Source organism: Glycine soja, chromosome 6 (assembly GCF_004193775.1).
Source record: "Glycine soja cultivar W05 chromosome 6, ASM419377v2, whole genome shotgun sequence".
Taxonomy (NCBI): Eukaryota; Viridiplantae; Streptophyta; class Magnoliopsida; order Fabales; family Fabaceae; genus Glycine; species Glycine soja.
Genome location: NC_041007.1, coordinates 41,843,560 through 41,911,192, shown reverse-complemented (window position 1 = coordinate 41,911,192; position 67,633 = coordinate 41,843,560). Strand labels below are relative to the sequence as shown.

General features: G+C 32.3%; 4 protein-coding genes across 4 annotated transcripts; all 4 read left to right on the top strand.

Moving 5' to 3' along the window:
• Positions 1-23,171: 23,171 nt before the first annotated feature.
• LOC114417002 (TMV resistance protein N-like) lies at positions 23,172-24,017 on the top strand. Its single transcript, XM_028382058.1, has one exon. The coding sequence runs from the start codon at positions 23,262-23,264 to the stop codon at positions 23,760-23,762; it is 501 nt and encodes a 166-aa protein (XP_028237859.1). The 5' UTR covers positions 23,172-23,261; the 3' UTR covers positions 23,763-24,017.
• A 100-nt stretch (positions 24,018-24,117) lies between these two features.
• Positions 24,118-27,354, top strand: LOC114416283 (disease resistance-like protein DSC1). The gene is made up of 4 exons (XM_028381154.1): positions 24,118-25,149; positions 25,247-25,576; positions 25,733-26,623; positions 26,719-27,354. Exons 1-4 carry the CDS (start codon positions 24,118-24,120, stop codon positions 27,352-27,354), a joined length of 2,889 nt encoding a protein of 962 aa, XP_028236955.1.
• A 21,970-nt stretch (positions 27,355-49,324) lies between these two features.
• Positions 49,325-50,071, top strand: LOC114416281 (uncharacterized mitochondrial protein AtMg00810-like). The gene has a single exon (XM_028381152.1). It carries the CDS (start codon positions 49,325-49,327, stop codon positions 50,069-50,071), a length of 747 nt encoding a protein of 248 aa, XP_028236953.1.
• A 5,420-nt stretch (positions 50,072-55,491) lies between these two features.
• Positions 55,492-60,219, top strand: LOC114416279 (G-type lectin S-receptor-like serine/threonine-protein kinase At4g27290). Its single transcript, XM_028381151.1, has 6 exons — positions 55,492-56,823; positions 56,899-57,012; positions 59,217-59,359; positions 59,431-59,641; positions 59,726-59,963; positions 60,048-60,219. Exons 1-6 carry the CDS (start codon positions 55,542-55,544, stop codon positions 60,208-60,210), a joined length of 2,151 nt encoding a protein of 716 aa, XP_028236952.1. The 5' UTR covers positions 55,492-55,541; the 3' UTR covers positions 60,211-60,219.
• The last annotated feature ends 7,414 nt before the right edge of the window (positions 60,220-67,633 follow it).

Below are 67,633 nucleotides of genomic sequence, written 5' to 3'. Positions count from 1 at the left end.
CCCCCACAGGAAGGTGAAAATTAGAAGTCTCCCGGTGTCACCTCTTGACAAAGGAGGACATAAGTCCCCAATCGCCAGTGTCAACAGAAAACGCGATCAAAGGACTTAATCATGTCCCAGCAACCATGTCCTCAATTGCAGGAACAGACCTGCCTAAGTTATGCACCTTCCTCTCATGGGAGGATAACTTCAACTCAGGAAGTTCCTGAATTGAAGTACAAAGGAACACAATTTGTTCAAAAAATGTGAATCAGTAACCAATAAATCAAAAAAAATTAAAGTTAACTAACTTTAATATTATAAAAACGTGAGATATTTTTTTCTAGACTGGATTTCCATTTTTTTTTCATTTTCAATTTTAAAAAAAAAATATTTTAATATTTATATAAAAAATTAAAATATTTTTTTTAATAAAATTTGTATTTGACACACAATATTAATTTATATTTATGGGACTACATTGTTATTCGATCGATTATACATCATTAACATGAACAAAATAACGCAAAAAAAAAATCACCTCTATAAAAATTTTAAGGAATTAACTAATTCCTATAACTAATTTTTTAAAATATATAAATTATAAAACTAAAAGAAATGAACAACATTCTAAAAAAATAAATTTTCAATATTTTAAAAAACAAAACAAATAATTATAAAATTGAAAAAAAAACAAAAAATTGGCCCATTGAAAAATTGGTTCCCCAAGAACCCATTGAGGAGAACTGATTTCTCAATGTTTAAAAAACAAAGTGAAGATGAGAGATCGGTTTGAAAGGGATCCAAGATAACCAGTGATTTACTTCACTTAAGTAAATAATTTTTAACTTGTATTATTTGTGTATTTTTTTAATTTTTTGTATTTATGGGATAAAAAAACTCTAAAATTGAACACGAAACAAAAATTTGGGTATTTTTAAAATAGGGAGATAAAATGCCTCAAGGAGAATATGATTTTTTAAATTAAAAAGACAAAATGTCTCTATTTAAAATTTAAAAATTAAGGGACGACTAAAATTACAGATAAAATAAAATAAGATGATGCAAAGTATATTTAAACTAAATATAATACATGTCAATTTCCAAACATGTATGGAACGGAAGAAAGCCGACAAAAAAAAATGGGAAGAAAGACAACAAAACAAGCCAAATTGCAAGATTTACATAACTACCCCAGGTGACTACGATAATATTTATGGGCTCTGTGGAGCCTACGGTAATTGCAGGATTACAGACTCAAGAGTATGCCTATGTTTAATAGGATTCAATCCAAAGTCACCACAGAATTCGAGTCAAGGATGCGTCCGGAATAAACCATATTGAGTTGCACTGCTGCAATGACAGCTACACGTATGCCTTTGTCAAATATGTAGGCATTAAAGAATCTGAGGCTACACATATATACATGACTGGATGAAAATATTTAGGACAAAGATGATGGATAATTTTATTTGCTTACATATTTTACGGTTGATGTTAATTAATGGCATTAACAGAGATAAAAGTAATGTAAAAAAAGAGAAAAGTATCATTGTGATGTGAGAAAAACTAAGGGATTGAAGGTATAATAAAAATATTAAGTATGTTATAGGAGAGTGCAAAACGGGAAGGATTTCTAGTTTCTACATACCTCCACAATATGTCATAAGAAGTGACTTTGAGAGACACTTAGAGCAAAAACTAAGATCATGGCTATATATTTTCCGGGCCTTTTCGCACCAAAAAAAGACTAACATGAAATTTCTGACTAAGGTCGTCTTACATATTGATGGAGTTTGCAGGGAGAGTGAGGAGCCCTACTACGACATATATTAGCTTTTTTTCCCAAGTAAGCATGGCAACAGGGGCAGAAATTTGCCCCTGTCCCTGAAAATGACGAGGTCAGAAATTTGTCCCCTGTTCCTGTATCCGACGGGGGACGATTTTCTCCGTCCCGCTTCACTTCTGAAATACACTTATCCTATTAAAAATTTAATTATAAACAACATTTATAGCATAAAATCCAACGGACCCAAATATTGCCCCCGCACCCGCCCCCGAAAATTCATTGAAATATCTTGTCAAAAATTTAATTATAAACAACAATCATAACATAAATACAATTTTGGACAACAATGACAAATCAAAGTGATAATTGTGAATATCAATTACAACATAAAACATATGATTATCAATAACAAACCAATAACATAAGTTTCAAACATTCCTGAAGTGACTGTGAGAGGAAGCGAGTGAAGTGAAGGTTCCTTGTGGTGAGTGAGTGGTGTGAGAGGAAAGCTAGAAGGGAACTCAAAATCAAAATGAGAGTAAAAAAACTTCGTACCCCATTGCCCAGAGGCTCTTCGCTATGCGAAGGTATGGGGGAGGGATGTTGTACGCAGCCTTACCCTTGCATATACAAAGAGGCTGTTTCCGGATTCGAACCCATGACCAACAAGTCACCAAGGCACAACTTTACCAAAATAGAATTTCCTTCTTATAATATATATAAAGTGTATTTTTGTAATTTAATAGGTGTGGGGACTGTGGCACCACAGATATCGGCATTACCAAAATCATCACCACCCCAAAATGTAAGATGCGGAGAAAATCCAAATCCAAATCTAAATCGATCAACTTGATTTTTTCCTATCAAAATCGAGACTGGTTCGAGAGGGTCCGGTTGCCACAATTAAACAGATTAATTTTTTTATACAGCCTTTATGCAAAAACATCAGAACAACTAAACAGGTGTTGAAAGAAAAATCCTTTGGTAGATATTGTACGCAGTGCAATACGTTCAATTGACTAATTTTCACCGACCTTTTAACGAAGCAATGGGTAATTCATCATTTCAAGTCATTTGGTTCGGATTTGTGCTTAAATTTCCTTCCATCTGAAATCCTCCTTAGAAAGAAACCAGGCTCTTTTGGCTCAACCAGTTCAATCTCACTCCCTAACATTTGAATTACCGAGGTCATGGTTGGCCTATCCTCGAGTATTGTTGCACACATAAGAGACTAACATGGATGCATCGCAGTGCTTCTGGGATGGCACATGAGCCCTTTATGCTTGAGTCAATCAACTATAAAGCATTTTGCTCTTTCCAAAGTGTCCATGCCTGAAACATAAAAGAAGGAAAAAATTAATTATTGATGTTTAAAATTTCTCATAGATAGATAAGCCATAACATGTGACTGATATTAAAAAAAAAAAAAAAAAAAGAACACCTAATCTAAGCATTCTTTGTATTACATACCAAAAATGAAGGAGTCTAGGCTTCCATTAAGCATGTATTCATATACTAGTAATTTTTATTGTCCTCTAATGCAACAGCCAAGAAGCTTTACAAGGTTTCAGTGTTGAAGCTTTGCAATCAGTTTTACTTCTGTTATGAACTCGGTTATTCCTTGTCCAGAACTGCTTAAAAGTCTCTTGACAGAAACTTCTCACCCATCCACTAATTTTCCCTGCATAATTGCTTTCTTTTGAGTAGATGATTTCTGTAACAATAATTCATCACAGGACTCTAGTTGTTCTTTTTCTGTTAGGTGCATAAATATTGAATTACCTAATATACAGGTCCAAAACCACCTTGTCCAATTATTTAATGAGAAGTTGTTAGTGACAGTAGTGATTGTTAGTAGATCAAACAATGGTAGATCCAGATCTCCTAGCTGGTTTTCAATGTTGTCTTTTATCTTTGACTTGGAAATCGGAAGAAAGGAATAAAGCATTCAGTAATACTATGAAACATGAGAAGGGAATGAAACTGGCTTAAATATATGAATATATTACAGTTTAACTAATTTAGCTCAGTTAGCTATTTTTGTTACACAGCGATTAGAGTAGTTAGTGATGTTAGTCTTCATCTGCCCACATATAAATTCTGTTTTCCCTTTGTAATACACAATCTATTCATTCTGATTAACACCATTATAGAGAAACTATTCTTCTCTTCCAGACTTTCTCCCTTAATATGAAGGCAAAAAAAAATATATTGTGTGAACTTAAATTCATTAATCTGTGGCAAATTTAGCATTAAACCATGAGCTTCATTGACATGTTAAAAAGACCTCAAATTCCCTTAGATGTTACTACACTACGAGTGTTTCCTGATAATTTGAAGTATTTCCAATTTCCATTTTAAAAATATTTAATACAGAAAAGATATGCCATGAGTTAATGACAGTAATATGGTTGAATAATTTACCAGAAATCTTCCTTTGGACTCTGTATATGACAAAAATGTAAAATGAAAGTATCCCACTAATTACAGCAATTGTGGTAGCCATCATTATTTTCACGCTTTTGTTGTGTCTATGTTCTTCAAACACGACAAACAAACAAAAAATATGTGAAATTGAATCTCAGATCTAAAGAATGATCTTGTATTTTTCCAAAATAATACGAATGATGGAAATACTTACCCACCAGGATATATAGATCCTGCCCACCTGTTTGAAACTGTTTGATGTCGATTAGGTCGCCAAACCAAAGGACACAACCACTACCTCCTCCTCATATGTCTGAATTTGTAAATGCCATGCAAGAACAATTATTCAAGCATTTGACTCTGCATTCCTCTAAATCCATATCCTCATGCATCAAAGTATGTGTAGTATCACAGACATATGGGAGCTTTATGAACACCTGAAACTTGTTAATGGAGACAAACACGACAGTACTTAAATGTGAAATACTGGAATTTATACAACGGAATTCGGTTCGGATTTGATAATCCACTAAAATGAAGTCCATTCCATGGTCTGGTAGTACTTTTGTGTTCCTCTCATTAGATAAAAATCTTGATAGTTATTCAGCATTAGAACTCTCCAATAAAAATCTCCTGGTGATCGATCATCTCATCTGAACTCCTCAAAGACATTATTTTCCGTTCCATACTGGTTAGGAGGTTCCATCAGGATTCTGTGCTCCACTATGATAGATTGTAATATTTGTATACCATACAACGGTGTCGTGTTGTCTGAGCTCAGGATTGCCTCTGCTGTTGAATGTTAAGTAGTCCGAGGAATCATTGATCGAGTTTGCCCGGTTTGCCACCCACAATACTCTATCAGTAGGAATATTTTCATACCAAATCCCCAGGTAATGGTTTTTAGAATTACCTGGGCTGAAGAAATTATGCTCAAACACTCCTCTGTTGGACACTAAGGTCTTTCCATCACTGATAGACTGTGACACATTGAGGATATATAGCTGCAGAAATTTTGAGGCAACAAGCATGTAACCAACAACAATAAACATGAAAGGAAAAATTGAGAGACTAATGGTTCGGTTCATGGTGATGGGTTCTTTCCCCACCCCTAGTACACTACAACAAAAAAATGTTAACAAAGCATGTATAAATGTTACTAATATTTTTTCGTAACATTTTATCAAATGTTATATTTGATCATAAGCGCACAATACAAGATCTCTAACATCACCTACACGTTTAGCCACTCACATGATTGTTCTTTGGTACTCGTGTAATTTATCTGGTTCTTGCCAAGTAGCCAACTAGCTTTTTCGAAAAAAAAATTATTGCATGGCTGGATCAGCACCTCATGAAGCATGTTCCAGTCAATTTTAACTCTTTTGTATAATCTTTTCCTACTGAATTGGCTATTCTGCCAATTGTCCCATAGAGTTTGATTGGAATCATATCTGATGTAATAGTACCGAATGATTTACAAATTCTCTTTTTGAGGGTATTAATACAATGACATTATCTTTTAGTATGCAATGGAAAGTCTTGTATATTCAAACTTTTCATTATCTTTTTAGCCAAATTCCTTCTTTGGGTAGATTGATAAACTATAAGCACGTGCATTTATAATATTTATTTTATGTGTAACATGAAACTGATAATATGACTTAGGGTTTAGGATCTTGTTATTTTTTAATTACTAAATGATATGGACAGTTATTTTTGTTGTCCATTCCGTGTACAAAGGATTCTCTTGTTGCTTCTGCCATAGCGATGCATTCTTTATCCATGGACCGAGCATAAAAAGGGAAAAGGTTACGTTTTGGACAACTTTCTATTTTTCATGGGCTAATTGCAAGGCCCAACTTTCTGTTTCCAACTATGAAATTGCTAAATGCACCTCCAAATTTGACTTATACACCTCGTTTTATACTTTCATTTAAGAAAAATCCAAATATGCCCATAATTTTTCATTCCGGAACTCAATTCCGGTGCACATCTCCAGAATACGGATTTTACAAAATGTCACATTGACTCATAAGCAACTTCCAAACGTGAGACTTTGGTCTTTTATCCTTTTCCTTTCTTTCTTTTCCTCTTTACTTCTCTCTTCCTCTGGTTTCCCTTACCAATTTTCTCATTATCATCATTGAGGCAGCAAAAATCTGTTTTTTACAATGAAAAAACAGAGGCCATTCACTTGTTTGGAATATATAAATATCAGCATCAGCGATTCAACATCTGTTTTAAAAGAAATTGGCAAAAAAAAAAATTCAGCATCAGTAGAGTCAAAGTATCTTTATTGGCAGAAGGACACTATGAAATCCAATTTTATAACAGTGATGTGATGGAGGAAAAATAGCAACATCACCAGAGTAAAAATAGTTATACTAGAAATCCAATTTGCACGAAAAAAGAAAAGAAAGATAAAACCAAAATTTGATGTTACGTAGAGACAATAACAATAGCGTCATAATTTTTTGTTAAAATTACATTTTTGGTGTTTTAGTTATCATCAATTTGGATTTTAGTCTTCTTTTAAATTTATTCACTAATTTAGTTCTCAAATTATGTCAAATAATATAAATGTGGTCCTCAAACTCACATTTGAGTGTTGAGTGTCACAAAAAAACGTTAATTGATGCAATGGTTAAAATAAACAATGTTACAGTAGACTCTTGGGCACACCTATTCATGTTCAATCAAAACGTAACACCTGATTGGAAATGATAATCATATCATAATAAATGGTTGACTTGATCCTTTGCAAGAACGGTGTTGAACATCTCCTCTTCAATTCTTGAGATTTGCATCATTATTTTTGCCTATTCATAGCACTGTGTCTTCATATCATTCATCAATTCTAAACTCCATATAGAGTTAAAAAGTTGACATCATTAAATCTTGATACAAACATAACATTTTAAGCAAATTAATATATATCTAATACTATTATACAGTGCTATAATAAAGTTGATATTAATGTTGTACTTAATACTTTATACAATGTTATACATAAATCAGCAGTTCCTTCTTAGCCTCGCATAAAAATCTAGATGACACAACTATTTTTCATATGCAATGTGCCCACAATTATGCATATTGACAATTGAAACACAAGAACTAATCAACGCCCAAGTGTAATTACATTAATGAAACTGCAACACACACATATTTTGCAGAAAAGCCAATGGCAAGAGATAACACATATTAAATTGAGAAGCAGTCTTTCATAATAGATTAATGTATATAAATGATATTGAATCATAATAGACTACTACCTTGCAACATAATGGTCTCATGTTCTTGTGACTGATACAACATCACAACCTATTGTCCAACTGACACGTGTGAAGCTATTAGAAAATTTATATATATCGATTACTCTTTATGGGAAATCTACCATATTGCAATTACTAATAACACAACAAAATTTTAATAAGAAATATGAAAGTCATATGGATCAGTTTCAATTTTTTTAATAAAGACCTATTATTCCTTTTTTTAAATAAAAAAACAAAGACCTGTTTTAGGTCAAAATTGGTCATTTTCTCTTGCTTTTACTTTGGTACCTCTCCAAAACAAAACATATTCCCGAAATTTCTCAATTTTTTAAGAAAAAAAAACTAAAATGTGAAGAACTCCATAATCCTCCATCCAATAACGTATAATAAAAATAATGTAATAAATTTAAATAAACGGAAATAATAAGTAACTAATATGTTTAAAGGAGGAAACAAAGACAATTAACGATATAATAAGATTATTTCCGAGTTAAAAGTAGTAACTTGAAATCTTCTATAACAAACAAAAATAACAACATAATATTACATAATACATGAATTAATCTTTTAAGCTAGTAAAAAAAAGTTAAATATTAACTTATGGAAGATATTCATTGTTAACTACTAAAACAATATAATCTTTCATTATCGTCCTGCATTTGTATAATTATCTTCTTTGTAAAGCGGGTCTATCACGCGCGCATGGTTGAAAGTAGGCAAAAGAAAAGTCATTGGTACTTTAGTAGGATTAAGGCATGTCTCATTGATGTCCTTCCAAGCATTGTCAACCATCTTACCTAGTTGATCAATGGCAACTTGGTTTGAGGTATTGTGTTAAGTTTCTTCATATAGCATTCAAGGCTTGATGCAACATGCCCTCTTTCTTGTTCAACCTTCATAAACAAAATAAAAGAAAACTGAATCATAATGAAATAAAAATAAATATTTAGGTTGTGTTTAGAAAAATTAGTTGGAAATGGAAGAATTAGTTAAAAGATGTAAAGTTAACTTATAACTGGTCGTTAGAAACTGAAAAGCTAATTTATTAAATTAGAAATGTTCAATAAAACTAATATTTAGACACATTCATGATTAACTCATTCTTAAAAAATAGTGATATGGTATGGTACTAATTTACCTTGTATATAGGCCCGAACCCACCTTGGCCTAGTTTGTTGTCAGTTGAGAAGTTGATGGTGGCATTAACTAATGTAGCAAGATCAAACAATGGTAGTTCCATGCTATCTTCTTGTCCAGCAGCTTCATCTTTCTTTACTACCAACACGTTTTCTTCTAGATCAATTAATTAGTGATACCAGCAGCATCGATCAGTGTTTTCATTTTTTTATTTGAAACAAAGTTATCTGGAATTAATATCATCTAAGTTTTCTTTATCTGGAATTAGCCTATTAAATGCCACTAATTTCAAGAAGTTTGGAACAATAAAATATTGTGCTTAAGAAATTTACCTTCATATATACTTCCGTTTTCTCTTGTAAGAGTAGAAGATTGCCAATAGTATCACGAGAACAATAGGAGGCACGATCGTACCTATCAACAGCAGTTCTTTCTTCTTATGGGCATCTTTAGCATCTGCATTTACAGGTTGAAAATTAATTGAAGTAATAATCAGTCCCCAAATAGGCATTTAATAGTACTTTTTATCTTTTATCATCATTTGGCAAATTTGGTCCTTCCATTTTTTGTTGTAAATCTTACGTTGTAGAATTTGAACAGTGTATTTCTTTTCATTTATCTATTAACTTCACATCCAATATTTAACGAAAATGTTTATCTAACCATTTACTGCACAACCCACCTTAACATTTCTTATGGCTATAAAATGTTGAGTTAATGGACGAACAAGAGATCAAAATCACTGGAAAAAAAAAGAATGAAATGACAAAATTCACCAAATGAATGAGAACCAAATACCGCAACAAAAGTACAATTAAGCAAAAAAGAAATTAACAATGTTAGAACTTAATTAATTAGAAGAGCAACGTTTTAATTTCACCTGTCTGTGAATCTGCCATTCAAATATTGAGATATTGTCCACTTTGTGAAACAACTTTCAAATCAATAAGATCAGCAAACCAAATGGAACACCCACTTCCTGCTCCTCTTATGTCCAAGTTTGCATAAGCTGTGCACGAACAATTTTCCCAACATTTAACCTTGCATTCCTCGAGTGTCATACTTTTATTAATCCAAGAATGTGTAGTATCCGGAAACTTCAACCCAACAAATTTTCTAAACCCATCTCTCCCTTCCACCTTGCAGCTCCACGGTTCACTTCTCACACACCCTTGTTCCATTGTATCCAAAGATTTCGGTTTGAACCCTTCTAAACACTGACACACTGGCGATGAATCAACCATACAATTCGCGTAAGAACCACACGGACTATAAGTGTCACAAATGTCTCTCGGTGCAGCTTGAAACAACCTCCATGTTCCATTTTCAGGGATCCAAATGTTGCGTTGGCGACAGAGAAGGGTTTGGTATGCCACTGGTAGGTCCTTTTCATGTTTGAATTTTCCTAAAATACTCAAGTGTTGTGTTTTGATGTTTGAATTAACTGGCAGGTGCTCTTTTTGTTCCCTTTGCTATTTGAGCTTGGATTTAGACAATTATGTTTTTTTTAAGGTTAAGGACTTAAGGTCTTAAGGATCATATATTAACAAGGTCACTCTTTTTATAACTGGCTGGCGAATCCTCTAGCATACTTACCGTGAGATGCTTATGTTGCATTTAATACTGGTGTTGGATTTTATGATATCTGTTTTATAAACTTTTACAAATACTTTTTGCGGGAAGGGGGTGTCCTCTAGCAGAAGTTATTGTCTGTTCATTGGCTGAAAATTCAAATTACATACACTAACGTCTATAGGCCATTTGATTGAGAATGAATTATAGGCACACAAATATGGAGATCTTGCGTAGAGGGGTAGAATCATTTTTCTGATCGATTGTGCCTCGGCTCTTTTTTACAATGTGATTCTTTTATTCAATTTTTTTGTACTCTTTGTTTTCGGTATTAATCTATTCTAATACTAAATCTTAGGTCTTCATATGTTACTGTGTTTCTTAAAAGCGGAAAGTAATATTTCTATCATGAAAAAAGCAAAGGAGATTCTATTGGCTTATAAAAAAAATGTCACTCTTTTTTCTCATTATGACATAATATTATAAAAAAAATATCATATAACAATATCATTACAACTCTTTAGTGAAAAATTAATTGAAATATTTATACAGAAGTATTACTCTTTTAAGTATTTTTTTTACAACTAATATATTTTTATATGATTAGTTAATATTGCATGATTATGTTAAGGAAGAAAAAAATTCCTACATTTAAAAACTTGACAGTTTGTAACTTATTACATCTTCTTCTCACAAGATTTTATCATCACTCATCAAGGATCAGGGATGGAAATGATGTTAGGTAGCATGGAAGGGAAGGGGAAACATTGTACCTATCTTCACTTCATTGTCATGCCTATTTAATATTAATCATCGCTTATACATTTTTTATTTTAAATATATTATAACTAAATTAAAATATAATTTTAGTCTTTTGTTTTATTTTATTTTTTGCTTTTATTTTTTTAAAATTTTAAACAAGTCACATTAATTTATTCACATATTTTTATTAGATGAATTTATCATATAACATTAAATTAAATATGCACAACAATCATCTACTATGATACAAACAAGGTCCTGACAATGCCTACGTGGCATTGCCAGGGCTTACGTGTCGCACTGTGAGCCATCCTCATTCCCGCCCAAAAACGTCTTATCACACTGCATTTATTGTTTCTGTCGTTTTATGTGTACGTGCATTGGCCTCCCTCATTTTTTCATTTCCACCAACGCTACACTTATTGTTTTGTCTTTTCAAGTTGGCCTTGGCTCTGCAGTGTTCACGCCTTTGCATTTTTCTGATTTCCATTTGCATTGTGACCTCTGAATTCTCTCCCGTTTGGATTTCCTCTCCATGGTTTCCATTTTTCATTGTCTTTCTTCCTCATTTTTGTTTTTTGTTTTCGGCTTGGCTCGACCTCTACGATGGTATTTCAAACCAAAAGGTCCGACCTTTTTGTATTTTATCATGAGTTTGTGGTTTTGTGTACGGAGCTTTTCGATTTTTCAAGCCAAAAGGTTTGACCTTTTTGTATTTTATCATGAGTTTGTTGTTTTGTATACGTAGCTAATGGATTTTTCTTGGGTGGTTGGTTGTTATATAGCAGCACAAAAAGAAAGCAAAAGCTTCTACCTTTTTGTTCATAAATAAACGTTGTTTGATGTTCGATTTTTCAAGCCAAAAGCTTCTACCTTTTTGTTCATAAATAAACGTTGTTTGATGTTTGATTTTTCAAGCCAAAAGTTTCTACCTTTTTGTTCATAAACGTGATATTTTATCATGGTATTTCAAGCCGAAAGGTTCAATTGTTTTCACCACATTATCATGAGTTTGTTGTGTTGTATACGAAGCTTTTTGATTTTCTTGGGTGGTTTGTTGTTATGTACCATTTTGCTCGGGCTTTGTTGGGTTTTGATGTTGCATGTGCATTATTTACTACCTTTTTGTGGTTTTTTGATTCATCGCAACAAGAAAGCTTCAACCTTTGTTCATTTTTTATGATTAGTACAAAAGGTTCGACCTTTTTTTGTTCGGTTTTGACGTTGCATGTGTATCATTTACTACCTTTCTGTGGTCTTTTGTTTCATCGCAACAATAAAGCTTCAATCTTTGTTCATTTTTTATGATTAGTACAAAAGGTTCAACCTTTTTTTGTTCGGTTTTGATGTTGTATGTGCATCATTTACTACCTTTCTGTGGTTTTTTGTTTCATCGCAAGAAGAAAGCTTCAACCTTTGTTCATGTTGGTCGAGAATGACAAAGAAGCCGACAAAGATGATTACTGAAGAACGACAGTGAACGGTATGTTTTCGTTTACCCAACTTTTCTATCTTTCTCTTTGGATTGTTGTCATGATCAATTTTTGTGGGCTTTTGTTGTGCTTTGATCTTGCGTGGTTTGCAATGCTTTTTTTCTGAATGAGTTGCGATAAAAAAAAATGTACATAACTTCTTTTTGATTTCCCTGATGTCCATTGGTTTCATGTGTTTCATTTGGTTATATATGTTTATATATTTATATATCATCATCTATCATCTTCATCTATCATGATACAAACAAGGCCCTCACAATTTCATCGTTGTTTGTTGTTCATTTTGCATATGCATCATTTACTACTTTTTTGTGGTTTTCTCAGTTCTCTGAACAGCAAATGGATTTTTAGGGTTGTTCATTTTTTTTCATTTACTAGCCAACCATGTTTTCTTTGTTCAGATCTGTGTCAAACAAACCATTTTTTGTTATGGTATTTGTCTTTCTGAAAGCCAAGAACAAATGTCTTTTCACTTGCCATTAATTGTTTTCGTCGTTTTCTGCGTACCCCTTCAGTTACCAATGCACGTTTTCTAATTTTTCACTCTTTTCGATGTTTCACGCTTTCCATTGCTACACGCCTTTCCAATTTTCCATTTTCCATTTCCGTTGTGCCTTTTGGATTGTGGGTTTTGAATTCTCTCCTGTTTCGATTTGCTCTCAGGCTTTTATTAAGCCTGGAATTCGTATTCAGCTTGGTTTGCCATGTATCATAAGGTTTGAATATCAGTGTATGTGTTTTTGTTATCGTATCTGAGTTTTCGCAGTCCAACAAGACAAAAGGTTGGACCTTTGTTCATTTTATCATTAATTTATCTTTTCCTATACCTTGCTTTTCGATTTTTGGTGGGTTAATTTTGTCTGTCACGCATTGTTGCCGTTTGATGTTCATCTGCATCATGAACAACCTTCTTAGCAACTCATTACATACACGTTTTTATTTGGTTGCATGATGGTCGAGAACAACAAAGAAGGCAAAAACGATAGGTGAAGCACAATAAAGGTCGTTAACACTGTCCCACAAACTCATTACATACAGGTTTGTTTTTTAATTCTCTTTTAATTACTTAAATGTTCATGTTTGTTCTGCAAAGATGTCCTAGAAAGAAGGCCTTCACCATGTATATCATGTACTTACTTTTTTTGGTCTTATGATTTGCCACTCACATAGGCTTACATTTTTATTGTCAATCCTGTGTTGTAGATGGATTTGGTTAAATTATTATTTGAAGTCTCAGTTATATTTTTGCTTAAATTTTGTTGTCCATCTTAGTGTTCATGTCAGTTCTTCATCATACTGCCACGTCTGCATCAATTTGTACTCATAATTCACTTCTGAATGACTTGCTAAGAGGATCAACTTTGTTATTTTTATTATTATTACTTTGTCATTTCTTATACCCATATTTCTTGCGTTTTGATTTTCAATTTTGCTCCTATACCTGACAACTTTGCTATCACTTTTTTTTTTTGTAATTTATTTGTAATTACTATTAAATTTATTTTCATTTTATTGTATTATCATTCAATTTCGTCACAACATTTATGTGTTTTTATTTTCGAAAACAGTCATTAAGTATTCTTTTAATAACGGATTTGAATTTTGAATTTTTGAATATGGAAGGTCATACTTTGATGTGGTTGCAGGTTGCGAAGTAGGACACTCACACCCAATTTAAAGCTCCATATCAATGCTGACTTAGTTTTCAAGGTACCGTGTAAAATGTTCAATATCCCCACAATAGATCCTATTGGAATTCGTGTTGTACACGTCTAATCATATATCACATGGCCGAAAGGTAATAATTGTTTTCACCATTAAAGCCTCCCAATTAATTAATATATTAATATTTTCACCATTACCAAAACTAATAATTATTTTCACCATTATAAAGGAAAACCAGTACGGGAATTGTTAAAGTCTCACAATTAATTAATATTTATTAGTATTTTCACCGTTATCAAAGCTAATAATTGTTTTTACCATTATGAAGGAAAACCAGTACGGGAATTGTTAAAGCCTCCCAATTAATTAATATATTTGTTAGTATTTTCACCGTTATCAAAGCTAATAATTGTTTTTATCATTATGAAGCAAAACCAGTACGGGAATTGTTAAAGCCTCCCAATTAATTAATATATTAGTATATTTTCACCATTATCAATGCTAATCATTGTTTTTACCATTATGAAGGAAAACCAGTACGGGAATTCTTAAAGCCTCATAATTATTAATTAGGATTTTCAAAATTAAAAAACGGGTACGAGAATTGTAAAAGACTCCCGAATTATAAGCGATTTCCAAATTAAAGCTCATTCAATACAAATTACAAAAACTCAAGCATATCAAATCATAACCAACAGTTCTCCTCATTTGTTCTCCTCATTTCTTTTCTCATTCCTCCAACAACATCACTCAACCCTTAACAGTATGAGTACCCAATCATCATTCTTCTCTAATGCGGTAAGTTCTTTAACACTCTAATCCTTCTTCTTTTCTTTCTTATTTATGTTTAACTTCTTTTCTTTCTTTTAACATTCCAATCATCAATCTTTATGTATATATATGTATTACTTCATTATACGTTGTTTGCATTTTGGAATCGATTTTTGTCCTTTCGTATATGTTGCTTTCCTATTTTGTTTTGAAACTAATTACATTCAATGTTGTGTTATAGGGCCCATCAAATATGATGGCAAGAACACGATTTACAGCAGCATTTCATGTTCAGAAGGTCAACATTAACAATCCCAACCACTTTTTCTTTTCTCTTATTCCAAATAAAAAAAATTGTGATTGCCTAATGTTTTCATGTTTCTGTGCAGAACATCATTGAAGTTCCATTGAGTTACCATAGTCAATGGAGGTCATATTACCCAACTTATGTTTTATTTGACTACAATGGAACCACGCATTTTATTAGGGTGCGCAAATATGGCACTCGATGTTTTTTTGCTGATGGGCTGAAGGAGTTTAGAAGAATCCATGACATTAATGACAGTGTCATTATCCGATTTTTTTCAACCTCAAAAGATACTTCTTTGGAAGTCGACATCATGGGACCTACCCTTAGACAGACATGTCGAAGGCCGGTTGTTACAACCAGAAGGCACATCTTTACCGCTGATGTCACCCAAGACATGATCGAACATACCAACCCTTTGGTAGTAGTTTGTTACCCACTCAATGATGTTTTTATTTTTTGGTTCCCATCTTCTCTTACTTCAAATAACATTTTCAAATTACATTCACTGTTGATCACTTTGAATGGTTGTATAATCACTGTTTTGGTTTCAATGTAGGTTCTTCCAGCAGCAGCTTTAAATTTTTTGTTTGGATAAAAAAAAATTGTTCCTGTTCAGCTTCCAAATGGCACACGAAACCAATGGCAGATCACTGTGCACAATGGTCTGCCATCTGTTGCAGATCCATGGTTTCAATACCTCTGTGAAAATAATTTAATTGCAGGAGATGAAGTCATGTTCTTCTTTAGGTTTGACAAACATGTATGGGAGGTCATATTTAGGAAACAAGTTATGTGGGATGAAGACCTCCCGGTTTGAATCACCATGCCTAAAGTTCATGACTTTTTTTGTTTTAATATTATTTTATTATATTTTCATTAATGTTGTTAATCCAATACCTTAGGGTATTAAACAATTTCTTTAATTTTCTGCTGCATAATTAATCACTATCAATTTATTATGTTCAATGTATATATCATTATCTTTGTTTTTTCTTGATTAATTATCTTTGTTTTTTCTTCAGCAATTATCTTTCTTTTTCCATTTACGTTGTGAATAGAATTATCATTATGTTTGTTGCTCATTCTGACTACAATTGCCACGTTTTTTTTTTTATTTTTATCATGGACCAAGGCAGCTTAATCATGTCAGTTGTATCATGAGGTTTGAATATCAATGTATGTGTTTTTGTTATGGTATCTAAGTTTTCGCAGTCCAACAAGATAAAAGGTTGGACCTTTCTTCATTTTATCATTAGTTTATCTTTTTCTATACCTTGCTTTTCGATGGTTGGTGGGTTCATTTTGTCTGTTACCCATTTTTGTCGCTGTATGTGCATCTTTTATAAATTTTATTTTCCAGTTTGAATAAAAAATTTAGTTTTCTTGCCGCTGTATGTGCATCCTTTATAAATTCCATTTTTCAGTTTGAATCAAAAATTTAGTTTTCTGAATCAAAAATTTAGTAATGATCGCCAAAATTAGAGTTTGAGCCCGTGCATCGGCACGGGCTTCTCGCTAGTTTAAAAGTAAGATCATAAATGAGCGTATGACTTGCGAAAGGAGAGTAGTAGAAAACAATTTTCTTAAAAATGAAGCAGAAATTCCAATTAGTGGCTGTTATTTATATTACATCTTTTTGGTGGAAATTAAAGGAGAGTAGTAGAAAAGCTTAGGGGGAGAAGCTGCCAAGAAAACTCGCCTAAATAAAAAGAATTCTTAAGTCATTGGTGGAGTTGGATACTATTAAATATGCTACCTTAAGAATTTTCTGAAAGTCTCCAAAGAATTAATAGCAATGGACCAATAAAAGGATGGCAGACTAGTTGTTACTGTTATTGTCTTTTTTTTGTGTGTGAAGTGTTATTATTATTATTATTATTATTATTATTATTATTATTATTATTATTATTATTATTATTATTATTATTATTATTATTATTATTATTATAGTAATTCAACTCTAAATTCAATATTTCAAGCTTCAAGTACAGTATGGTGTATTAAGTAATTGCGTTTACGTTTTTACCGATGGCAGAAAGTGAAATACAAAAAAAGGGAACATATAATTTTTTAGCCTAAAGAACAAGACAAAACAAACTTCTTTTATTCAACTAATTTCAGTAATCTCTGCACCGCATAACATAAAAATAGAACTCAATAATACAAAGTATTTCCTTTTCAAAAAAAAAAAAAAAAACTATAACATGAAAGCACCTAGAAAAACAGAACTCAACACATTCTAGGACTAAAAAATAATGAAGGATTCTGAAACATCCTTAATTCTAAATTTTAATTAATCCTCGAATTATCTTTCCTAACAGTCAAATCCCTTCACCTTATCCGAAATTACAACAAATTTTTGTAGGCTTAGTTTTTATCCGATTCATTGGACTTACCGAAAATATTTTGATTGATAATAATATCCATATGTATCTTGATAACGGAAAATCAAAAAGTGGTAAGTGTAATTGAAAATCAATTAAGATGTTTTTTTTAAGATTAAAGTGGTAAGTTAAATGTTATTTTTTCAACATTTAACTTCTTTTCCACATTTATTCCTGGCACCGACCGTTTGGTTCCCCAGTAGATATTGTTGAGTAATTTGGGCTGCAACGGTATTTCCATTTCTTATGATTGGCATTTCACCACCTCGGTTGCTCCACTTTTTGCATTCTCAATAAAAAAAAAAAAAAAAGAAACAAAGAAGACTCGATCATGTATGTTTTTGCTTCCCAAAACTCAGTTTTAATTCTTTTAAAATTAAAAGAGTAGAAAACTTGGGCTTTTTTATCGAGTGGGAATATTTTTTTTTTGTTTTTTAATGAGGGTAAGTTTTAAATTACTTCTCAAAAGAGATAAGTGAGGTGTTGAGCAGGTAACTCAACTTTTTTTTCTTTTATCACTTTGAAGTGGTGATTTTTTTTTTAAGATTATGACGTTAAAGTCGTAATTTTTTTTTCACGCTTTGGTTTTTTAGTATTTTATTTTCATTTCTTTAAAAATTGTAATCAATTTTATTTACTTAACTATTAAAATAAATAATTTTAATTTTTCTTGTTATTAATTTTATTTAATATGTTATATATTTATATAATATTTTTTTATTTAAAATACACTATATTTTTTAAATATTGTTTTATTTAATATATTTTCCTATATTTAAAATTTAGATAATCTTTTAAATAGAAAAATATATTAAATAAAAAACAATATTAAATGAATACTCCATCGGTCCTATGTATTGGTCACATGTTATAATGAATACTTGATTGTATTTATAAGTCAGCAACTAACCTATTAATAATTACTTTCGAATTCTGTCATTTATACTATTATCAACACTTCATTATTAGAAAAGAGAAATATTGAGAGTGAAGGTTACTATTGGTCCATATTTATTGATGGGGATAATAAAGTAATGAATGAAAATTAATAATAATGTGAGATGATAATTTAAGCTAAATATTTAATTAGTTATTAGTGAAATTAGTTAGATGTGTAATTATGTTAGGATATAATATAATTGAAAACTTATTTTATTTTCAGACAAATTTAATGGCTTAACTTTCCTTCCTTGATCTTGATGATTGATTGGGTTGGAAGTGACCATTACATCATACTAGAGGGAGTATAATATTGAAAAACAATAATCTTTTAAAGATTAACTAAATTTTAAATATACAGAATATATTAAATATAATGATATCATAAATATAATATATTTTAAATAAAAAGATATATAACATATTAAATAAAATCTTAAAAAATATACAATATATTAAATAAAAATAATAACAAGTAAAATTAAAATTATTTAGTTAATAATTAAATAAATAATTTTTTTCAATTTTTAAAAATTGAAAAGAAAATAAAATAAAAAAGTGTGAAAAAAAAAGCAAAATTACAAGTTTGAAGTCGTAATCCTAAAAAAAAAAACTTTAAAGACTTCAAAGTCTTAAAAGTAAAAATAAAATAAAATTAAGTTACGATTTTAAAGTTATAAAAAAAATACACTGATTAGACTTATTTCCATATGAGAAATACTTCAAAAACTACTCTCATTTGAGAAAAAAAAAACAAAAAAAAATACACCCTTAGTAAAAAAATACACCCTTAGTTAAAAATTTATGCATACTTAATTCTAGCTTAGGGAGAACTTTATTTCATTTTTCCTACTCCCGAGAAAATAAAAATTCATCGGTCGGTTAGTTGTTTGTCACCCTTCTTACCAGTTTTCCCAATTATGTGTGAGTATTGCTGGCTCACAACCTCAAGTTTTCAGCAATTGAACGATATGAACAGGTATTATGGCTTTAGCCGTTAGTATAAAGGCTTTCTGACGGTTTTACTTCTTAGTTCAGAGTTAAATTTAATTTTTGTCTTCCTATTTTTTTAAGATTTTAGTGCTTATATTTTTTAATTGAGATATTTTTTTTTCACTTTCAAAAATTTATAATTTCTATCCCTCTATTTTTATTGAAACATTTTATCCTATTAAAAAAAAAACACAATTTTAGTCCCTATAGCTATAACTTGTGACGATCCAGAAACCTTATAAACGGGGTTCAATTTTCTTTCCCTTTCTTCATAGTTGTTTAGATGTCTAACTTTTAATAAATAATATCTTTTTAAAAAAATTATTATTTTTATATATAAAATTGAAACTAATTTATATATTAAATGATGATAATAATAAACACACAACTAGTTTTACACTAGATATCACTTTATACATTGCAAACAAAAAAATATATAACTAATTTTACACAATTTTGTACAAACTAATCTTAATCATTATTATAATAACACCATACAAAAATAATTTATATAATTAATTTATAAATATATATGTATATACATGAAAAGTTTCCATGGAAGGAGAGGCACCATATCAAACATTAACGTGTATTAGGTTAATGTTAACGGACATTTATCGTATGTTTATTTATCTATTTTTTATCCATAGAAATTAAATATGATTGAGGTTATATATTTTGCTCAACCAAGTGAGCTAGACTCCCTTAGTGATTATTTATCTATTTTAATTATCACTAATAAGTTTAATTTATATAAAAATAAATTAAAAAATACAATCAATGTTTGAAATAGACCATGGGGATTAAGAGTGTTTTAAAGGTGAGGGATAGAAAAACTCAATTAAAAAATAGGAGAGTAAAATTATAAAATTTATAAAAGTGGAAGATGAGATGTCTTAATTAAAAAATAGAGGAATTAAAATTACTTATTTACAAAAATCAAAGAGAAAAATTGTATTTTAGCCAAATTTATTTTATTAGTATTTAAATATCAATTTCCATTAATATAGTGATATTATTGATAATAGCTATTTTTATACCTTAATCTTATAGTAATTGTTGGTGCAGTATTGATTGGTAATAACTAAAGCTTTATATCCTTATACTATAAAATACTTTTAAAAATGTTCTGCACTTTTGCAAATTAAATAAGTTATAAAATTTACATCCTGAATGCGCAAACCATGAAACACTATTGGATCAACTTATTATTTTCAGTGGAAAAAATAGAGTGATGGAAAAGTACATGTGTTTATATATTAGTAGTTTTTTTCTGCTGGTAAAGTGGAAAAAAGAAACCAAGTTGACCACCACGTATAGAGGAAGCAACTTAGACATTATGGCAAAGTGAAAATTGATGCAAAGCAAGAGAGAAGCTGCCAAGAAACAAGGCCCAAATTAGGGGTTTTATTGATCCGGGTGAATTTAGTTTTTTTTTTAATTCAATCTAATTAAATTTAATTGAGTTAGATTGATTGAATTTACTTTTTTTCTTATCAACCCAATACAATTCAATTCAACTTTAATTAGATTAATTACCAGATTGGGCCATTAAACAATTGTCACATGAAGTATTGATTTTTTTTTAAAAAAAGTCATAAGTTCAACAAATAGTAAGATATCTTATTTGACAAAAAAATGAGAAAAATACTATTCATATGATAAGCAATAATCACTAATATTAAAACATAACATTGTTTTATAACTCAAAATAGTTAAATAAATAATAATCATAAAACATAACATTATATTAGATTCGATTAGATTAAGTTTTGATCGGATTCAAAACTTCAAACCCACAACCCAATCGAAATATAATCAATTTTATTAAATTAAAATTAATTTCATTCAATAACTCAATCCAATTTATAAAAACTAGTTGAATTGGATGGGTTTGTGAGTTTGTGGATCAGATCAGATCAGATCCACTTACACTCATAGCCCAAACCAACCGCAATAAGGGGCTTTTTAGAATTACACACATTTTTTCCCTAAGTTTGCTTCCATTTTTGGCAATTGTAATGGATTAACATTAGCTTTATAATAATGTGGAAAAAGAAAACCAAACTATGACGAGTAACATGGACGTTATGAAAGAGTGAATATCCTAGTAACAACGGAACAAAGCTCAACCTAAAATATGGAACACAAATTTAATTTGAGGCACTAAATTATTTTAATTATCAATTTTGGACTCAAATTAATTATTTAATATGTAAAGTAAAATGTTAACTAGTACTTTAATATGATTATGAAAAATCCAACTCAAACTAAATACATATTTAAATTTCCTAGTAGGTCATGTCGGGATACCCAAAGAATAAAACACACTTTTTTTTATTAAAAAAATAAGAAGATACATTAGGATTAAAATAGTTAATCGGTGGTAAAAGAGAATAATAATAATAATAAATTATCAATTTGATACTTAATTTTATTTATTTAGAATGTTCAATAAGTTATTTTATTTCTAAAAGTTCCAATAAGGGCTAACATTTTATAAAATACCTGAATGTAATTCTTTATTTTTAAAAAATTTTCCAATGTGGTTGTCCTTTTTGTTCAAGTGAGGTTAACGACATTAATTACAAAGTTCGGGAAAAAATACCATATTGAGGCATTCTTAAAATGCAAAGAACTACAAAGACATTTAAAATCACGCAAATTAAGAAAATTTTAGAAAATAAAGAATCTGATTCAAATTTATAAAAATAAAAAGACCTTATTTAACATTCTAAATAAATAAAGTGATACAATTGATAATTAAACATATGAATAATAATACAAACTATAACAAATTGTTGACAAAAGTAGTTGATACTTAGATCTTTTAACTAAAGTTTAAGATTTGATCATCGACTTGACATAAATTCATCAATGAAGATATCATTTTGTCCCCCAAAGTAGACTGACCCATTAGGAGATGATTAGTTTGATTCTAAATAAGAAATCTCAAATACCTTAAGTTATGACAAAATGCTATAAAATGAACGCAAATCATCAATCGCGCTACGAACAACTTATTTTAATTTTGGGATGAAAAAACAGAACAATGAAAAAAAGTAGAAAAAGAAATTCAACTTCATTATGCATGAAGTAAAATAAACTTTATTAAAAAGTGAATACTCTAACAACTAATTTCGTCTGAAGGTTCTTAATTAAAAGAAATTACTACGAAACAACATTCAAACTGAAATAAGGAACTTCATACAAAACTAGACGGAAATATGTGCCTTACACATATCAATAACTAAATATACCTAAATATTGTGATATTAATAATCCTTCTCTTAAAAAAAATCTTGATAATCCTTTTAACATAATTCCTTTAATAACACATTTCAATATTTCATGCCTTAGGAACAAAAAACCTAAATTTAAGTAACAAACTCAATAACCAGATATTTTGAGAAGGTAACAATTAGAAAAATAATATTGCATGTTTTTGTACTTAACGAGAGTCAACAATAAGAATAAGAGTAAAAGAAAAAGACATAAAAATATTTTAAAAAAAAAATGTTTGATAGGAAGCACCGACGAAATGATGAAGCAGCAACATCAACGAAGTCTTCATTAAATTATTAGGGGGAAATTCATAACTCGTTTTCCACGAACCTCCCTTCGTCACCGTTAGATATGTGGCCTGAGCCCACTCACATCATCTGAACCCTCCATTCATTAGCAAGTGGGTTCAGTAGCTGATTCATTATTTGTATCCACAAACACTTGCTCTTCTTCCTTCACAGTTTTGCAATTGAAATGGCTTCTACTTCTAATGCCATCATCCAATGCACCTCTTCTTCTTCGTTTCAGTATGACGTGTTTGTGAGCTTCCGCGGTGAAGACACACGCAACAGCTTCACCGGTTTTCTTTTTGGAGCTCTGAAAAAACAAGGCATCGAGGCCTTCAAAGATGATAAAGACATCAGGAAAGGCGAATCCATAGCACCAGAGCTAATACGAGCCATTGAAGGGTCTCATGTTTTCGTTGTTGTCTTTTCAAAGGACTATGCTTCCTCAACTTGGTGCCTGCGTGAACTAGCACATATCTGGGATTGCATTCAAACATCACACAGACCTCTTCTGCCTATTTTTTATGATGTTGATCCATCACAAGTGCGAAATCAGAGTGGAGACTATCAGAAAGCCTTTGCCCAACACCAACAAAGTTCCAGGTTCCAAGAGAAGGAAATTAAAACATGGAGAGAAGTTCTGGAACAAGTAGCCAGTCTCTCTGGTTGGGATATCAGAAATAAGTAAGTAATCTTCTGTTGGTTTGTTACGTGCATATACAATATATTTTTATCATTTCTTACTAATGCTGTTATCTTGAATGTATTACTTATTACAACCTTTAAACTGGAGATTGGGTCAACATTTATTATACATGTTTAATACAAATAATATTTTAAAAATGAAAAAAAGTACTATATATGTTATTGTCTTCTTCTATGCATGTACGCTCTGTTTTGATTCCCTTAAGTGATGATTTGTCATTCTTTGTTTTCTTTAAACTTTTAGGCAACAACATCCTGTGATTGAAGAAATTGTTCAGCAGATAAAAAATATCTTGGGTTGCAAATTTTCTACTCTTCCATATGATAATCTAGTTGGGATGGAATCTCATTTTGCTAAATTATCAAAGCTAATATGTCTGGGGCCGGTTAATGATGATGTTCGAGTTGTTGGAATTACTGGGATGGGTGGAATAGGAAAGTCCACTCTTGGTCGAGCTTTATATGAAAGAATCTCTCATCAATTTAATTCTCGTTGTTATATTGATGATGTAAGCAAACTTTATCAAGGTTATGGTACATTAGGTGTACAAAAAGAGTTACTTTCTCAGTCTCTAAATGAAAGAAATCTAGAGATTTGCAATGTATCTAATGGAACACTTCTGGTATGGGAGAGGCTATCCAATGCAAAGGCACTTATAGTTCTTGACAATGCTGATCAAGATAAACAACTTGATATGTTTACTGGGGGTAGAGTTGATCTGTTACGCAAATGTCTAGGTAGAGGAAGCATAGTCATTATAATTTCTAGAGATAAACAAATATTGAAGGCACATGGAGTAGATCTTATTTACCAAGTGAAACCATTGAATTACAATGATGCTGTTCGATTGTTTTGCAAAAAAGCATTCAAAAATAATTATATTATGAGTGATTTTGAAAATTTGACTTATGATGTATTATCACATTGTCAAGGTCATCCTTTAGCAATTGAAGTGTTAGGCTCATCTTTATTTGATAAAGATGTCTTACATTGGAGGAGTGCACTGGCTTCGTTAAGAGAAAATAAAAGTAAAAGTATTATGGATGTGTTGCGAATAAGTTTTGATCAATTAGAGGATACACACAAGGAAATATTTCTAGATATTGCATGTTTCTTCAATTTCTTCAATGAGGATGATGTGAAATATGTGAAGGAAGTTCTAGATTTTCGTGGATTTAATCCCGAATATGGCCTACAAGTTCTCGTTGATAAATCACTCATAACCATGGATTCGAGGTGGATTCAAATGCATGACTTGTTGCGCGATTTGGGCAAGTATATTGTTAGAGAAAAATCACCTAGGAAGCCATGGAAGTGGAGCAGGTTGTGGGATTTTAAAGATTTCCTTAAAGTTATGTCAAATAATAAGGTAGAATAATTTATAAATATAAAGTCCTCCTATTATTCTAGAATTTGTAAATATTTCCAAAGATCTAACTTTTTCTTTCCTCTTTGCAATGTTCAAGGTAGCAAAAAATGTTGAGGTCATAATAATTGAAGATCCATATGGCATTTTTCGAACAAGAACAATGAGGGTTGATGCTCTATCAACAATGAGGGTTGATGCTCTATCAACAATGAGTAGCCTTAAGCTTCTCATATTTGGATATAGGATAGCTGGCTTCAAAATCGAAATCAATTTTTCAGGAACACTTGCTAAGCTTTCCAATGAATTAGGATATCTTCGTTGGCCAAAGTATCCTTTTGAGTGTTTGTCACCAAGTATTGAGCCGGACAAACTTGTTGAGTTGATTCTACCTAGAAGCAACATCAAACAACTTTGGGAAGGCACAAAGGTAGTATCAATTATTATTATTATTTTTCTATATTGTTTTTATTTAAATAAACAAATAAAAAGGTAAACTTTCTTATGAATCTATTTAATTAAAGAAACAAAAAAAGGCTGAATGTCATTATTAATTTTGTTTCCTACTATTGGCCTTGCATTGTAGCCTCTACCCAATTTGAGGCGTTTGAATCTCTCTGGCTCCAAAAATCTAATTAAAATGCCATATATTGGAGATGCCCTGTATCTTGAGAGACTTGATCTCGAAGGATGTATACAACTCGAAGAGATCGGTCTGTCCGTTGTTCTTTCACGAAAGCTTACTTCTCTGAATTTGAGAAATTGCAAAAGTCTTATCAAGTTGCCACCATTTGGAGAGGATCTAATTCTTCAAAATCTAGATCTCGAAGGATGTAAAAAACTCAGACACATTGATCCATCCATCGGTCTTCTAAAAAAGCTCAGAAGATTGAATTTGAAAAACTGCAAAAATCTAGTAAGCTTACCCAATAGCATACTAGGCCTCAATTCTCTTCAATATCTGATTCTCTCTGGCTGTTCAAAACTGTACAACACCGAGTTATTTTATGAACTAAGGGATGCAGAGCAATTGAAGAAGATTGATATAGATGGAGCTCCTATTCATTTCCAATCAACATCTTCCTACTCCAGACAACATCAAAAATCAGTTAGTTGCTTAATGCCTTCCTCCCCAATATTTCCATGGATGCGTGAACTTGATCTAAGTTTCTGTAATTTAGTTGAAATCCCTGATGCTATTGGAATTATGAGTTGCTTAGAAAGGCTAGATTTAAGTGGTAACAATTTTGCTACACTGCCCAACCTCAAGAAGCTTTCCAAACTGGTCTGTTTAAAGTTACAACATTGCAAGCAGTTGAAATCTTTGCCTGAGCTCCCTTCACGGATTGGCTTCGTAACTGATTCATCGTATTGTGCACTAAGACAAACAGGATTATACATTTTTAACTGCCCAGAATTAGTTGATAGGGAACGCTGCACTGACATGGCTTTTTCATGGATGATGCAATTGTTTCAGGTTTGCATGCATGTTCCTCCTTTGCTCCTCCCATCTCTTTCTCTCTCCTTTTTTGTGTATAGGAATCAGGAAATAACATATAGATGTCTCTGCAGTACCAGGTGAAATACAAGATTGAAAGTGTTAGTCCAGGAAGTGAAATACGAAGGTGGTTCAATAATGAGCATGAGGGAAATTGTGTAAGCTTAGACGCATCTCCTGTTATGCATCACCATAATTGGATTGGCGTTGCGTTTTGTGCAATATTCGTCGTACCTCATGAAACACTCTCAGCGATGGGTTTTTCAGAAGCAGAATGGTCATTTCCTTTGTTTGGTGATATTCCAGTGGATTTATATGGAGATGTAGATCGAGAACTTGTTTTAGACAAATCAGATCACATGTGTCTATTCTATGTTGATCGACTTGACATCATTGCAGATTTCCATCTGAAGCACAAATATCTTGGCAGATTGCTTTTGAAATGTGATAATGAAGGGATAAGGTTCAAAGAATCATATGCTGAGGTGAAGAAATATGGATATCGCTGGGTATATATAGGGGATATAGAATGGTCGGCTAGGAAGCGCAAATTTGGGGCTAGGAAGCGCAAATTTGGGGAAATTGAAGAAAATGAAGGAAAAAGAAAGAAAGGAATAATGTCAGCAGAAGGGAGAAAAAATGATGCAACCACCTCCCAGAAAAAGACAATCAAGTTGTTGCTAAATGAATTTCAAAATCTTAGCCTATAGAATCATCATTTCTTTTGTCATTTTATTCATTTGAGTCGTCCTTCACTCATCCCAACAATTCACAAGTGCCATAAAGGGAACTGATCCAAATTTTGAATAAGCTTGGTGGCGTAAAATCAGGTTTGTATTCCCTATTACTGTTATTTTTATTCAATTCACATTGGATTGAAGATTATATATAATATTTGTTTATATATATGATTTTTTATATTGTATTTATTAATCAACTTATTCATAATGATATTTTAAATAAATTTTATAATATTATCTTAATTTCTATTATTTGTTACTTGTGGCTTTAATAGTAATACAAATAAAAATTATTTATAATTTATTTAAATTTTTAATATCAATTACCACTAATTTAGAGTTATTATTGATGATACTTATATTTATATTCTCTCCATTCCTTTTCATGTTATTTTTAAGGTTTTTATGTTTTAATAAAAAAATACAATAAAGTTTTTTGAATATGATAAAATAGTTGTAAAGTTTCTTATTTTATCTCTTTTTTTTCGATTTCACAAATAAATGCATAGGTAAATTAATTATAAAATAAAAAATAAGTAAAATATAATTAATGTGATCATTAACTTTGTAGATGATGAATAAATAAAAATATTTTATTTAAAAAAAATCTAGCAATTAAAATAAAAATAGAAGGAGTACCTTTTATAATAGGTTAAATTGTAATTTTACTCGTTTTGTATCTTGATTATCGAGAGTGAAATGTTAACTTTAATGTGACATCTTGATATTGATCAGGATCTTATTTTGAACTAGCTATTAATTTTTTATTCATAAACAAAACAATAAATCGCTACGACATTTGTTTTGTTTAGTTAAATACATTAATATTATTTTTCATCTATTATTAGACAAGAGTATTTTTATTCAAATTATCAACATTTTTAAATATATAAATATTTTTAATAGTTTAAATATTTTTATTTTTATGGTACCAATATATAATTAAATATCATAAATTAATATGAAAATTTGTACATAATTTTTTTGTAAATTGATTTTAATATATAAATTATTTTTACTCTAATTATTTACGTAAAATTATTTATAGTAAAGGTAATAAAACACTTGTTTGGTTTAATTAACTATATTAACATTATTTTCAATGGATCATTAGTCAAGATTTATTATTTTTCAAATTATCAAAAAAATTTAACTAAAAATAAAAAATAATTAATATATAAATATTTTTAGTTTTACGCAAATAATTAGAGTAAAAATAATCAGTACATTAAAATAAAATTAAAAAAATTACGTAAAAGATTTAGATATTAGTTTATGAAATTTAATTATAAATTGGTAAAATATAAATAAAATTTGTAAACTATTCAAAATAAAAACATATAAAGTGATATAAAATAAAATTAAAGAGATTTGTATATTATATTTTGATAATTTGAAAAAAAAAATAATAACTCTTTTCTAATTGTACATAGAAAAGTGTTAGATGTTCTTATTTTGACAAATGACTCCAACATATTAGATCTAAACATTCCAGTGTCACAGTATTAATTAAAAGTAACACTCATTAGTAACCCTTAGTATATTTTAATAAAATCAATAATTTCTCATATTAATAAAAAAATTAAATTATTTACAATATTTAATTTTACATATTTAATTAATAGGAAGGAAAAATTATTAAATAAAATAAATCTAAAAGTTTACACTAATTTAATATTACTATCTATGCATAAATTTATTTATTTTTATAATCAGTCACTTTAAAATATATTTCTAAAAAAATAATAAATTAAATTCATGACTTTAAAGTTATAAAATAATATAATATAATATGAAAATAAAAAATCTAAAAATTAGATATATACATATATATTTACATATAAAGTTATTAATAGTTATATTCAATGTTAATTATTTAGATTAGAACTAATTAGATACATGTAAATAAATGATAGATTAGATTATTTTAATACCACATTGAAGTTATTCAATGAATACCAATATGTTATTACTCTTGTCTTTTTACATTCAAATTCTTTCTTGCTTCTTATCTCTATTTCAATTACTTATCTCTTGCTTGCTTGCAAATTGGATATACATTACAAAAAGTTCATGTGGATTTGATACTAGACTTTTATTTTAACTTTACTATTTGTAACAAATTGATACACTTGCTAACGAGTCAATAGTTATATGTATTAAAATATTATTGAATCATATTAAATAAGATTAATATGAAACCATTATATATACATGAATGAGTTTTAAGATTGAATTTTATGTAAAATAAATAAATAAATTCGAGCTCTAAGTTAACATATTTGTCAAATATAATTTTTAATTAAGTTTATCCATGGTCATTTAAATGTATTAGCACTATTTATATAATTTTGATACTATTTTAAATAATAATTATCACATTAATAGTAAATTAAAAAATATTTCACTAAGCTTAATTTTATTTTTTAAAAATTTAAGATACATTAAAGTATATATTTCACAAAACAACTAAAAACATTTATAATATTATATAGGTAAAATAATATATATATATATATATATATATATATATATATATATATTAAAATTGTCTAAGACGTTATTATTTTTATATATAATAAAGTAATAGACATTATTATTATATGTTAAAATAATATAATATATTATTTGTTTCTTGCTTTTTTCAGTTGATTCTTTATAAAAATTTACTATTATTTAAAGCTTTTAATAATGAAATTATTTTTAAAGTTAATAATGTTTATAGTGATTGATTATAATTAAAATTACATTATCATCTTCATGTTCATTATCAAATTGATGATTTCATTTTTATATAAATTCTACTTTAAAGGATTGTAAATATCCACACAATTTCTTTTTAGTATGCTTTCTATTTCCTTTTTTATTCATTATTATAATATGATTTCTTTCATTCTTTATTTTTATTTTTATGTATAAAAATTATATTTAAATGTGTTATTGATCATCATCAAAATTGAGAATTTAACTCTTTTAAATCGGTAAGGTAAAATGTGGATCTATATTCATAATTGATAAAAAAATCATTTGTTTAAATTTTTATTTTAGTGTTATTTATATTTATATTTTGATTTTGAGTCTAACTTTTTTTAATGATTTTTGCGATATTGAATGTACATTTGAATCAATATCATATTTTTATTAAAAAGTTCTTTTATGAATAATTTATCAAATACATTTTATAAGGAATGACAAGTGAAAATTGGGTACCATATTTGATAAGGTATATGTTACTCTTTGTCTTTTATCATTATTTTTTCTTCTCAAATATCACCCTTGTTGTTTTTTTATCTTAATTTTATTGTTATGTTAATTTATGTTTTGATATGATATCATAATTTCTTTTATTGTTCATTTATATGTATGAAATGATACTTTGAACATGTTATCGATCATCATCAAAAATCAAAATTTATCTTTTAGATTAATAAAGTATAATGTGGATCTATATTCATCATTGATAAAAAAAATTGTTTAAATTTTTATTTATATTGTTTTTTATTTATATTTTGATTTTAGGACTAATTATTTCTTAAAATATTTTTGTTGATCAATGTTATGCTTTTATTAAAAAGTTGTTACATGAACCATTTTTTTCTTTGTCTTTCATTATTTTTTTTCTTTCTGCTTTGCAAGAATTGCTTCGGTTGTTCTTTCTTCTTCATTTTAGTGTTATGTTATTATATGTTTTAATTATTATTATTATTGTTCAATTTTTATATATGTTTCATGTTTTTTCTTCTATAACTACTGTATTGTAAATCTTACTTTTACATTATATTTGCTCAACAAAACATGAAGAGATTCTATTATTGTGACAATTTTAATTTTTTTATCAATCATATTTTGAATAATTTCATTACAAATTTTTATTTTTCCTACTCAAATCAATTGTCGAATTATATGAATGATAATTTTTAACTATCAATTGAATAATTTATTTTCTTTAAAATATAAGTTATCAATGTAAATAATTTAACAATTATCATTAACATAATTAATTTTAAAAAAATATTTTTATTTTTGAAATATATGATAAAACTTACAATAAATAATTTAAATAATTAAATTGATAATAAATATTACACAATAATAAGAATAATGATAATAATAACAATAATAATACAACAATTTTTTTATAAAGGTCAATCATAAGAAGTTATAACTTAATATCCTTATACATTTAGACCATAAAGAATAATAAACATCAATTAAATATTATTAATTTGAAATAGATGTAATAATATAATTATTATTACAAAGAAAAAATAGAATGTAATAGTTAATATTATATTAAAGATTAATAATAAATACAAATAATTGGTGACATCTTTAATAAGTTAATAAATACATAAAAATAATATTTAATGTTTGAAACATACAATTATTTTTATAAGTAACTTTTGAAAAATAGTAAGGAATGAAAATAAAACTAAAACTAAGGTAAAATAAATAATAATAACACTAATATGTTCTAGCCTTTTTTGTTCAGCTTTCTAACATTTTAATTTGTGGCTCAACACATACATGGGGCAGCCAACAACCTCCTTATTCCAGACCTCTGAAACCTGCAGTCTCTAACCGTCAGTATGGGAAGTCCAAATTTTTAGAAACATAAAAGGTGAAGCAAAAACCTTTTCAGTTTTCTGAAACTGCACAAAAGTTAGGCTATGATCTGATTTAACCCGTGAAAGAGTGCTACAAGAACATTTATCTAAGGAAGATTTGATTAGATGTTTGCCACATTCAAAATGCATTGACTGCTATTTAAATGGGAAACAAGTCAGCTTTTGTCATAACAAATAATCCTATTCAAAATGGAAGGACTAAACACATCAAAGTGAAGTATAGTTCTATAGGAGAAGCAAAGAAATCAAAGGAAACCATCTTAGAGCTTTGCAATTAAAAAAATATTGATATTGCAAACATTACGACAAAACCCTTTACCAAAGCAAAGTTTTAAGTTTAGAAATCAAAGCTTGGAGTATTGAACAAAAATCTCAAGGAGGAGTCTTAGAAAATGGGGTTTTTAACAACTTTTATAATAAAATATAATGTATATGCAATTTTTATTTTCTGACTACTTGTAAGTTTGGTTAAAGGATGTTTGTGTTTATACAACTAGTGTAGGCTAATGATGCTAATTATCTTTTTAAATTCATGATAACCTTTTACTCTCTCAATGAGGGGCTTCCATAATTTTTGTACTTAAGAAACTTGCTGTAAAACTTATTTGTGTGAATAACCGAAATGCATCAGAACCGACACATCTAGCATAGCTTCTTTATCTTTAGTCCTAATCAGAGTTGTAGTTGATAAGAGAGTGATGGAAAAACATCGGACAAATGTCACAAGGAAAAAACTAGGAAAAAAATCAAGATTCCACAAGAGCATCCCGGATGTAGTCAGTAGCAGTCACAAGCAGGCTACAAATGACAACTCGAACACAAGCACTTTGTTTTTATCTAATTTTCCAGATTCTTTCAATGCCAAAGATACGTGGGAAACTTTTCAAAGCTACTGGGAAATTCAAGAGGTGTTTATTCCGGGGAAGAGGGATAAACATGGAAATCGTTTTGGCTTCGCACGATTCGTAGATGTACAGGACGTTTGCTGATAGACCAGCAGAAACAAGTAACAAGGAGACATCAGCTGCAAGCAGCAATACAGGGGTGCAAAAAGAGGAAAAATCTAAGAGAAAGATTATGAGGCCTTCGTACCTTCGAGATTACGCTTGAGTCAGAGGGTAGTTTTGGCAAATGCAGAGTTAGGAAAATGTTGCTTGGGGAATGCTTGTCTTGTTCCTTTAGACACAGCATAACCAATTTGATCCAATTTGATATTTCGCAATCTTTCGTAATATTCCTTGTACGAATGGTATCAATTCTGTTATCAGGAATGCTATATATAGGATTGTAAATAACAAGCAATGAATATGAATAATTTTGCCCACAATTACCTTTGTTTCCTTTTCTCCCTCGTTATTCTGGAGGTAGCTGGCCCTCGAAGCCCAACCTTAGCTTTTTCCCTAACAAATTGGTGCTCTCGTTGCCATGTCCACCTCGGACCCTCCTAGGTCAATCACCAAGCTTGAAGATGCTTTGCTTCTTCTTGCTCAACAACATCTCCCACTCACCACCAAAATCGATGAGTTGCTTCATCGTCTACCTCCGTCCCAACCTTCACCCTCTTCTTCTCCCTTCGATTCCACCAACCCTCCCCTCCGTAGCCCATCCCCTGCAACCACACATAAAATGAAATTAGACGTGCCCCGGTTTGATGGCACAGACCCAAACGGCTGGATTTTTAAAATAAACCAGTTTTTTGAATATCACAGCACCCCCTTTCAAGACCGCTTGACCATTGCATCCTTTGCCATGGATGGACGTGCCCTTGCTTGGTTCCAATGGATGACCAGCAATGGGCAACTTACGTCTTGGCCGGTTTTCCTGCAAGCACTACAGGCTAGATTTGCTCAATCACAATATGAGGACCCCACAGAGGCCCTCTTCAAGCTCACACAGAAGGGGACCGTAGGGGATTACCTTGCAGAATTTGAGGACCTCGCAACTCATGTCGTCGGGCTTCCACCACCCTTCCTTCTCAGCTTTGTTTCTGGATTGTCCCCTGACATCCGCCGTGACGTCCAGGCACTGCAACCACTCACCTTAGCCCAGGCGGCGGGCCTTGCGAAACTTCAGGAGGAGAAGTTTCTGGACCACCGCCTTCCGCCTAAACCCAGGAACCCTGCACCTACGACCCAACCCCCTTTCATCCGCCCTTCCCCTCCCACTCCCTCACCCAAATCTTTCTTCCCCACCGCAATTTCAACCGCGCCTGCACCCTTACTCACTGCCCCGCCGCGTACCCTGCCTCCCGTGAAACGTCTATCCCCGGAAGAGGTCGCGTCTCGCCGGGAACGTGGTCTGTGTTTTTCGTGTGACGAAAAATACCACAGAGGACACAAATGTGCCTCTAGGGTTTTTCTGATCATAGCTGCTGAAGACGACCCTCCTCTACCCAATTTAAACCCAGCTGACCCGGACCCTGACCCACCTGATCCACCCGATATCAACCCGGCCCAAATTAGCCTTAACACTCTTGCGGGTAATGTAGCTCCTGAAACGCTGCGTTTGGTGGGCATCATTTCAGACCACCACGTCATCCTCCTTGTTGACGGCAGCAACACTCACAATTTTATACAAGAGCAGCTGGTCACGCAATTGTGGTTACCATGTCAAGACATACCTCCATTACGGGTCATGATCGACAACGGTCAACACTTGGTCTGCAGTCACATGTGCCCACGTGTCTCCATCACAATTCAGGGAGCCCAATTCACAGTTGATTTGTATGTGCTTCCTATTGCCGGAGCCAACGTTGTCCTAGGAGTTCAATGGCTCAAATCCTTGGGGCCCATCCTAACGGATTATACGACCTTATGTATGCAATTCTTTCATGAGGGATGTTTGGTACAATTGAATGGCAACAGGGATGCAAGCTTGCACATGCTTACTCTTCCTCAATTTCGTCGGTTTTGTCACCGACATGAAGATGCTCTCTACTTGCATGTTTCTATGACATCGTCGGAGACTCCTCAACAAACACCTACCCAGGTCCTTTCTGCAATTAAAGATCTCCTGACCCACTTTGCTTCTCTGTTCCAGGAACCACATTCGTTGCCACCACCCAGAGAGACGAACCATCACATTCATCTCCTTCCCCACTCTTCCCCTGTGAATGTGCGTCCGTACAGGTATCCCCATGTTCAAAAACGTGAAATTGAGCTTCAGGTGGAGTTGATGCTTCAGATAGGGTTAATTCAACCCAGTACGAGTCCTTTCTCGTCCCCAGTCTTGTTGGTCAGGAAACAAGATGGATCATGGCGCTTCTGCGTAGACTACAAGGCTCTGAATTCAGTTACGGTGAAGGATAGATTTCCTATCCCCACCATTGATGAGCTTCTCGATGAGCTCGGAGGTGCGCGATGCTTCTCAAAACTTGATTTGCTTAGTGGTTACCATCAAATCCGCATGCATTCAGCCGATATTCCAAAGACCGCATTTCGCACGCACCATGCGCATTACGAATTTAAGGTAATGCCCTTTGGGCTCTGCAATGCGCCGTCGTCGTTTCAGGAGACTATGAACACCATATTCTGGCCATATTTGTGGCAGTTTGTCATCGTCTTCTTCGATGACATCCTGATATATAGTGGATCCCTGGATGAGCATCTCTCTCACCTACAAACGACATTTCAGGTATTGCTTGAACACCAATTTGTTTTGAAGTTTTCTAAATGCTTCTTTGCGCAGCCTGAAGTTGAGTATCTTGGCCATGTGGTCTCGATAAGAGGGGTGGAACCCGTTGCTTCTAAAGTGGAGACAATTCGTCAGTGGCCTATTCCTCAATCAACCAGAGCTTTACGAAGCTTCCTTGGCCTCGCCGGATTTTATTGCCGGTTTATCAGAAGCTATGCCACTATCGCTGACCCTCTGGTAAAGGCAACCACTAAGGATCCTTTGGTGTGGACGGACCAAATCCAGACCGCTTTTACTCATCTGAAGGAAGCTTTATCCACCGCCCCTGTTCTTATCCTTCCAGACTTTACTCATCCTTTCACGGTGGAGACTGACGCGTCTGGTGTCGGTATGGGCGCTGTTTTGTCGCAACGGGGAAGACCAATAGCCTTCTTTAGTAAACCCTTTTCCCCTAAGCTGCTACATGCTTCGACATATGTACGGGAACTCTGCGCCATAACCACTGCAGTGAAGAAATGGCGACAATACTTGCTTGGTCAACGCTTCACAATCCTCACCGATCATCGAAGCCTTAAGGAGTTATTGACGCAGGCCATCCAAACGTCGGAACAGCATGTCTATCTCGCACGTTTACTGGGATATGACTATGTCATCCACTATCGGTCTGGTCTGAACAATCAGGTGGCTGACGCTCTCTCATGGTTGCCGGAACAATCTGCCACCAAACTCATGATACTTTCAGTCCCTTCTTTGACTTTCATAGAAGACTTGCGCCGTCAATTGACTAATCACAGTGGGTACCAGCAGAAGCTTCAGGACATTCGCGAATCACCCTCCACTCATCCTGAATTCTTAGTAACACGAGACCTCATCATTCATAAAGGCCGTATATGGTTGACCCGAGACCTTCCGATTATCCCTGTCCTCCTCACTGAGTTCTATGCAATACCGACTGGGGGTCATGCGGGAATTGTCAAGACATTAGCTCGATTAACTGAGAACTTCTATTGGCCGGGGATCCGAGATGATGTCACGAAATTTGTGACTAATTGTGTAGAATGTCAAGTTACTAAATATGAGACAAAGAGGGCAGCATGACTACTATGTCCGTTACCAGCTCTGAGCAAGCCATGGGAAGACCTCTCGTTAGATTTCATTATCGGACTCCCAGCGTATCATGGTCATACGGTCATTCTTGTAGTGGTGGACAGGTTTTCTAAAGGAACTCACTTAGGCACGCTTCCTTCAGCACACACAGCGCACACGGTGGCTCTGTTGTTCATCAACATTATGGTCAAGCTCCATGGATTACCACGAAGTTTGGTTTCTGATCGAGACCCGCTGTTTATAAGCAATTTTTGGCAAGAACTCTTTCGGCTAAGTGGGACATTATTAAGGATGAGTTCGGCTTATCACCCTCAAAGTGATGGCCAAACAGAGGTGTTGAATATGGTAATTGAGCAATATCTTCGTGCGTTCGTACACCGGTGGCCGGGAACTTGGGGGAAATTGCTGCCATGGGTGGAGTGGTCCCACAATTCATCGTGGACTGCTAGCACTGGTACTTCACCATATGAGATAACTTATGGCCGCAAACCATTCAGTTTTCCGGAGTACATTGCCGGAACTTCGAAAATCGATGCGGTGGACGAAATTCTCATAGACAGGGACCACACTTTCCAAGAAATTTGAAAGAAGCTTGTCAAAGCTCAGGAGCAGATGAAGAAGTATGCGGATAATAAGCGCAGAGAAATTCACTACAACCCAGGTGACTGGGTGTTGCTTAGATTGAGACCATGACGTCAAACATCGGCGAAGGGTTCTCCGACGAGTTCTGGGAAATTAGCCAAACGATATTATGGGCCATTCCAGGTTATAGAACGGGTCGGAGAAGTTGCTTACCGTCTCCAGCTGCCGGCAGAGGCAAAAATTCATTCAGTGTTCCACTGTTCTTGTCTTAAACCATTTAACGGGTCACCGGAGCAGGTTGACACATCGCCTTTACCACAACAATTCGTGGGAGATCAACCCATGGTTACTCCTTTAGCTATCCTGGATTATAGACGCTCTCCGGTAGACGTTAATACATGGCAGGTCCTAGTTCAGTGGACGGGGTTATCCCCTGATGAGACAACCTGGGAAGATTGGAACCAATTGCGTGAAGACTACCACCTTGAGGACAAGGTGGTTCTGCAAGGGCCAAGAGATGATAGACCAGCAGAAACAAGTAACAAGGAGACATCAGCTGCAAGCAGCAATACAGGGGTGCAAAAAGAGGAAAAATCTAAGAGAAAGATTATGAGGCCTTCGTACCTTCGAGATTACGCTTGAGTCAGAGGGCAGTTTGGGCAAATGCAGAGTTAGGAAAATCTTGCTTGGGGAATGCTTGTCTCGTTCCTTCAGACACAACATAACCAATTTGATCCAATTTGATATTTCGCAATCTTTCGTAATATTCCTTGTACGAATGGCATCAATTCTGTTATCAGGAATGCTATATATAGGATTGTAAATAACAAGCAATGAATATGAATAATTTTGCCCACAATTACCTTTGTTTCCTTTTCTCCCTCGTTATTCTGGAGGTAGCTGGCCCTCGAAGCCCAGCCTTAGCTTTTTCCCTAACATTTGCATCCTATGCCTTACTCTTGAAAAGCAGTTCTTAGTGGAGAAAAGGTTGATGGTAAATCTCCCTAGGCTTGCCAGAGGTCAGAAGTATGAGACAAGGATGAATGAGCCGTAATAAAAGAAGAAGATAGTCTCAGTGGGTTTGCGAAAAGTAGGCCACTCATCGCTTCACCAGAAAGACATCAGAAACAGAGTTCGACCCAACGTAACTTATGTAAATGCTACTTCATAGAAGAAGAAGAACGCACCGGTGGCGAAGATCAACAAGGTACAACATGGATCAAACAATTTTTATGGCTTATCTTTTGAGGTAGCACAGGAAGATGTCAGGAGGCTTGGTCTTGCAGTTGTTGCAGCGGTGTGGAGCTGATGGGGGCAAAAGTCCTGCCCCCGATGGCTTTTCTTTGGAAATTTTCAAGTCCTGCTAGGAAACTATTGAAGTGGATTTGTTTGATGCTGTTCAAGAGTTTTTCTCTAATGCAAAGCTACCCCGGGCAACAACAGCATCTTTTGTGGCATACAAGGGGACCCTCAGTCCCCTTTTCTTTTCCTGATATTCAGAGGCCTTTCATGCAGCCAAGACATTCTTTTCTCTATATTACAGTATGCTGATGACTCCCTGGCCATAGGAGAAGCATCGCATGATAACTCTTGGGCCCTAAAGGTGATTCTACGCAGCTTCAAAACGGTCTCTGGTTTAAAGATAATTCCAATTGGGGCAAATCCTTGTAGATATGAAACATGGAAGCCGATAATTAAAGTGTTTGAGTCGAGATTAGCTTCCTGGAAAGGTAGGAACCTTTCAATGGGGTGTCACATTACACTTATAAATTCTGTTCCTGGCATCCTGCCCCTCTTCTTCTTCTCCTTCTTCAAAGCCTTGAAGGAGGTGCTGAATATAGTTAATAGGAATTCAGCAGAGATTTCTATGGAATGGCCTTGTTGAGAAAAAAGGTATGCTGGATTAAATGGGACATAGTTTGGTGTCGAAAGGTGGAAAATTTGAACTTGGGTTTTTCAGCCCAGGTAGTTCCCAGAAACGTTGCTTGGGAATTTGGTACAAGAACATCCCATTTCAGTCAGTGGTTTGGGCTGCTAATAGGGCCAACCCCATCAATGATTCCTCAGGCATCTTAACAATCAACACCACAGGTAATCTTGTTATCACACAAAATGGTTCTTTGGTTTGATACACCAACAACTCTCGCAAACAAGCACAGAATCTGGTGGTGGAGCTCTTGGACAGTGGCAATCTTGTCATAAGAAATGAGGGAGAAACAAACCCAGAAGCGTTCATGGAAACTAACTTCTTGGAAGAGTCCAGATGATCCATATCCTGGAGACGTTTATTGGGTTTGAGAACTCTATAACTATCCTGAGCTTCATGTAACAAAAGGAACAAAAAAGGTATAGCCGTTTGGACCTTGGAATGGCCTATATTTCAGTGGATTACATTATCTACAGAATAACTACATTTTTGGCTACAATTTTGTAAGCAGTAAAGATGAGATTTACTTGACGTTTAGCCTTCTAAATAATTTTGTCATAAAAAAACTGTAGTAAACCAAAATGGTATAGTTTATCGCTATGTATGGTGGGAGGGTGATCAAAGTTGGACAACACATAGATCCTACTGAAAGAGTTTTGTGACTCTTATGGTCTCTGTGGAGCCTATGGGAATTGCATGATTACAGAAACACAAGTGTGCCAATGTTTGATAGGGTTTAGTCCAAAGTCACCACAAGCATTGGCTTCATCTGACTGGAGTCAAGGATGTGTCCGCAATACACAGTTAAGTTGCAACGACGTAGACAAAGATGGGTTTGTAAAATTTGAAGGCCTGAAAGTTCCAGATACAACATATACTTGGGTGGATGAGAGCATTGGTCTAGAGGAATGCAGAGTAAAGTGTTTGACTAATTGTTCTTGTATGACCTATACTAATTCTGACATAAGAGGCACAGTTAGTGGTTGTGTCATGTGGTTTGGAGATCTCATTGACATAAGACAATTTGAAACTGGTGGACAAGGTCTTCCCATCAACTATAGTCTACGATCACTCTAATTTTAGATTTTTTTTTAATCGTTCCAAGTTCCAACCGTCAAGAACCTGTAGATAGGCACGAGGAGAATACACCAACGATTGTTGCTTCTACCATTGCTGCAATTTGTGGGGCTCTGTTGCTGAGTTCTTATTTTATCTACAGAAATAGGAGGAACAATGCTGGTAAAGTTACAATAATTAATTAAATACTAACAATTTTATCTATATTAATTTAAATAGATTATTAGTGGAACATGAAAGTAACTAATCTTCATTTCTATTTAAATTCTAATTACTGTTACAGATGACCAAGATAATCTCTTCTATTTATATTCTTTTATTGCATAACTTCTTCTAATAATTTTGAGCACTCAGTAACAAAATACTCGAAGGACAGGAGTGAGAAGGATGACATAGATTTACAAATATTTGGTTTTTCATTCATTTCTAAAACCACAAATGACTTTTTCGCAAAGTGAAAAATTAGGACAAGGAGGCTTTGGATCCGTGTACAAGGTACAGAAATTAAATTTAATCTATGCCCTCATTCTTCATCAAAATAATCTCAATCTTTCAAAAATCATTATCACGGCATATTACCAAATGGGCAACAGATTGCAGTCAAAAGGCTTTCTGAAACATCTGGACAAGGTTTGGATGAGTTAAAAAATGAAGTCATGTTGGTTGCAAAAGTTTTGACATCACAATCTCGTAAAGCTTATTGGTTGTTCTGTCCATCAAGATGAGAAGTTGTTGATATATGAATTCATGCAGAAAAGAAGCTTGGATTACTTTATATTTGGTTGGAGCTTTGTCACATTCTAATCCTTTTTTTAAAAAACAAAAATTTCTATGAAATAGCTGTCAAGTTAATTTAGAAGTGAACTTTGCCAGATTCAACAAGGCGTATTAGGTTGGGCTAAGCATTTTAAAATTATTGGTGGAATTGCTCGAGGACTTCTCCATCTTCGTCAAGACTCTAGACTGAAGATCATTCACAGGGATCTCAAAACGAGCAATGTTCTTCTTGATAGTAATATGAACCCAAAAATATCATATTTTGGTATGGCTAGGACATTTGGATTAGATCAAGATGAAACCAATACAAATAGAGTAATGGGAACATAGTAAGTTTTTCTACACTTGTTTTTCTTCTTCCCTTTTCGTAGCTACTTTTATAGTTTGATTGCAGACTCTTGTTTTGTTTTGCAGTGGTTATATGCCTCCTGAATATGCTGTACATGGATCTTTCTCAGTCAAATCTGATGTTTTCGGCTTTGGTGTGATTGTACTAGAGATAATAAGTGGGAAGAAGATTAGGGCATTTTATGACCCACACCATCTCCTAAATCTTCTTGGGCATGTATGTCTAAAAAAGTTAGCAATCTATATCGGGATAGTAACAAGTCCATAAAACGATTAAAATTAATAGTTTAGCATTTTAATATGGAAATGAACTCTGATTTGTGGCTTCCACATCATTTTCAGGCATGGAGACTCTTGATGGAAAAAAGGCCAAGAGAACTTATGGATGACTTAATTAGTCGATAATTGAGCTTGTCCATCTGAAATAATAAGAAATATTCATATTGGTTTGTTAGGCATAGAACAAAGACCAGAAGATAGACCAAACATGTCATCAAGTAATGTGGTTGATAATAAAATGAGTATTTTCAAGAAATTAGACAATTTAAATTGAGTGAGATAGCAATTTTTTTTTAATGTAAAACCTTTGTTATATTCCAGATGAATGAATGTTATTTAAATCAGCTAATATATAAGAAGCAATTTGGTGGGGATAGTCCTCCATCCAAAACATTTCATTAAAGGAGATATATAGCTAAACTTGCTAATCTATCAGCTCTCATGCATGATACCCATTCTCTTACTGAAACTCAGCTCACAAACAGAGAAACTTGATTGGTTGGATATGCAATCTTGTCACATTGATTGAAAATAATTTCGAGGAGGGGCATTATCAATTTGATTCAAAGCCTTATAGATCCGAAGGTTGTCTGTTGTAAAAAAGAAGGCTTAAATACAGTTTTTGTCCCTGTAATTTAATGTTTTTTCATTTTTGTTCGTTTTAATCCTCATAAAATGTGTTTGTTCTGTTTTTAAGTAAAAAAAGAATGTGTCTGATGCATAGTAAAAAAAAACTTCTAGCATTGATTGAAAAAGGTTGTCTGTTTAAAAAAAGAATTGGAGAAAAATGTGGGGGACAAAAATCAGTAGCAGCAGCCAAAACATTCCCCAAATTATCTCTAAAAAATCACCCAAAACCTGTACCACTTTTATCTTTCAAAGACGCATCAAAGTTTCCTTTTATGCAATGATTTGGGGGCGGAATCCAGTTTACCTCTTGAGAGTGTGATTGTGACCAGTGCTTGTGTTGGCCTGGTAATACATAGAGTCTGCTACTGCCAGAATTTGCCGCAAAATTTGCTTTTTGTTCTCAAAAACCCATATGTTCTTCTTTGCCAAATGGCCCATAGGAGACAGAAAATGTAGTTTGTTGCCTCTACTCTTCTTTGGACATTATGCAAGAGTTAATCCAGCCAGAGAAATTTGAGACAGAGGGATCAATTCTAATAGATAGCCAAGATGCAAACCAAATTCACCTTGCCTGTGATCACATCTAAGAAGAGCATGATGAATGGTCTCCGAATTATCTCCACAACAAGGACACACATCTTCATCAGTGATTCCATTTCTTTTCAGATTTTGTCTAATAGGAATAATGTTTCTGCTAGCTCTCCAAACAAAATTCATGTTCTTTTGGACCACAGGAATATGGAAAAGGTCTTTTGACCTCACTGTTGACCTCAAACTGGTCTATGCTTGCATGTCAGAATTTTTATACATGGCCAAATAATAACCTGACTTAACTGTGTAATTACCATGTTGCATGGTTTTAAATTGCGGTCCGCAACTGCAATTGTGGCTGCAAGGTTAAGATATTTTTGACACTCCGCAATCACATGATGACGGCAATTGCAGCAGCATCAGCCGTATTTGCCTGCAATTTAAAGGTTTTCTAGCTCACAGCATGGGGACTGCAATTTAAAACCATGCCATGTTTTGTATGCTTCCAGCAAATAAGATGACGGGTATTTCAGCTTGGGAGAGGAATGGTCCTAAAGTTTTTTGGACATTGATTTTATCATTATCCTAAGCAGTACCATTTTCAGAGAAAAGAAAGGCTACACAAGCCTCTGGGTCAACATTATATCAGGTATGGGGCAGAAAATATGGTTACCACTCAGATTTGTTACCCATTTATCATGCCAAATTCTGGTACTTTGGCCATTACCAATTCCACATTGTCCCTTCATCCATAATCCATTTACAATCCATCATGCTTCTCCACATAAAACTAGCGTTTTGGCTGACCTTGGCTTGCAAAGGATGAACATGTCGGAAATATTTCGCTTTCCAAAGTAGCTGCATGCAAGGTATTTTCCGCACACATGATTCTCCACCACTGCTTTCAGATTGAGATCATATTGAAAGCTGTTGTGATCCTAAATCCAAGGCCTGCTTCTTTCTTGGCTCTAGCAAGCTTATCCCAAAACAACCTTGCAGTTAAACACTCTCAATTTGTGAGCATAAAGACTTAGGCAACATGAAACAGCTCATGGCATAGGAAGGAATTGATTGTGCCACTGCTTTGATTAAAACCTCTCTTCCTGTAATACATCATCACACCCTGTTAACAATAAAGAGAAAGTAGGATATTTTTTATTCTTTAATGTTTGTTAGGATATGGCAATGCTTATATCACTACCAGATTTGACATAATTAACTACGTATCCACCCAACAGTATATTTCTTTATAATTATCCCTGGAATTATTACCTTATAAGTTTGCAACCCAGCGTGTAAACTTGATAAAGATCAGAATTTGTGCCACCAAATAAGGCAGTTTTTCGTTCCCCTCAAATCCATATGCTTTCTGTTGTATTCTCATTAGCCCATTCTTCTAGCATAATTTATTCACCTCAGCTGTTTCGTGCATTCCAGTGGTTTCATTGTCCATTCATATAAAGATCCTAGAAACCCTTTTACTTTCCCTTTCAGCCAACTCCATGCTCAGTTTTTGAACAGATCCACTAGACCACTACTGTCTCCAGGTCACAAATTTTCTCCTTAAACAATATATATCGTTCCTATGCTTCCATCTGATTGATCATTTTACCCCCATCCAAACTGTCCACTAGGCGTCCCTTGCCATCTTACCTTGAAGATTTTCACCTCTATTAGCTAGAAATGTTTTATTTTCCTGCAGTAAATACCGTAGGAAAATTGTGAGTTTTTCTACGAAAATAAATCTGCAGGAAATTTCTGTGAATTATCCTGCAAAATTTATTTACAGTAATCTCTTGCAGATTTTGCTGCAACTGTATCAAATATAGGAGTATTTTTTGCTTTCATACGAATTTTGTTGTGAATATAATTTCGCAGGTAATATTGTAATAAATCTTAGGAAAAGACTGCAAATTTTCTGGCAAATTAAAATCCATAGGAAACATAAGGATAAAAATAATATTATTTGAAAAATATATTTATAAAAAGTAAAAAATAAATAAAATTGTTGAACAAAATATTATTTTGATATTTTTTATAAATATTTCACTATATTTAATACTAATTAAAATAAAGTATATACATATATGAATAAAAAATATTTAATCTGATGAAATAAAAAGGAGCCCTCAGTTTGAGGAGACCATTAACGACCCGCACTAACACATGAAGCGCCTAAGTGTTGTTCATGTGATAATATAAACAGTGTCACCATGCACCTAAAGGTCTACTCTGAATCATCCTTTGCAGGCTATATTTTTATTTATTTAAAAGGTCATTAATTAGTGGAATGTGAAAGTGACTAATCTTCATTTATAAATTGTTATTCTTGTTAACAATAAAAAAAATTATATTTTTTTTATTGCATGAGATCTGTTAATAATTTTGGACAATACAAAAACATATAAGACTGGAAGGACAAGGGCGTGAGAAGGATGGCGACATTGATTTACAACCATTTTATTTTTCAACCATCTCTAATGCCACAAGTCATTTTTTAGAAAGTAAAAAATTAGGACAAGGTGGTTTTTGACCAGTGTACATGGTAAGAAAATTAAATTCAAACCTTAGCACTGATCATCTTTAATCAAAATAATTGCACTGTTTCAAAAATCATTGTTAGGGCATATTACCAAATGGGAAAGAGATTGCTGTCAAAAGCTTTCTAATATTTCTGGACTAGGTTCCATCTTTTTATTTGTATAAAATAGTTATCATGCTAAAATAGAAGTAAATTTTTGTCAGATTCAACAAGACGTACAATATTAGGATGGACTAAGGGACTTGAAATTATTGGTGGAATGGCATGAGAAATTCTCTATCTTCATCAAGACTCTAAACTAAAGATCACCCACAAGGATCTCAAGACCAATAATGTTTTTCTTGATGGTAAAATGAACCCAAAAATATCAGATTTCAGTATTGCAAAAACATTTGAGCTAGATTAAGATGAAGCTGTTGAAATTGCTACAAATTTTTAGAATATACTTAAATATAATATGTATGAAAATAGTAGAATATCCTAGAACTATAGTGTGAATGAATATGGTAGAATAATCTAGAACTATAATGTGTATGAATATGGTAGAACAATCTAGAACTATAAGTGTATGTATAAGATATAAGAATCTAGAACTATCATGATACTAATCTATCATGAAAACTCTAGAAAGACCTAAAGTAATGTAGAAACATTCACCACCATTGAGAGGTTGGTGACTTGAGCCTATAAATAGACAATTGGTATGTTGTAATTGACAATCCAAGAAATCAATGACATAGTCTTCTTTCTAAAACAATTCTCTAAAATTATCATCTAATCAACTACTAACAGTGGTATCAGAGCCATATTCTGCCCGGTGGGTGCCGCCGGGCGTAGTTATCTTACCTACCTACCATTCCAAAATCCTCCCAACTACTTCAAAAATTTTCTTTGTACTATTAACCCACTATAATAATATTTTTTTCTAAGCTATGGATAACACTACTCAATCGTCAACTATTTCTGTCCTTATCTTCAATGGTGAAAATTATGATTTTTGACGTGTTAAAATGGAAACATATTTTTCATCTCAAGATTTATGGAACATAATAGAAGAAGGCTTCACCATTCCCGCGGATACTTCAGTTCTTAATGCATCTCAAGAAAAAGAGTTGAAGAAAAATAAACAGAAAAATTCAAAGGCGTTGTTCACCTTGCAACAAGCGGTGACTGATCCAATTTTCCCAAGAGTTATGGGAGCTAAGACTGTCAAAGAAGCGTGGAACACATTGCAGGAGGAGTTTCAAGGAAGTGTTAAGGTACGTGCCGTTAAACTTCAATCTCTAAGAAGAGATTTTGAACTATTGAAGATGAAGGAGCCTGAGACAGTTAAAGATTACTATTCTAGCTAAAGTTAAAGAAATAGTTAATCAAATGAGAGCTTTTGGGGAATATATTCTTGACAAGAAAATTGTTGAGAAAATTCTAATTACTATGCCCCAAAAGTTTGACCCAATCGTGACAATGATTGAGGAAACCAAAGATATGTTCACTCTATCAGAGATAGAACTTGTGGGCTCTCTTGAAGCATATGAACAAAGACTGTATAGGCATAAAGAAGATACAATTGAAAATGCCTTCCATTCAAAGTTTAAATTTCAGCCCCAAAACAAGGAAAATGGAGGAAAGAAAAATTATGGAGAAACTTCCAAAAGAAGAGAAGGTTCTAGGAATTTCCTTAAGAACAAAATAGATAAAAATCCTCCATGCAATATATGCAAAAGACAAGGCCACGCAGAGAAAAATTGTTGGTTCCGTAATATGCCACAATGCAACCATTGCAAGAAGTTCGGGCACGTAGAGAAAAATTGTCGCAACAAAAATAGGCATCAAGCCAATATCGCAGAGGAACATGATCAAGAACAATGTACGTTCTACGCCACTCAAGACTCAATAAAAGAAAATGGAGGAATATGGTACTTGGATAGTGGATGTAGCAATCACATGGCCAAGGATGAGACTATTTTCAAAAGTATTGATGAGTTTGTCAAAGTCAAAGTTCGACTGGGAAATGGAAGTGTGGTTGAATCAAAAGGAAAAGGCACTGTCATGGTGGAGACAGATAAAGGTACGCGACTCATCCATGATGTCTTACTAGTTCCCAGCCTAAAAGAAAATCTTCTAAGCATTGGCCAAATGATGGAGAAAGGCTACACACTTCACTTTGAAGGAGGTGTATGCAAAATCTTAGACAACAAAAATAAAAGGTCTGAGATAGCCTAAGTAAAGATGAATAAGAGCAATAAAAGCTTCCCTCTAAATTTAAAATATGCAACAAACATTGTCATGAAGGTACAAGTTGATGATTCATGGCTAAGGCATCGAAGATTTGGCCACTTCAACACACATGCCTTGAAGTTGTTACATGAGAAGAACATGATGAGAGATCTTCTAAGCATAAAGGAAAACAATGAAGTGTGTGAAGGATGTCTCCTTGGTAAGCAACACCGATTTCCTTTCTCAACAAGCGGAGCATGGAGAGCGAAAGATCTATTGGAGCTGATACATATGGACGTTTGTGGACCAATGAGGACGCCATCACATGAGAACAACAAGTACTTCATACTCTTCATTGATGACTTCTCTAGAATGACATGGGTATATTTTCTAAAAGAAAAATCATAAGTCTTTGGAGTATTCAAAAAGTTCAAGGACCTTGTTGAAAATCAAAGTGGAAAACGGATAAAAGTACTAAGAAGTGATTGCGGCAAAGAGTACACCTCTCGCGAGTTTGAAAGATTTTGTGAGGATGAAGGCATTGAGTGACAACTTACAGTCACATATTCTCCTCAACAAAATGGAGTGTCCGAGAGAAAGAATCGCACAGTTATGGAGATGGCTAAATCGATGCTCAAGGAGAAGGGACTACCTAACACATTCTGGGCTAAAGCAGTCTACACTGCTGTTTACATACTCAACAGATGTCCAACTAAGTTTGTAAAAGACAAGACTCCAATTGAAGCTTGGAACGGGAAGAAGCCATCAGCAAAGCACCTAAGGGTTTTTGGATCTATATGCTACATTCATATTCCAGACGTGAAGAGGCACAAGCTTGAAGACAAGACTATACGAGGTATCTTCCTTGGGTATAGCAATATCTCTAACGGCTACTGTGTCTACAACTTGCAAACTAAGAAACTCGTCATCAGTCGAGATGTTGAAGTTGATGAGTACGCTTCTTAGAATTGGGATGAAGAAAACGTGGAGAAGAACGTTCTTATACCCGCTCAACTATCTCAAGAAGAAGCTGAGGAAGAAGACCCAGGTGAACCACCTTCACCTCCACCACAACAACAAGATTAAGAACTATCATCACCAGAGTCTACTCCAAGACGAGTAAGATCTTTGGTGGACGTATGAAACCTGTAACTTGGCCATACTTGAACCTGGAAGCTTTGAAGAAGCGTCAAAGCAGGAAGTATGGGTCAAGGCAATGGAAGAAGAGATACAGATGATCGAGAAAAACAACACATGGGAGTTAGTAAATCGTCCCCTCGGAATAGATATCATTGGGGTTAAGTGGGTCTATAAGACAAAGCTCAACTCTGATGACACCATACAAAAACACAAGGTGAGGCTAGTAGCTAAGGGTTACTCACAGCAACCTGGAATTGACTACAATGAGACATTTTACCAGTAGCTTGTCTTGATACCATAAGAGCTCTAATAGCTCTTGCGTCATAAAAAGGATGGAGTATCCATCAACTAGATGTCAAATCCACCTTCCTTAACGGCGTACTTGAAGAAGAGATCTATGTGGAGTAGCCACAAGGATTCGTGTCTGAAGGCAAAGAAAACAAAGTGTTAAGACTAAGAAAAGTACTCTACGGTTTGAAGCAAGCACCTCGAGCATGGTATAGCAGAATCGATCAGTATTTCATGGATCGAGGATTCAAGAGGAGCAAGAGTGAGCCTACACTTTACATCAAGTCTCAAGGGCAGTACACTCTCTTACTCTCTCTATATGTAGATGATCTTATCTACACGAGAAACAATACTAAGATGATGATGGAGTTTAAAAAAGACATGATGAAGACCTTTGAGATGACCGACGTTGGTTTGATGAGTTACTTCCTCGGCATAGAGGTAAGTCAGAGAAATGAAGGGATATTCATCTCGCAAAAGAAATACACAAAAAGCTTACTTAAGAAATTCAAGATGTATGATTGCAAACCTGTTGCTACTCCACTCATAACAAATGAGAAACTACAGAAGAATGATGGAGCACCAGAAGCTGATGCATCCAAATACCGAAGTCTAATTGGAAGCCTCCTATATTTGACAGCTACACGGCCTGACATAATGTATGCTACAAGTCTTCTATCAAGATTCATGCAAAGCCCAAGTCAAATACATTTTGGAGCAGGAAAAAGAATTTTGAGGTATCTACAAGGAACAAAAGAGTTCGGTATATGGTATACTACCGAAACCAACCCAGAACTACTTGGCTACACCGACAGTGATTGGGCAGGTTCGGGAGATGACATGAAGAGTACCTCTGGCTATGCTTTCTCACTAGGATCGGGAATGTTCTCTTGGGCGTCGAAGAAGCAAGCTACAGTAGCACAATCAACAGCAGAAGCAGAGTACGTGGCAGCTGCTGAAGCAACGAGTCAAGCTATATGACTTCGTAGGATACTTGAAGACACGGGAGAAAAATAAGATGAGCCTACTAAAATCAACTGCGACAACAAATCAACAATTGCAAAGGTGAAGAATCCAGTTCATCACAGCAGAACAAAACACATAGCAATCAAGTATCACTTTATCAGAGAAGCTGAAGCAACTAAAGAGATCAAACTCGACTACTACACAACAGAAGATCAAATTGCAGACATATTCACGAAGGCTCTGTCGAGACCAAGATTTGAAGAATTACGAGCTATGCTCAGAGTCACAGAAATTTGCATCAAGAAGGAGTGTTGAAATTGCTACAAATTTCTAGAATATTCTTAAATATAATATGTATGAAAATAGTAGAATATCCTAGAACTATAGTGTGAATGAATATGGTAGAACAATCTAGAACTATAATGTGTATGAATATGGTAGAACAATCTAGAACTATAAATGTATGTATAAGATAGAAGAATCTAGAACTATCATGATACTAATCTATCATGAAAACTCTAGAAAGACCTAAAGTAATGTAGAAATATTCACCACCATTGAGAGGTTGGTGACTTGAGCCTATATATAGGCAATTGGTTTGTTGTAATTGACAATCCAAGAAATCAATGACATGACCTTCTTTCTAAAACAATTCTCTAAAACTACCAATTATCAACTATCATCTAACCAACTACCAACAGAAGCAAATACAACTAGGATAGTGTGACCATAGTTAGTTTTCCTGTACTTGTTTATTTCCCTTTCCAGTTTTGCATAGGTAGTTTGAGTGTTTTCTGTTTTCATTAAAAAAAAAACAGAAAATAAGAATGCAAATATGTTACTTAAAATTTAGAAAATATTTTCTCTTAAAATATTTTCAAAAACATGTCCAAAACTAAAAACAATAAATCAGTGTTTTCATTTTTTCTGAAGAAATGAAAACATGATGAAACCATAGAGTATTTTTTCTTGATACATATTTTCTAAATTATAAAAATTTAAAAACAACAAATATTCTCAGAAAAAGAAAATAAAAAATAAAAACAGATAATAAACACTAGAAGCAAGGGTCACCTTAGCTTCTCACTCTCTTGTTTTGCTATGCAGTGGTTATATGCCTCCTGAATATTTTGTACATGGATCTTTTTCAGTCAAACCTGTTGTTTATAGCTTTGGTATGATTGTGTTGGAGATAATTAGTGGGAGGAAGATGAAGGGGTTTTGTGACCTACACCATGATCTAAAACAATCAATTATTACATGTGGATAATAACATTTTGGCCCATGAAATGATGAACATTGTTTCATAGTTTTTAATATGGAAAATGAACTGGTTGCTTTGTGAATTTGATTTCATTTTCAGGCATGGAGACTCTGATACATAAAAGGTCAATGGAACTTATGGATGAATTATTTGGAAATCGATCTCAAAATTCTGAAACACAATTATGTTTGTAAAATTGTTTTGAAGAAAGATTTTCATTTTCCAAGTTTATTTATTTGCAACTGGTTAATTAGAATTACTTTGGAAAATGGTAAATATATTTTTCTTGTAGAAAACCATACAGTGCCATTCAATTAATTCACAGTAATAATAAAACTATGGTAACTCCATTAATTTTTCCTATTGGGTCATTCTTTTTACAATCTTTTGACAATTTTCACAACAATAATTAATGCCAAAGAATGGACCAATCGTGCAATAAGTCAAAAGGGGCGCTTGCCGTGGCTGCTATGGTAGTTGACATGTAACCAAAATGAATTATTGACCAGTACTTCTTTCTGACCTAAATTTAAGCAACAATTTTTTTTTTTACTCAAATATATACAAATTTAAACTACTTTCATCGTACTTAATAATATTATTTCAAAAATACCATTCAATTAATTGAGATTCTATTTTGAATGATTATTTTTATTCTTATATCAAATAGACACTTAAAAAAAGTTTATTTCTTAAAGGTAAATACTAAAATTAAATGATATTAATTAACATAAAAGTTAATTAATTTTACTTATATTTAGGTTTAGAGGGGGTATAGTTGTCGTGGATATTAAATGTACGTGGGTTACATAATAAAGTCTATTAAGAAATATATTTTTGACCAAGTCATGTACTAAAATCTAGATCCAAAAAAAAAGAAATATAATCGATCAAGGCTACTAGAGATATTTATGAATATAATAAACGGAAAAATTTTATTTCTTTCATCTTTCAAATCTAAAAACTAAAATATTCCATATTTATAATCTTAAGAGGGCACAAGTAATATTTTTTGAAGGGATTCACCAACATATACGTTACTATGGATACGTTAGCAAGTTGTAATGTTTTTAGTATATTTTATGATAATATCTAATTATAAGTTGTTAACATGCTCATATTAAAATAATAAGTATTTGTGTACATTAAGAAGTTACACCATTAGTGTGATACTTATTTGAATACTAATAAACTCATAAATTTTAGTAATTATTTATTTTATATATATACATAAATACATATATGTGTTTATGCATTTCATTTGTCTTATCACTCCTAGTGCCTTTTGATTTCAATTTTGGATTACCCCTAATATAACCTTATCAGCCATGATCAGAATTTTTTTTTATTAATGTTGTGGAACCAATGATTTTGTACACATTACTATAACGTTAATTGTTTGCGAACTGGTTTTAAAATATGTAAAATAGATACATAAAAATTACACATCACTATTATAAAGGTAATATAAATATGTATGTTAGCAAAAAGGCCTAAGCATTTTTCCTTGAAGTGCCACATTATTAGTTAGTAGATTTTCTTTTCAAATAGATTTGAAGTAGCAGACTTAATACTCAATTTGGTCCTGTAATGTAATTGTGGTTTGGAAGGCGTAAATCTCTTGTTTGTGCAATGTTAGTTCTCAATTCGTGTATGGAATGCAGTGTATCAATGGTGGGGAGTTAGTTTAGTGCAACACAATCTGATACAACAACATTTCACTCAGCATGGCTTTTTACTGGGGAAGAAGATGCCCAGATGGAAATATTTGATATGGCATGTTACTTGCTGGGTTATTTGGCTGCAGAAGAATGGTGCAATATTCAAAGACAGTGTTGTTGCTGATCTTAATAGTGCTTTTTTTTTCATGTTGAAAGATTACGGTGGATTTAATTTAGGCTAAAATATGTCTTTCATTTTTAATAAATATCTTAATTTTGTGTTTGTTTTCTGATAATTTTTTTTGCATCGAGAAGATAATAAAATAATAATTTTATTTTTTATCTTTAACACTTTTTTTAATTCGGGATAAATTAACGAATTTTATATTTATTTCATGATAAAAAATTATTTGTTATCGATCGTTTTTAAAGGGACTAATAAAAAATGAAAAAAAAATATCAGATAACAAAGTGTAAATTCACTAATTTATCGGATGATAAAAAATAGTGTCAAGGACTAAAGATAAAAATTTTGTTTTATCAAAGAACAATAACAAAAAAAAAAATATTAAGAAGCAAACATCAAAATTTGAGTATTTTTTAGAAATCACAAACATATTTTACTTTAAGTACAAGGGACTGTGCTCATCTTGTTTATCATTCCATAACTGGTGCTCATATCCTATGGAATGTATCATGGATTCTGTTTGAAGCTTCATTTTTGGTACTTAATTTGTTCAGGAGCTTTATGTTTTGATTATGTTTTCAGAACTGGGAAGGAGGCTTTGCCCTTGCTTCTTCGTTTGTATTTCTCTTTAGTAATATTTGCTTTTGTCGTTCAAAAAAAACAGTAAGTCCTCTAATTATATTAAAGTGTTCAATTAGGTCTTGATACTTTAAAAAACTCAAATCAGGTCCTTTAATTTTAAAAAAATGTCTCAATCACGTACCTTTCGTCCTATTAAGCTGATGCCTCAACCTGAAAAGCCATCACCAAAACCCACCACCTCTCCAGTGCCCTACACCACCAAACATCACAGCACTGAAAACCAAATTCTTGGTGGTGGGAAAAAGAGAAGAAGCACCAAACCCATAGCCAAACACAATGGTGCACCAAACCCAGATCTACGGTTGTGAGAGAGCAGAACCAAACACATAGCCAAACACCACGACACACCAAACTCAGATCCGTGGCACACTAAACCCCAGCGAACCATATGTTTGTGTTTTTATTGGTCGAGGTGATGGTTTTCTCGGTGGCTGTCATTTGGGAGCCATTGGGTGGAGGTTTACAATGGTGAGAGAAGGAGAAGGAGGAGTAAAACAAAAAGTGGCGGTTTTAAAACTTCATTTTTAAATTGTATATTTTATTTTTATTTATTGAAAGTTTTAAACTGTCAAAACTTGCAAGTTAATGGGATTAGGTCCAAATTGGATGAAAAAGATTAGATTGATGCATCTTCAAAAATAGTAGGACTTTATTAGAGTTTTTTAAAATATTGGATTCTAATTAAACACTTTAATATAATTAGAAGACGAAATTGAATATTAAACCTTTAAATTACTATTCAATATGTATTATAATAGGAATAGCTACATTGTGATTACATGGTATAGATTATAATATCATATTTTTTCTAATATTTGAAGAATATAACAAATTTAAAATAACTCAAAATTAGAATTATAATAAATGGAACCAACGATGAGAATTAATTGGGAACATAAATGACAAATTAACACCCAAAGAAAACGAGGTACGTGCTTGAGTTGTAAGTCAAATTACATTAAAGAATCAAAGATACATCAAGCACTCTCAGCTTATAGATAGTGAAGGATTAAATATATTTATAGTTTACATAAAATGAATGATTTGGGATTTCAGTTTTTTTTTTTTTTGAAAAAAATTCTATGGTTTTCTTGAAAGATTTAAATAATTTGTAATTGTTTTTTTCTTTGCAAACCAAGGATATCTCTCGGATGAGAGTCAAAAACTAATCGTTAAAGCTATTGAGACTCATTTAATGTGTAGGATTTTCTCGATAGATGTATTTTCATATGCACCATTGACTACATGTTTAAAAAATATTATATATCAAATTATGTGCACCATGTTGATTAAATAAATAAATAATTATATTTAATAATTTATTTTTAGTTTCTGTTATTATATGAAACTATTAATTCTGTGTGTTTAATAGAAAGTCAACTGACATTTGCAAGTGACATTTACCACTGTGAAATCACGTTATGCATAATTCTTTTCCAAATCCTTAGAATAAATGCTATTTATATATCTTACAATGAATGTTAGACAACTTAGATTTTAAAGGATAAATATTAAATTAACATATTTTACTATGACAAAAATCAAACTTTGCCCATTTTAAATATGGATGAAAACAATGCTTCCAAATTTATAGAAAGAAGCAAACCAAACCAAAAAATTCTTTTACAGGAACCAAAACCAAATTTTATACAAAAATCAAACTTTGCCCATCTTTAGCTTAATCCTTATCATCACTATCCAATAACGGAGTACCAAAATAGCGGTGACTCAATGGACATTTTCTCTGTCATGACGATGGTTGCTTGCATGCTTCCCTCTCTCAGAATTTCCGTAGCAAATGATTCTATTAACGTGTCCAAGTCCATGACTGATGGGGAGAGCTTGGTGTCAAAAGGTGGAAAGTTTGAACTAGGGTTTTTCAGCCCTGGTAATTCTCAGAAACGTTACTTGGGAATTTGGTACAAGAATGTCCCAAACCAGACAGTTGTTTGGGTTGCTAATAGGGAAAACCCCATCAATGATTCCTCAGGCATCTTAACACTCAACACCACAGGGAATCTTGTTCTCACCCAAAACAAGTCTCTTGTTTGGTACACAAACAACTCTCACAACCAAGCACAGAATCCGGTGGCAGTGCTCTTGGAAAGTGGCAATCTTGTCATAAGAAATGAGGGAGAAACAAACCCAGAAGCGTATTTGTGGCAAAGCTTTGACTATCCATCTGATACATTCCTGCCAGGAATGAAGTTGGGATGGAATCTCCGAACGGGTCATGAATGGAAACTAACAGCTTGGAAGAGTCCAGATGATCCATCCCCAGGAGACGTTTATCGGGTTTTCAAACTCTATAACTATCCTGAGCTTTATGTAATGAAAAAAACAAAAAAGTTATACCGATTTGGACCTTGGAATGGCTTATATTTTAGCGGAATGTCTGATCTACAGAACAACACCGTGCATAGCTTCTATTATGTCAGCAATAAAGACGAGATATACTACGCGTATAGCCTTGCAAATGATTCTGTCATCGTCAGATCTGTAACAGACCAAACTACAAGTACAGTTTATCGTTATAAATGGGTTGTGGGTGAACAAAATTGGAGGCTATCCAGATCCTTCCCTACAGAGTTTTGTGACACTTATAGCGTCTGCGGAGCCTACGGGAATTGCGTAAGTAGTACTCAACCTCAAGCCTGCAATTGTTTGAAAGGTTTCAGTCCAAATTCTCCACAAGCATGGAAATCTTCGTATTGGAGTGGCGGATGTGTACGCAATAAACCATTGATCTGCGAAGAAAAACTATCAGATGGGTTTGTCAAATTTAAAGGCCTGAAAGTTCCAGATACTACACATACTTGGTTGAATGAGAGTATTGGTCTAGAGGAATGTCGAGTGAAGTGCTTGAGTAATTGTTCTTGTATGGCCTTTGCTAATTCAGATATAAGAGGTGAAGGTAGTGGCTGTGTCATGTGGTTTGGAGATCTCATTGACATGAAACAACTTCAAACTGATGGCCAAGATCTATATATCAGGATGCATGCATCAGAGTTAGGTATGCACCGTCAACTTTGATCTTCTCTTTTCAATTGTAACTATAAAAAATCGTCTAAGATAACTATAATTTTAGATAGGCACAAGAAGAACATGCCAGTAGTAGCTGCTTTCACCAGTGCTGCAATTTGTGGGGTTCTATTACTAAGTTCTTATTTTTTCTGCAGAAGCCGGAGGAGGAACAATGCTGGTAAATGTTAATCCACACACTTTTAGTAAACCCATAATTTGGAATGAAGTTTTCTTTTACATAAATCATATACATAAAATTTATATTGATTTAAAATTATTTACTGTCATTATATAGATTGAAATCAATGTAATATAATTTTTTTAAAATATATTAAAATATAAATTATTTGATTATTTTTTTTATTATTGTTTAATTTTAAAAAAATTGTTATAATAAGTATTTATAATATGTAAATATAATTTGATAGTTGAATAAATAAAATTACATTCTATATAAAATTATTGAATGATATAATATTGATGTAATTTGATTCATTCTTATTTATATATATATATATATATATATATATATATATATATTGTAAATAATTTAATATTTACTCTAAATATAAAAATTATGATGTCAACCTATAGTCTCTTAGGTAAGTAGATTTATTTACCCTTTGTTTGGTTGGAGAGAAATAGGAAGAAGAGTGAAGATGAAATTAATATGGGTTGTTAATTTGGTGTAAAATAAAGACGGCTGGAATTATTTTTAAAAATTGTGGGAACGACTTTATCACCTATTTTTATATATCTTTCATTATTTTTATTTTTTAATTTTTCTTTAACCAAACACCTTTGTTTTTATTTTATTTCTCGTATCTTTTCTTTCATTTGTTTTTTCATCTATCCTATTTGTCTCCACTCTACCAAATGGAACGTTAGACATTTTTTTTCTTTATTAGGATTGATTTTGTCATTTCTTTTTTTATTTGCACGTATCATATTATTAAATTTTTTATGCAGCAGCATCTTGAATTTGATGTACCAACACCAGAATATGTTAGAAAATGCGATTTTTAATCTTTTATATTGAAATATTATGTCTCTGCAATTTCTAATGATTTGAAAGTTTGGTTAAAGATTGTTTGAGTTTAAAAGTAGAAAGTGTTGGCGAATTATGCATATTAATGCATTTTAGTTATGATAACATTTAGCTTTACCCAATCAAGGTCTTTCGTAGCTTTTTGTAACCAAACAAGTATGAATATATAAAAAACTAAGCAACTTGCTTTAAAACCTATTTGTATGCATAACTAAAATACATCGAATTAGGTTTTATTCCTTTCTCATCTGAGTGGTTTATTTGTATGCTATTTGTGTTTAATCCCATTCCATATTCCATGTTTTGTTTTCTAACATGGTGTCAAGAGCTTCATTGATCTTTTAGGGTTTGTGAGATCACCATAGTTTGAGAGAAAGCCCACACAACTAACCTTCAAATACAAAAATGGCTTCTAGGAATCGTTTTTAATTTTTTTTTCTCCAACTCTAATATTTATAGGAGAAAACTATAATATATGGGATGCAAAAATGAGGTCTTATCTTAAAGCTCAAACCATGTGAGATGTGGTCGGAAATGGTAGCAATCCACCTCCTTTATCAAACAACCCAACTTTAGTTGATCAGCTAAGGAATCTTAATGATGAAGTGAAAAAGAAGGTAGAGCATTTGCAATATGCATGCAACACTATATGATGATGTATTTATCACGAGATTGAATCTTGAGGCTACAAAAGAAGCTCGAGATAAGTTGGAGGAGGAGTTCCGAGGTTGTGAAAGAACAAAAATAATACAGTTTCTGGACTTGAGGCGAGTTGAAAGCATTAAAATATGTAAGAAAGTAAAACTGTTAAAAGAGTTTTCAAAAATTTGATAACATAAATAATATTGCTTAACGAGGAGCTTAACGAATATCAGAAAGTTGTGGAAAAAGTTCTAGTGTCTTCCAAAGAGTTTGAATCTAAAATCTCCATGATCTATAGAAGAAAATAGTTTTTCCCCCCACAACAACCCATGCACAACTCATTAATGCTTTGCAAGCTATTGAATATAGAAAATTGATCTTTGAGGATGGAAAAGTTCATTGAAAATACTCTTTGGATGCACAACTCATTAATGTTTTGCAAGCTATAAACATAGAAAATCAATCTTTGAGGATAGAAGAAAGCATTGAAGAGGTTTCTTTGTTTCCTTTTACTTCTATTTATGTTTATATTTTGTTTTATGTTTCATTTTTTAATAAAATAAACAGATAACAAAATTAGTATTTATAATTTTTTAATTTTCTAAATTCTTTTTCTTGTAATAAATGTATAACAAGCATCTCTTATATATTTTTTGATTGCATAAGATCACTAATAATTTTGTGAATTATAGCAACCAATTGTTGGAAGGACAAGAGTGAGAAGGATGACAACATGGATTTACAAGCATTTGATTTTCCATCCATCTCTAATGCCACAAATCAATTTTCAGAAAGTAACAAATTAGGACAAGGTGGTTTTGGACCAGTGTACAAGGTAAGAAAATTAAATAACCTATGCACTTATCTAGATCAAAATAATTTCAATGTTTCCAAAATCATTGTTAGGGCATGTTACCAAATGGGCAAGAGATTGCAGTTAAGAGGCTTTCAAATATTTGTGGACAAGGATTGGACGAGTTCAAAAACGAAGTCATGTTAATTGCAAAACTTCAACACCGTAATCTAGTAACACTCGTTGGTTGTTCTATTCAGCAAGATGAGAAGTTGTTGATTTATGAATTCATGCCAAATAGAAGCTTGGACTACTTTATTTTTGGTCGGAGCTTCACATCAATTTTAGCCTTCTATTTTTATTTCGCTAAAATAGTCTTCATGCTAACATAGAAGTAAACTTTGTCAGATTCAGCAAGGCGTGCATTATTAGGATGGGCTAAACGACTTGAAATTATTGGTGGAATTGCTCGAGGACTTCTTTATCTTCATCAAGACTCTAAACTAAAGATCATTCACAGGGATCTCAAAACCAGTAATGTTCTACTTGATAGTAATATGAACCCAAAAATATCAGATTTTGGTATGGCTAGGACATTTGAGCTAGATCAAGATGAAGAAAATACGACTAGAATTATGGGAACATAGTAAGTTTTCCTATATTCTTCTTTCCTTTCCCATTCTACATTTTCTTTTAGCTTCTCATTATGGACTCCTGTTTTTATATGCAGCGGTTATATGTCTCCTGAATATGCTGTACATGGATCTTTTTCAGTCAAATCTGATGTTTATAGCTTTGGTGTGATTATATTGGAGATAATCAGCGGGAGAAAGATCAAGGAATTTATTGACCCACATCATGACCTAAATCTTCTTGGGCATGTAGGTCTATAAAAAAATCAATTTGTATGTGAATAATAACACTTTGGGTCATGAAATGATGAACAGTGTTTCATAGCTTTTCATGTGGAAAATGAACTAGTTGCTTTGTGACTTTAATGTTATTTTCAGGCATGGAGACTTTGGATTCAGCAAAGGCCAATGCAACTTATGGATGACTTAGCGGACAATTCAGCTGGTCTATCTGAAATATTAAGGCATATTCATATTGGTTTGTTATGCGTACAACAAAGACCAGAGGATAGGCCAAATATGTCATCAGTAGTTTTAATGTTGAATGGTGAAAAATTGTTGCCCCAACCAAGTCAACCCGGGTTCTACACAGGAAATAATCATCCACCCATGAGAGAATCTTCTCCAAGAAATCTTGAAGCATTTTCCTTTAGTGAAATGTCTAACTCAGTGTTGGTGGCAAGATAAAAAGTAAATTAAAATAATAGAATGATATGGAAAATAGACAAGTCTCCAGCCACCAACTCATCAACTACAGTACTACTATATGCATGCGTGGAGGAAATTAAAGAGGAATGAGACTAGACTTTTTTGTTTTTTATCAAATCAATGGTTTAAGTTCAATGCCTCTTTCTTTGAACTTAATTGTCAATTCCTGAGAATTTTATCAAACTTTATCTAAATATGCATGTTGTGTGGTTGCATTAGCCATGATTATAGTAAAATGAGTTTCCTTTTTGAGAAAAATTGATAATTCCTAATTCGTTTTGTTGGCACGAAGATTGCAGACGTGCATTGTTGTGTTCTTTACTTACCCAAGCTAGATGGAGCTAGGCATGTATGCTTGCCATTGTGGATTGAAGACCTATCCTCACATGTTTAGTTTTGATTTTGATAAATTTCCCCTCCATTTTTTATTGTTTACTCTACAATTTTTTCATGTTTTTCTCAAATCTATAATGAGTGATACTAAAAAGAAAAACACATATTCCATCTACCTTTTAATGTGACTATTACTTACATCACTTCAATATTTCATTCATGGTTTAAATATGTTTTTTATCTTTAATATATATCCTAATTTTGTATTTACTCCCTAATAAGTTTTCCCTTTGCAACAGGTCCATGGGATTTGAAAACTTTTGTAGTAGATCCTTGTCATTTAAAGGGTTCAATCAAATGTTGATGTTTTTGCTAAGCTGATGGTGTGTCATGTGACTTGGCTCCATATTTTTATTCATTTTTTTATAAATAAAAATAAAAATGGAGGGATCATTTAAAATAAAAACGTTGTCGTTTGAGACTGAAGGTTGGTCTTCTTCCTCAACACCCACCAGGGCCACCAACAACAACACAAACCACACTATTGTCACTGACTCACCGCCATTTTGAAGGTTGTGAAGCCGTTGTTGATCAATTTGCGGTATCAGGGTCTTTGGCTGTTGATATCAATGGCACGGGAGGAGACGAGAATAATTTCCTATCCGAGGGAGTTGAGCTTTTAACCTGTTCACAAATAATCCCTAATCTTCCATATGCTAACCTTCCCTCTTCATGAGTGGCCACCGTGGTGCCAATCTCATGGCTCTGACATTGTCATGCCACCATCCTCTCCAGATCTACGTGTGCACCACCTCGACCACACCAACAACATACATCATCTGCGTATTAGCTACCCCTAAAACACTCATGTATTGAAATTGACTAAGAGTTCTCCCCCCTAAAACACTCTTGTATTGAAACTAAAATATCTAGATCCAAAAATCAAACATGGTATTCAAAAAACTCAAATCCAAAAAAACTAAAACACAAATCCAATTAAATGGGGAAAAAGTGTATCCCAAAAACCTAGATGCAAAAATAGAGCCATCAAAGTTTGTACAGGTGTTGGGGTCCATCAGCGAACATGGTGGTCACGACAAGCATAAGCACAGGCAGTAGCAGCAACCAAACCTCCAAGTCATACCACCACTTGAAAACCCTAACCAACCATGAAAGTGTTGTGTTGAGTGTCAAGTTCTCCCACGACGAAATCCGTCGAGCCACTCCCATCCTCCTCCACCACTTTGAAGGCCTCCCCGATTCACATTAGGTCTAATCCGCATCTGACGGTTGCCCCCTACCATCTAGGATGCCACTGATGTCGATAGTTGCAAGATCCGTAACTATAATGAGTGCATTTTCTGCATCATAGTCAAGATAAACATTTTATTTTCTTTTTTTTTTAAAATAACAAGTTCATATCTTAACTGAAACTCCAACTTAGAGTTGGGGAACACATGGCACCATAGGTGGTTGGTTGACTTATCAATTTAACGACTAGGCCATTATCTAACATAAGCCTTCTAATGGTAGGGCCTATTACAAAAACTTGCAAATGTGAGTGACCTATTGCAAAGCAAAAATTTATTAGGGAACAAACACTACTAGAAAATTTATTTTTAACATTGTTAGAATAACATCAATTTTATAGAAAATCGATGTAAATGAAAACATTGTCGCATAATCATAAATAACGTGACTTCTTGAAAACCGATGTTAACATGAGTTTGTTAACATCATTTTTTGAAAAAAAATCGACGTTGTATTGTCCTATTTATAATATTTTTTACGCTTTTGCCAGTTCACTCGTCTCCCTCATGAACCCTTTGTCACTGTTGCGGGGCTGAAACCACTATTGTCACTGTTGCTCATGGTGTCGTCTTGCTCATAGTCATCTAGGTCTCAATGTCAGTCTCACTCTCAGTCTCACTCTCAATGTTGGTCTCACTTTTGCTCTTGGCACTATCACTCTCGGTCTCACTCTCGATCTCATGGTATGTTTTTCTCTTGAAGCTTTGTGGATTGTGTATATCTTCCTCATTCTGCACTGTAAATTTATGAAATTTTACTGAGTGTGTGAAAGAAGTAATGCATAATCATTGCAAGCGTTCTTGAGGTTTTAGTGTCAAATGGTCCAAGGAAAGCTTTTTTCGACGATGAAATCTTGTTTTTGGTTCTAGTTTTGGTAAAAGATCAGAGGAAATGTTGAATGGTTCTGGTTGCTCCAAAACAAGAGCACTTGGGAATTTTGAGTGAAATAATTATCTATTGTTTGTTTTGCATATTTATTGGTGTTTTGGTTGTTTTCATGGTTCTGATTTTTGTTGTTTTTGACAGTGTAGGTCTCATTATTGTTTGTTTGCATAGTTTTGACAAAATCTACTTAATGTCATGTTTATATTGTAAATGGAGTTTAAAAATGATGGATGAAGATCAATGGAACAAAAAGGAAATGGCTAACACAATGATAAAGATTAACAAAAAAGCAAAGAAAATGTTCAACATTGTTCACGTTAGAAATTTCAGGATTAATATTCTCAAATAACATGACATGATATAACACATTTGATTATATTTCTTTACTTGTTATATGTAGCCTTATGGTAATATCTGAGAGAAAAAATATATATATTTCGAAACCTTAGTCCTCAAAATTACTTGCCTTCTTCCAACATAAAAAATCTAAGATTTGAGAAAAACAGATCGCATTAGTGAACCAGCACAGCCTCTGCAAACCTCAATTCCTAGGGACTAGGGTCACCACTAAGCCTCTATAAAGAAGCAAAACCACCAAGAATAAAGGCAACCAAGACCAAAATAAACCAAAATAAGTCTATTGGTGTCCATATTGATTTAGTTATTATGTCAGATTACATTTACTCTAATGGCGGGCTTGACCATGTCCACATATTCTCTTATTGTTACCATGCATCATGATTTAATCAAATTTCCTTCTTTTATTCATAATGTTTGAAATAAAGTCCTCAAAAATTGGGGCACGAGCTTGACTTTGATGCTAAGTTAGAACTAGATTTCGAATTTCGTGAGTTGCACGGATTTTTTTGAATTATATATATATATATATATATATATATATATATGTATATATATATATATATAATATTTTTAAAATGTTTAGTATTATGTTAAATATAATTATATTATTAATCAGAAAGTTGATTTATTATATTTTTAATTAAATTAATGTATCTTAAAACTTAAGTATATTAAAATTTATTATAATTTTTTGTTTGTTGAAGTAATGATGATGAGACAATATCTTCTGAAAAATAAATGTATATAAATAAATTATCTATTTTAAATACTTTTAGTAGTGAAACAAATATATAAATATTAAAATTGAAAATAATGTTAAATATTATATTTTTAATGAACATATGTACTCTTTAAACTTATTAAAATTGTTGAATTTCATTATTATTTATTTTTTCTCCAAGTAATAGTATTAATGCAATATCAATATGAAACATAGAATTTAAAAAATAATAAATATAATACATATCTCTTTATATATAATGTACAATATTGATTTAAATTTGAGGATACATTTATGATAAAAAAAAATTAAATATTTTTTAAATTTTATGAAATAGTATGAATTCTATTAAATACATATGGTCATTAACTATTTTTAAAACTATAATTTTACTTATTTTGAATATATTAATTTTGTGTGACTATTTTAAAGTTTTGAAATTTAAATTAATTAATTAACTTCACTATGATGTAATATAAATTGAATAATCTTAATTTCATAATAATAATAATAATAATAATAATAATAATAATAATAATAATAATAATTATTATTATTATTATTATTATTATTATTATTATTATTTATTTATTTTCCCTTAGTTTCACTTTTATTTTCATTGCTTATTATTTTTCAAAATTTATTTATAGAAATAAATATATGATTCAAACTTTAAATATTATTGTTTACATATTTATTAAATCATTGATTATTTGCATTTATTACTAATCTTTAAATGTTATTAACTATTACATTCTATTGTTTCATTGTAATAATAATTACTTTGTTATATACGTGCTTATTTCAAGTTGATAATATTTAATTGATGTTTATTATTTTTATGTTCTAAATGCATAAGGATATTAAGTTATACCTTCTTATGATTGATATATATAAATAATTTTTGTATTATTATTATTATTATTGTGTAATATTTATTATCAATTTTATTATTTAAATTATTTATTGAAATTTTTAGCGTATATTTCAAAAGTAAAAATATTATTATTAAATTTTTTACATTAATGATAATTATTAAATTATTTACATTGATAACGTGTATTATAAGGAAAATAAATTAACATTGACAGTTAAAAATTATCATTCAACAATTTATTTGAGTGGGTAAAATAAAAAGTTGTAATGAAATTATTGAAAGTATGATTGATTAAAAAAATTGTCATAGTAATAGAATCTTTTCATGGCTTGTTGAACAAATATAATATAAAATATTTCTAATACAATAGTTATAGGAAAAAAAAACATGAAACATATATAAAAAACCTAAACAATAATAATAATTAAAACTTATAATAACATAACACTAAAGTGAAGAAGAAGAAAAAATAAAAGTGATTCTTGCAAAGAAAAAAGAAAAACTTAATTGCAAAAATAGTTCCCCTAAGACCGATTTAGTGACTTGGGATAAATAGGGAGACTATTTTTGCAATTAAGCCTAAAAGAAAAAATAATGAAAGACAGAGAGAAAGATGATTCATGTAAGAAATTTTTAATAAAATCATGATATTGATTCAAATATTTATTCAATTTCACAAAAATTATTTAAAGAAACAATTAGACCCAAAATCAAAATATAAATATAAAAAACACTAAAAATAAAAATTTATTCAAATTTATTTATTTTTATCAATGATGAATATAGATCCACATTATACCTTACTAATAAAAATTTTGATTTTGGTTTTTTGAAAAATCAATGTTAACATGAGTTCATTAACATCGGTTTTGGGAAAACTGATGTTAACCAACTTATGTTAACATCGGTTTTTCCATAAAATTGATGTTGTGTTAGTTAAATTAAATCATAAGTTTCTTCATCTTTTCGCGCTAATTTTGAACCAGTTGTCTCTTCCTCTAGTTTTTGCTTGCTCTCATTCTCACTCTCGCACTATCCTTCTCACTCTCATTCTCACGCACTCTCTGTGGCAGCAGCATCGTGTTCTCCATGTCACCGTTCTTACATTGCCATTCTCACTCTCTCGCGCTTACAGAATGCTAGTCTTCTATAATTCGTGTTTCTGTGTTTGGTTTTGATGGTGTTGGCAATGCTTGTTTCTCGCATTCTCACTCACACAAGAGAAGTTGAGGCTCGTTATTGGTTTTGATGGTGTTGGTAATGCTTGGTTCTAGCATTCTCACTCACTCACAAAAGGCCACTCACTCACGAGAAGCTAGGGCTTTATGGCAATTGGTAATTCTTGTTTGGTTTTGATGGTATTGGTAAAGCTTGTAAAATGTTGTTTATTCTTATGCTCGTTCTTGGTTTTGATGGTGTTGGTAATTCTTGCTTTTGTGTTTGGTTTTGATGGTGATGGTAAGCGAGAAGCTAAGGCTGGTTCTTGGTTTTGATGATGTTGGTAATGCTGGTTTCTGTTTGTATATGCTTGTTGATGGGACTTTGTGTCGGTGTGAGAATTATGCCGTAGCCTTAAACCCTTATTGGTATCATATAGTTATGTCAAATGTATCATGCATATTTCTTTATGGATTGACAAGTACACCAATGTCCCAAGTAGTAAAGTTAAAATAGAAGTTTGGGTGTCGAATCCATAGGAACTTTGTTTGTACTTAGGTAGATGAATATTTTATTAATAGAAGAGATTAAAGAAAATTAATTTGAAAAAGTTATGAGAAAACAATAATTTAAATTGGCAGAAATTAAATCAAACAAAAGGAGAATTTAAACAAGAATATAAATTAATTAATTAAAAACAGAAAGGAAAAGAAAAGCCAATTATTATAGAAGTTAAATTCAGAAGATTAGAATGATGGGAACATAGCCTATCAGAGCTACTCCTTGATGTAATGCTAATGATTTTTCTCTATTATAATTATTCCAATTTAGACCTACATCTACTAATATACTCTAACTTAGTCCTCCACATGAAAGAGCCTAATTTATTTATTTTCTCTCCCAAATCCCTTTGCAGAGTTAAAATAGTAAATTGCATTAAGAATAGATATGTCTAACATACTAAACAAATATCAACCTATCCCTAACGATGACTTTATTTAGATACCCTTCTCAGTTCTATTAGAAAATAACGTTTCCCAACACTATCCCTAAAAGTTATCATAAAAATGGATGATCAAGCCACAAGCAATAATATTAAGTACAAGAAAAGATAATGCAAATGTAATATTCATAAATAGATAGGAAGAGAAAATACATCAAAAGTAGTTGGCTGCCAAGTTCTAAAAAAAAAGGTTTAGCCTTTCATTATTATGGAAGCTTTACAATTACAAGAGGGGAATATTTAGTAAAAAGGAAGAAGATAAGAAAAGGAATGGAGGGAATGAATGATTCCTAATGCTTGCTACTCCTTCTTCTAGCCTTTGCCTTAT

What these genes read in the sequence shown, in the direction of transcription:
- LOC114417002 (XM_028382058.1), top strand. Translation starts at nt 23,262, where the DNA reads ATGGCTTCTACTTCTAATGCCATCATCCAATGCACCTCTTCTTCTTCG.
- LOC114416283 (XM_028381154.1), top strand. Translation starts at nt 24,118, where the DNA reads ATGGAATCTCATTTTGCTAAATTATCAAAGCTAATATGTCTGGGGCCG. An exon ending in AAGTTATGTCAAATAATAAG is followed by an intron (nt 25,150 to 25,246) that starts GTAGAATAATTT and finishes GCAATGTTCAAG; the next exon opens with GTAGCAAAAAATGTTGAGGT. An exon ending in AACTTTGGGAAGGCACAAAG is followed by an intron (nt 25,577 to 25,732) that starts GTAGTATCAATT and finishes CTTGCATTGTAG; the next exon opens with CCTCTACCCAATTTGAGGCG.
- LOC114416281 (XM_028381152.1), top strand. Translation starts at nt 49,325, where the DNA reads ATGGATCGAGGATTCAAGAGGAGCAAGAGTGAGCCTACACTTTACATC.
- LOC114416279 (XM_028381151.1), top strand. Translation starts at nt 55,542, where the DNA reads ATGGACATTTTCTCTGTCATGACGATGGTTGCTTGCATGCTTCCCTCT. An exon ending in GATGCATGCATCAGAGTTAG is followed by an intron (nt 56,824 to 56,898) that starts GTATGCACCGTC and finishes CTATAATTTTAG; the next exon opens with ATAGGCACAAGAAGAACATG. An exon ending in CCGGAGGAGGAACAATGCTG is followed by an intron (nt 57,013 to 59,216) that starts GTAAATGTTAAT and finishes TGTGAATTATAG; the next exon opens with CAACCAATTGTTGGAAGGAC.